At 43.2% G+C, this 50,845-nt stretch overlaps 2 protein-coding genes across 2 annotated transcripts; one reads left to right on the top strand and one right to left on the bottom strand.

Annotated features, from left to right (window-relative positions):
• The first annotated feature begins 16,723 nt into the window (after nucleotides 1-16,723).
• LOC128713114 (uncharacterized) lies at nucleotides 16,724-18,259 on the top strand. The gene has a single exon (XM_053807977.1). The coding sequence runs from the start codon at nucleotides 16,931-16,933 to the stop codon at nucleotides 18,257-18,259; it is 1,329 nt and encodes a 442-aa protein (XP_053663952.1). The 5' UTR covers nucleotides 16,724-16,930.
• A 17,576-nt stretch (nucleotides 18,260-35,835) lies between these two features.
• LOC128713113 (toll-like receptor 7) lies at nucleotides 35,836-40,298 on the bottom strand. The gene is made up of 5 exons (XM_053807976.1): nucleotides 40,294-40,298; nucleotides 39,043-40,139; nucleotides 37,401-37,898; nucleotides 36,939-37,109; nucleotides 35,836-35,876 (listed from the first exon to the last, which is right to left on the bottom strand). Exons 1-5 carry the CDS (start codon nucleotides 40,296-40,298, stop codon nucleotides 35,836-35,838), a joined length of 1,812 nt encoding a protein of 603 aa, XP_053663951.1.
• Between the last annotated feature and the right edge of the window lie 10,547 nt (nucleotides 40,299-50,845).

The following is a 50,845-nucleotide window of genomic DNA, read 5'->3' as shown; positions in this document are numbered from 1 at the left end:
ATCTCCATAAATTCCAAGAAGTAATCTAAGAATGCGGTTTCAAATACTGAGAACCTTTCAGAGCTGTTATTTCTGATTGGAGGAGATAACAGCGTTATTACACAATAAAATGAGTCTTGATGGCTGATTTTCTGCTAAACTTGACGAGTAGTTAACGATACAGCTCAATTGTTTCGGTGCTCGACGTTCGATCTAGTATGCTTGAAGTCGTTGATTGAATCATTGTCAGTGTTGAATATTATTCAACAGTTGATTTATATGCGTCAGCTAGGTGCTAATATTTCACAGCAGAGGGCGCCACACACATCGATCGAGTAGCTTCGAGAAGATTCCCGACCAACGAGGATGTGTTTGTTTAACTCGTCGCTAACGAGAAATTATATGTTATTAGCGTTAGTTCTTAAAGTAGGAATGATAAAATAAGTTCTTAGTGTGTTTTGCAAAGTGTTGTATGTAAGAAACATCACTATTGCATGTACTGCAACAGCAGCAAGTACTTGACGGTGTGACAAAGTAATTATTTTATGACCGCTTTGAGCCAAACGAATCGATGTTCGTTATGGCAAGAAGTGGAAAGGTTTGTTACGATACATTACATCCTTAGATAGCGTAGGTTGATGCTAGAATATTTACTGTAGATTCCTCGATTCCGCTGATTACCTTATTTCATCTCATTTATTATTTGCCATCCTTATTCAAAATGTGCAAAATCAATAGTTGTAAGAATACTATTTTATTGTTTATAATGATTTCATGTATGATTGTTTCACCAACTCATCATCTATTTTTATGCAAAACTTTATTAGGTTATCTACAAATCCTTCTCCTTTTGGTTGTGATCTTTATCTATTTGAAGGTTTTTTTTAAGTTACTAAGTTCTACCTCACAACTCCTACAGCTTTGGTCTCATCATGTGTAACTCACTGTGGATAATAAGACATTCCAAACAAACTGTAATAACTAATTCTAATTCTACATCCTTCCAGCCCAACAGTCGCCTCTGTTACCAACAATCTAATAGATACTAACTAATTGAATGTCACAAAGAAAATGACAAATGAGGTTTCTGATAAGTTTTCCCCCATGCGCTGCGGGGAGGTTAGATTTACGACGTATTCATTTTGATGCATAAATCGGAATCAACCCTTGCAAAGAGGGATGTGAAATCCCTCGATGCGAGCAACCATCTCGCTGCCACAGCTGGGAATCGAATGCGGATAGCAATCGGTTTATGTGATTTCTACTTAGCTGTTAATACGTTTTCCATATGATAGTTAACTCACTTTCTATCCCTTCTCATTTTCTTTATTGTGTTCGTGCCGTGCTCGGTTAAGATGGGGATGCCTTTTACGCCCATCCTGTTTGTTACGATCTCGCTTCATCGCCCGCTGGAGATTGATCCCACAGCATTGTTTGCGTATGTTTTGTTGAACACTTGTACACTTGTACCGATTCGTCTCACTTTCTTTAGCGAAGAAGCGGAAGAAGGGGGAGAAATGGGGCTTGGTTGGGAATGCGGGACACAACAGTAACATATGTACGGCATATTCGTTTGTCAATTTATTCCATCATGACTGATGTTTGAAATTACAATCACGTTGATGTGAGGCAGGTTTGCCGTCAAAAATACCAACACGAAAAGTGTGGAATGCTGGCTGAATCGGGCATTGTACACGGCGTGCGATGTTGGAAGGGAATCCGTAAAGGAAATATTGAATGTTTGCCAAAAAGAGGCTAACTCGGCAGAGCAGCAGCATGAAAGCAGACCGTTTGGAGGGTGAGTTCAATCGATCTTCATTGCAAACTTCCCGTAAGTGGCTGAGTTGGGTAGCAGGTCGGTGCCGGCACAACAGCAGCTGAGGCATCCTTCCGTTGTTTTGTTCTTGCTGCTGGTATTGCAATATTTGAAAATATTTCCCCAAAGCGTATAACCGACACCATCGTACGCTTGTTGGGACGGTTGTTTCGGCCCCAGTGCTCTGAAGGCGCTCTGCAATAGGTTTACCGTACGGTACTGACCGGATTTCCTCCAAGTGCCAGGAAGCATGCGGTGTCATTGATGCGGATGTCTTACTTTGCATGCAACTCAATTAGGGCCAACCGTCTGAATGACGATCCCCGGTACCAACTGGGAAAGGGTTGGAGTATCGGGGAGTATCCCCTCCAAGCAGGATTTACGCCTGCTGAGCATAACCTCAATGCAGCACACAAAATCCCCACAGCAGTAGCTTACAACGCAACGCTAGTTTCGATTCCTTCTTCGAACGCGTGAAGATTGTCGTATAGAAATCGAAAAATTAATACCAATCAGTAGTTGCTGTGCGTTACGAATTCCGTCCCAATCTCCCGATTAATGAGGTCTCTCTGTGTGGAACCATTCGCTAACAAAAGCCTAAACGAGTGCGGGATGTCAAATCGATCAAGTCGATCAAAGTGCAATCAGGAAGGAAAAAAATGGAAGAATTGTAGCTGTCGGCCACCAATCCATAGGTTTCCGATAGGTTTCAGTGGGTTTGTGTGATGTGATACCCAACGGCCTACGCAACAACAACAATACCAGACTGCAATCGACATACGGGGACTGCTGCGCTGTTGTGATGGCCATTCCTACTCAATTGACATTGACAATCATGTATGAAGCGCCGATAAAGTGTGAGAATGATAAAGTTTTTTTTTGTTGTTGTTAATATTGAGCGACTATTATGCGTCAAAGAGCGCTCACTGCTTCGGTAACCGCATGGTCTGGTGATGGCTTGGCCGTACAATTCGCCCGCCTGCGGATGACAGTTGGTGTGCCGAATGCGTTGCGATCAGCGATGGGAAGTCCCGGTCGGTGCGAGCTTGATTCCACGGGGCCAATAATCGTTCGCTTCCTATACTCCCTACGGTGCGCCGATGCGATTGGGGCGCTGTGCTCCATCGGCAATGCAAACAGTGTGTGACTCGCTTACGCGAGCGAATTACGATCCAATATGGTGCCACTTCCGGAGGTTTGGCTCCATTTACGTGGGCTGTTTGCGTGCTGTTTGGTGGGGTGGCGTTTCATTTGCTATCGAATTACCGGAGGACTGTAAATGAGCTGCCCACCTATGCAAACATAACCCGCCACTTCTCGCCTTGCCGCACGCTTAGTCAATTGAGGCTCCGTAATGAGCCACTCGGGGAGTAACGCTTCCGAGGTGGTAAGAATTTGTTTAATCATCCACTTCAGTTTCTTGTCATCGGACACGTGGTCTGCGGTACACAAAGTAGCCATCCTCGGTGTAGGACAGCATTTGCTGCTAGCTTTCCCCTCGTTTTGCTCGACTAGCCTTGCCGCCAAGAATGTGGTTGCATTCTGGTGGTGAGGAAAGGGGCGACACCCTACCAAGCGAACGCTCAACAGTGGTCAGCTCTGAAGTTGATCCGGTCAGCATGTAGCGGAGTTAGTTGTACCATTGCGTTCGGTTGCCGTTGCCTCCTCCATTTTGGCTACTTTGGCCAATCAGTCAGTGGAAGTGAAAGTTACGTACCCAGAACTCATACAATCAGGACGTCGTACAGAGATGCTTCTGCGGAACGGGAGATGGTTGAGAAAGGGGGGGTAGTGAATAATTCATTTCCTAAATGGAGGCAAGCATTTTGACGTCCGGACGACACGGGCAATACCCGCCCCATGCCGGATGTTGTTCCCTGGGGAGCGCTGCTGTTGGTGTGTTGTGTCAGTGTTGGTTGTAGTTTGTAGCCTCGGCAATAGTTCTGGTTTTGCGGGTCGTGGTTTTATGTTTCACCCCCGGGTTTTTTGGCAACCGGAGTGCGAGAAGTCGGACAACTCCGGGGAGTGCACCGTGCACCCGGCCAGGAAAATGCGCTTCGAAATGGAAATAAAGCGATTATATTATGCCCGAAATTTCCTTCCCTAATTGAATCGAACCGACTCGACCAACTTAATTATTAACTTTCACCATCGCTCATCCAACACGGGCGTTCGCGGCGGGGCGTTCGTACTACATCTTGAGCGCTGGTGCCGGCGACAGTTCGAGTGATTGAGAGCACTTAAAATCAAATTAAGCAGCTCGTCTCCGGACACCGGAATGTGCCACACCGACCGGGTTGGCTTTGGGAAGAGCCGACCGTTTTGGGGTACTTTTGGGCACTGCTAATTATCTGGCTGATTATTCTTCCGCTGTGCCCGGCCCGCCAGGTTTTTTTTGTTTGTTTCGGGCGCGCGCTTGCCCATGTGCGCACCACTTTCGTTCCGTTTGATTAATACTGGCGAGTTAATTGGTCGTTTGGGTGCCGGCTTTTGGGTGGGTTGTTGTGGCACAAACGGGAGAAGATAAAAGAAAAAAAAATGCAGCAGTCAATAAAACTACAGCCACTTTGTAAAGATTATCGTCGGATGCGTTAATTTTGAGCGATTGCACTTGATCGAGATTGCATCCGAATGCATCGCGGAACACGGTGGAATGTGTGTTAATTATTAAATTAAACTCAAACAATTCATTCGTTAACACTTGCCTCGAGCGTGACGATGATTACCGAGCGTTGGAGGCGTAATATCACGGAAGATGGATCATTATTTACTGATTACTTTGTATAATTTGGTGCCTGGAAGGATTTTTGGTTGAATGCTCTGTTTGAAGTTCGTTCGAAGTCAATGTGCGTTTATTTTTTGTAAAATTATTCGATTTAATTTTTTTTATCGGCACTGTCGTCTGTGTATAAAACATTAAAGAGCAGGAATTGCTAAATTGATTGCAGATATATTTGTCAATTACTTTAACTTAACATTTTATTGTCATTAAATGGTAGGTAAATACTTTTCTGACAGCTGTATTCCTGGCTACTAGATTTGGTATCGATCTGAGGTTGCTTCAGAGCTGTTGAGCTTCGCGCTATGCTTACTTAGGTTAGGTAGTCATATAATTTTAGCTTCATACTCGCCTCCAATGGGCTTTGGACTAAACAGATATTGGATTCGGAGTCCCTTCCTGCATCCAGGGATGTGACATACGATGTTGATGTATTCTGACTTTTGTGTAATCGGAGCAGTGAACATCTAGAAATAGCTTCATCCGTCCAAGGTAGTTCGGGAAGAAGTAGTGTCCTATCAACAATAAATCTGTACAAAAACCTTGAGAGACCTGAAGAAGTCTTGGTTCAAAATCAATCATTTACCCTGCTAAAAAACGCAGAATTGACTTTAAACCTCTTGCGGGAAGTCTTAAAGTTCGCTCGCACTCGTTCTACTTTCCATATTGATTGATTTAAACCTCCTTCGCGTATCGGAACAGTGGCACACACTTCAAAACGGCACAATCCATCTGCTTAGCACGATCAGATCGGAAAATCATTGGGAAAAAGCGGGAAGCGGAAAAATCGCTTCACCCAACAAACATCAATCGACCCGATTTGCTAGCGTTATTAATTGCGATGCAAACACAAGAAACAGCACAACAAAAAAAAAACAATTTAATAATGTAGCTTCTACACCCGTAGTAAAGCTTGGGGGGGAAGAAAAATGTTAATAGCACTTGCAGGTGTCAATTCCGTCTTTGAACTTTGGAGAAAGCAACACGAGAAACGAAGCGAACGCAGAAAGAAAGAAAAAACTCAAAGCACAAAATAAAACCCTGTCAACAGTGCGCTGGAGATGAAATTCCTGTGGTAGTGGATTCCTAGAGGGAGGCAAAAAGGAAACCGAACAAACGAGGACACCGAGCACATCAGCGAAACGACCCACGAGCACATCACTCTGGCCGCGTTTAAATGGTGCGATACCCGCAGAAAGCTTTCTTATGTGATTGCCAAGAAAGGAAAGTAATGACTCTTGAATCGCACGTCCTCAAGCCGTTCGCACCTTTTGACGTACACACGGGCGCACGGGCTGTGGCTGGGGCCCACGAGACAGGAATGACCTGGTGCCCGGTGCCCGAGTGCATGAGCGCAAGATGGAGATTCACGAGTGCGATTCATGCTTTGTTGCTTCCGAGCCACCGGGGTAAGTGTGCAGTTTCATTGCGCCAGCTTTTCCCGTGGTTCGGCGGGAGGATACCATTTTCATTACAGATCCGGCCACTGGTGTTCCGGGCCTGGTTCGCAGCGGCAGGTGCGCAGTCGGTAAAGGGAAATGTCCTTCCGTAATGTCCCAGCACTGAACTCGTTGCTGTTATAGTGCTCCGTTCGGTGGAGGGTTTTTTTTGTAATTTATTTTCCCCACTTTGCACTCGGCGAATCGTCATCCTTTTTTCCCTATTGTTTGCATCGGATTCTTCTTGCTCTTGGATGTTTTTCCCCGTCCACCAAGTAGTAGATGGGATGGCTTTCCATTTTCTTTAGTTCCCGATTGTGATGCTCCGTAGTAAAGAATCCTTTGGGACGGTTCAGGGGTGTTTTGATTCATTCATCCTGTGCTTTGTCGTGACCGTCACCGAAAACGTGGCATGGCCACGTAAGGTAGAACGTTCTATTTGTTCTTTTTACCTGCCCAGAAGTCAACCTTGGAGCCACGGGAATCGAATGTGACGTTTCCGGTTCGTTTTTTTGGTTGTGTGTGTGTGTACGTTATCGTCATCTCTTCGCAGTCACCTTTGGAACCTTTCGTCATTAGAGGGACGAACCGGTCCATTCCTGCTATGCTATCACATCCTTACGGATCGTTCCGGCATATGACCTCGGAATGATTCGAGCGGCTTCACGAATAAGGGGTTCCGGAAACGAGTAAACCACCTAACTCGACCTAAATCTCATTTGGGGCATAGACCCCATACATACACGCACACACACACACACACGTGTTGTGGAGCGGACAGCTCGTGTGGCTTCCGAGTGTGAACGGGGATGAAATGAAATGCTTTTGATTTAGTTGCCGCTCTATGATTGATTGAATACGGAATGACTGACGACGTGGATTGGTGTGAGAACGGCACGGAAGAGTAGCACCAGGGAATGCGGATATCCTGCGGCGTGTGTTTCGCTTTTCGCTTGCACAACATAAGATCTAAAGATTCGGCTCACCCAGCGATAAGGGCACCACCAGCAAGGGGTGAGAATAATTTTCACGCTGCGCTTATTAAAACTCTGGCCAACTTTTCCTTGCTTCTTTTGAAGCGTTTGCATTCGTGGTTTCGCAACGGGTTGGAGGCTGCTGTAGATATTGTGCAGCAAAATGTGGCACGATATAAATTTGGTTGCTACTTTCGGGGTTGCGAAAGGCAGGCATCATCGTGGGTGGGCGGTTTTTCGTTGTGTGTGCAAAGCTGTAATTACGTCGTGTGCTTCGAGTGTGCATTTTAATTGTTCTTTCACGTTGAACTTGACCTGATTTGCGGCCCGGAAGGAACGCGCAATACACACAGACTACCGGGTAGCGGGGGGGAGTTTGCTGATGTTTTCCCATTGTTAGAGCATCATTATTTTAGTTTATCTGCAAGCTATTTTCCAAATCCCGTTCCTTTTTTTTGTTCTCCCGGACGGGTTCGTTGCAATTCGGTGGTGCAAAGCAGAGCAATCTGCTGCCGTTATCGATGCAACCAGCACGTGCACGTGCTTAACATTCTTGCCAATCTTACAGTTTCGACGAAGTTGTTGAGCTGCATTGTTTTGATGCTGTGCTTTTTGTTTTCTCCCACAATGGCTAGAATTATGGTCGGAACAAAGCAGGAGCTTTCCGAAGTTTCAAAGAGGTTTTATGTGTTGATTTTCGTTTTTAATTTACGGGATGAGATTCGGATAAATGTGAGTATGTAATTAAATTTGAATGTGTAAATTTTTTTAAACAAATTTTTCCATATACTTGCAGCTCATAAAATCAATATTCTACTTTCTATCATTTTTAGCATATTAATGGCAGCCCGGGCAACTCTCAGTAAAGCACATTAGTCAGTCTCACAATATGCGGTACTTTAGCACATTTCCTCATGAATATTGAATATTCATCTCTTTGACTTTAGTCTCAGTGGTTTGGTTAGTGATGAGACTTTCATTTCCCCAGCTAACGATAGGTAATCCATTTCCTTACTTCTTCTAGACGAATGTTTGAAACAAAATCCCCTGCCTAGACTGAAGTTTGTTCAAAAGCTCACAGAGATTCGAGAGTCGTTTCATGCGTTGTCTTGCAACTAGAGGACCTCGAACTGGCTAAATAGTAACTTCGAAAACGCACTACCCCAAAAGAAAAGGTCCGCTCTGAGTTTGAATCTCCTTCCAAAAGGAAGAACTTTACTAATCCAGTTATGGGTATTTTTTCATGTCGTGTTACACATGACCTCAGGTCGAGATAGACGATGAATTGTATAGAACCCAAACATGATGAAAACACACTTCGAACTGAGTCCGATGCTTGTTCATTAAGTTCCAGGACTGGAGAGTTCCTCCAAACTGAGAACAACATGGTTAGCCCTGTCGATTATTTGTTTGTTCTTGGTAAGTTGCTGAAGAGTTCGCGAGACATTCTCTACGACAGGGTTCTCCATACCCCTCAAGGCAGTATGCTTTGTTCATCTCAAGTTAAATTGTCAGCGCCATGAGTTCCGGTCCTGTAGTCTAAATTCTATTGTCCCAGAAGAAATCATCCACTAGCAGGACATCATTTATATATCGTTCATGTTCTACTTAAAGAATCTCGTTAAGATTCATCAATGGCATTGAAATGCGACAACAAATAAGCTCTGTTTAACAACGGTACACATCATCATGCAGATTCCAAAATTCCAACACATATCAATCGTTTTAGTGATGGATATTATTAATATCGGGAAACAGTCATTCGCTTCGCATACAAATATTGTGGTTCCCGTAACGGGCTGCAAAGTTTTGCAAATATCAATCGTTCTGTGCGCTCAATTTTCGGTTAACCATTTCGAGTCGGTGCGAAAATTCAGTTCGGTGCTGGGTCCACCCACCCAAATATGGTGATGGTGGATTCGAATACAACCAATTAACAAACCAACAGCAGCGCATACGTGTCGGGGTTGCACATTTTGCGGAGTACGGGATGGTTTGGTTTAATAATTCATTTTCAAGAACGCGACCAATATCGTCTCGTGCCAGGTGTACAAAGCTATGCTGACGGGTAGGCAAGCCTCGTCCCGGCACTGTGCGCTTAACGAACGGGGAACAAAGGATTATTTAATTAATTTAACATGCAGCTGGAAATATGTTAGTCGGGCTGCCAGTTATGCTGACCGGTGAATAAATAACCGTACCCGAACATTGCGTTCGGTTATCATCGATTGTTCTTCGGGTGCTGGATGGGTTGGTTTCCTGTTTGATGTACATGGTGCGGCGCTGGCGAGCGGAACATGTGTGAAATCTACCAGCCACTGTCACTTTTGTGGTGGGCTTAAGCAAGAGTTTTTCGTTTTTCAGCACGCATCGAAACGGAAGAAATGGTCCCGATTGTGCGGAGGACCGTATTTTACATTCATAATTCAACGGTACATGCTGGGGGCGGGAAAATGTCTGAAGGATGTAATGATAGTGTACGAGGATGTATTTCGAAGGAAAATACTTTAATGGAGGTTGTAATGCATAAAATAAGCCTGATTAAAAGAACGATTTGTGGCTTTGGGATAAAACAAGCTGTAAGAAGTCGTGCAGTTATGAATAATCTAGTCATACATCTTTTCAAACATTATGTGAATTTAATGTGAAATAAATATATCAAAGTTTTTTTTAGAACTGCGCAAGTGACAAATGTGTGAACCAATTCTGCATAATGACAATTCGAAGGGCTCATATGACACAATTGTGTAACTACTTTTTCGGGACAAACTCCTTCTGAAGGAATCCTTTGTCATCTCTGCATCTTAATTTGGAACTACTACGCTATTGCTTTGACCATGTGGACGACGTAAAAGGGCTTCGTGGGTTAAGTCAGCTGGTATCATTCGAATGACCAACCCATTTGAGCTTCAAAAGCTTGCCATTGTAACGAGAAATCTCTCAGCACATCATCCTCTCGAATGCGCCTAAAAGGTTTTCGAAACTTTTGGAAATTATTCTTGTCTCAGAGGTGTAAGTGAGTTCTTGGTTATAGCATACAGACTTTGCTTCGACCAAGACCGACAGTTTTGCCTTCACAGAATTGACTACATCACAAGATATGGATAAAAACTCACGCCTATCACGTTTGATTCGTGAAGTAGTATATTTCTTCGTTATGTTGAATGTGTCTTTGCTTATTTTTGAGACACTTCAACTACTTTGGAGTTTGGAGCGTCTCTTTCAGAAGGTTTCTAACCCGCAACGGTTGAGTGACGTCGTCTATCAGACTATCTTCTGTTGATACCAAGTCTTGAGTCATCGTAGCATTTGTTATCTTGACAGATTGGATCATCCGGTCTCCTTCTCATCTGGTGACGTGTGATCAACTCACAGTAGGCTGGGAGGTTTAGTAAACTGCACAGTAGTGAGATCTTCGTAAAGTTACTGCGCCGGATACATTATTTAATTTAATCTAACTAAAACAACTTCACATGCCCGGGATATTGCAGTTTGGTGACAGGAAATATCTACTAACAAATTAAATTAATTTTAAACGAATTAAACCGTAGTACATTAAATAAAAAATCATCATATATTGAACAATTTGTGAGTTATTACATATAAATGATTTTATACTGCGTTAATGGCAGTCAAAAGAAAGAGCTGTGTTTTGTATTATTTTTTGTTGCGAATGAATCTTTTTTTTTCTTCTGATAAACAAATTAATTACTGTCCCGCAATATAGAACATGAGGCTCATTTCACCCGATTCATTGCGCAAACGATACTCCACTCCAAATACACGGCTCTATTTAAATTCTTTTGTCAGTAATAGACTGCAAGTTGAATGTGCGAGCTATCTCTCTCTCATCATGTTGAAAGCATTTCCGGTACAAATTTAATTCAAGCCTCTACGATGCCATTGAGCTGCCCATTTGAGGGACTTTAGTTTAGCGTCCTTTTTTGCACCCCCCCCCCCCCCCCCCCCTCCCGAACCGGGTTTATTTTTGTCCGAATGAAGCAGTACTTCATGGACCAACCAAGTACCATTTAAGCACTGTGCGGAAGAGCTACAGAACACTGGAGTGAAAGACAAACTAAACGGACGGAATATACAAGGCAAATAATAAACAAACAAGAAAAAAAAACCTCCAGCAAACATCTCCTGCTTAGTGTGGAGAGCGGAACGATAGGAAAAAAAATCCCTACTTGCAGCAAAAGCTAAAGATCCCAGCAATCAAACCTTCTCCGCAGTTCCACCCCCATTTCGACAATCCACTCCACTGCACGCTATCAGGTCCATTCGATCTGCCGGTCGGATGCGGGGGCCATGTATTGGTCTGTGCATTTTTTTTTTGTTTTCTTCCTATTTGCAGATTTTATCAGCAGGAAATGAAGTGGAAAAAATAAGCAAAAAGCAGAGCGAAAAGCTAAACATCCTTTTGGCGCACACGTCCCGTCATCGGTCGGTCGGTCGGCAAAGGGGGAAAGCATCTGTGGAGGTGTTGGGGGGAAGGTGGGCAGGAAAAGAGGTGAGAATAGCAACCAAACCAGGCAAGAAAAAGAGCCTGAAAAGAATCTGCCCCAGTTCCCCCCGCCCCGGTAATGGTGGTGCGAATGAGATAGCGCCGGCCACCAGATGGACGCAGTTGGGAAGGAAATTGCAAAACACGGCGTTACTCTGCGAAGCCGGTATGTGTACTCGGTTGGGCCATCAGGGGGAGGGATCAGGGTTTTTTTTTTGTGCAATCCTTTTTCCCGGGCCGCACGTACCAAGGACACGCCAACGCTGCTGCCGCTGTACCAACGCGAATGAAAGGGTGTATTTTGTTCGTTTTTGTTGTTGACTTTCAGGGCGGTGGACTTGACTTTTCGACCAGTGCACCCGGTCCCGGTGCTGGTAAGTGGGAGTGGGGGGGGGAGGGGAGTGTACCGATGGGTTGGTAATCGCATGAAGATCACCTTTGCTTGCAAAACATTATTTGGAGCATTGGAGATGGAATCGTTCGGCCGTTCGATGGTTGGCTTTTGTTAACGCTTTTAAATTGTGAGCATCTGAATGCGCCAGTTGAGCAGCATCACCGTACGCCACATCTGCGTTCCGTTTGCGTTCCAAATTCCGATTGAATTGATTTCGCTCGAAAGGCAAAAGGGCAGCTGCATTCAAAAAACGCTCCAATGTAATGTCACCCTTGCGCTTAACCACTGGGAATGCATTCACCGTGCAGAGGCATCGAGCTGGAAAGCACCGGAACCACCGTGTCCGAAACCGTACCCAGACTGTCTAGCGTTAATGAAAGAAGCCATAAAGCGTCTAATTTTGAAAACGCTTTTTAAAGCTACAAATGGCTGTAATTAAGGGCTTATTGCAATAAGAGAGAGAGAGAGAGAGAGAGAGAGAGAGCGAACCCGCACACTGCTACTGACGGCTGTACTGTCCGACATCCGTGGTGTGCAAGTTCCATACTTTCGTTTGCTGCAAAATTCCAACGGCATGCGTCCGGAACACAGCGCCCGTGTCCCTGTTCGTGCCGCCCCTCGGTACTTCTTTTAATTCGCGTTCAAACGACAAATTAAGCTATAGCGAATGAAGGAGAGCCACGCGATCGGGCAATCGGGATCGTGATCGTGACGAGGAACGAGGTGGGCTGGAATGGGAAGAAGAGTGGTGAGTGGGAAGAAAATTCCTTGTACCGGAATTTCCACTGTCAGCAGTGGAAGTAATAACGTTGCAGGTATTACCGAGCGAAACCTGAAATTATGTGCCCTACCGCTAGCAGCGGAACCAATTGATGTCTTGGATTTTTTTTGTTGCTTCATTCTATGTGTTCTTCCTTTCCCTTTTTGAAACACACACACAGAGAAATGCAAAGTACAAAATGCACAAGCCCGTAACAACCCGGAAAGGTAGGGCAGGTCGTGTAGCTAAATGTGCAAGTGTGCAGTTGTGCCGTGCACCGAGCGAGATGGTGGAGGGATTGAAATTAAATTCAAATATTTCCCGACAATTAAGCAACGGGCAATCCCTATTCCGGAACGGACCATTCGCCATTATCAGCATACTTCGTTCTCGCTTTGTTGCCCCTTCCTTGCGTCGTTAGAATGTGTAACCCGAAAGCGTTGCCTTCTGCTGTCTAAGGTGGGTCACTCCACCTGTTCCTTTCGGCCTTCAGCGGACAGGAGCACTTTCTTGTCGCCTTACCTGCATCTTTCGAAGGAAATCACGAAGGAAAGAGAGAGAGAGAGAAAGTGTAATTTATTGCACCCATCAACATTGTGCGGTGTTGTTGTTAAGTGTGCGGTGCAGTCGGTCGACCAAAAACCCAAGAAAAGCATGCAACAAGCGGACGGATGCAGTAATGCCCAAAACAACCTGTGCAGGTGTTTGGCCCCGACACCAACACAGATGCCGATTACCATATTTTTCGGTCCACTTGAACCAACTTGCCGCTCTTGCGGAAACCATTTCCTGCTGGTTTCCGTCGTCCCGTCAGGGGACACAAGCGTTTCCTGGTTATTAGTTTGTCCAAAGCCCTCGTTGCAGAAGGTTGCAACGCCCATCCCTCTCCGCGGGTGCTCTCGAAGTTTCGGAAGAAGAAAAAACAATACTACACGAAGTACCGTACCTTCACTGGACATACGGCACGAAAGAACATTCAGCGCGGAACAACATCCAAGCAGAGATCGATTCATTTGATTTCGGTCGCTTCGGTTTGTTTGACTTCATCTTGAGGCACGGTTGTGCATAATGTACGTGCGCCAGACAGTGTTGGCAGTGTGAATTAATCTGTGACTGTTCGTGCGCGTGTGAAGTGCAGCTGGTTTGCGGTGGCGAACCGCTCGAGTGGAGTTGGAGCAGTTGGAACCAAAAAGCACGAAGAAAACTCCCATCCTTTTTAGCAACTCTTCTCGAAGGATAGACGAAACATCGCCACAAAAAAAAAACAAACGATAAAGGAAACACAATGGGAAAAGTGAGTGCTTTCTTTCTCCCCTTTATTAGAACTTATTTTCCACTCATTATACGTGTAAGGAATGCTCTGTATGTGTGGCTGTTCGTGTGTCGGGATATCTTCATCAAATCCCCCCGTCCCGTTGGTGCGGGTGCTTTAGCTTTTCTTCACCCTTTCAAGTGTTTTCATCAAGCAAAGTTTCTCCGGCTTCCAGAGCATGAATTAATCAATTGCTCTCGCTACGTAGAATGTTTCCTTCTTCCCACGTGTACGTGTGTGTGTGTGTGTTTGCCCACCAGCTCAGCTGGAGCAGGTGTCTTTCGGTGGTGGGGTTTTAGTTTTTCTGTTCGGTTTGCTTATTTTTTTTGTTTTGTCTGGCAAACCACCCAAGATGCCCTCAGACACAAGCATTTCTCAGCGGTTGGAAGAATCCACGGCCTCAACTTCGTTATTCATTTGTTTGTGATGAGTTGGATAACCCAAACGAATGTGGGCGCACAGGAGTGAAAACAAAACTTGGTGCGGAAAAGTTTCCATGCATTCGGTGCTCAAGCACCGGCAGCAGGGCAATTGGGACTGGGTACGATCGTGGGTAATCTGCTTGTTTGCTACGGGATGTTTTTTTTGTTTTGTTTTGCGTTTGCTCCTTTCTTCGCATCGCTTCCTCTTTAGCCTTTTTGTTGGCCCTCACCTAGACTAACTCCTGGCCGTCCAAAAGATTGCGACCACAGAAAAGGGGTGGGAAACCGTTCGAAGAATGGCCGCCCCGTTGATGGGTGGGGTGGAAACTTGGGGTCAGAAAAATATTTTCTCCCAGTCTGAGCCGGTGTGGCTAGTGACAGAGTGCCGTCCGGACCATTTCGCAGAATACGGTGAATGCGATACGCCGGAATAAACGTGCAACAGAAAGGAAGCTGCACTTGCACGTGCACGAAATGCTGCTTCGCCCGGGACGCGTAGGAATGCGACCTATTTTCTAGCGCCACCTTTCTAGATGGCCTTTCACAATGGCACGTGAAGCAATGGCCAACCGCGGAAGGCATACGCTGCAGGGAACCGACCTGAAGCGACGGGGCAATCTTCCGGAGTACGGGATGGAACCTGTGGGGACCGGTGGGCAACCCGGTTCGCCGTACTGGGTGGTGGGAACTTTTCCAACCACCCACCGAGGTGTGGAATGTTCGCCGAACGGTTTCGGCACTGTTGTTGGGTGAATGTTGCTTGGGCGAATTGCCGGTTGGGGGAGGTCATTCTTTCAAACTCTCGGTTCATTCCGATGGGAGTTTAATGTTACGGATACGCAGAGCTTATTTTGATGTAAGCGGATGGAGGGGTGGTGCGTTCGGGGTTTGCCAAAACAATTGGATGTAGGATCAGATTTGTTATTCATGTTTTCGTTCCATCAGGACGCACTGGGAGGTAAACATATGCACAGAGAAGCATTACAAAATTATTAATGCATGGCTAGGTAATCAATTCTCGCGAACCCGGGTCCTTTGATCGGTTTGCCGAGCTGAAACATTGCCGTGGAACGGCTGGTTTAGATAAACAACTTCATTAATTTAACTTCAACATCCTTTTTACTCCAATAGACAAATAGGCTATATATATTTTTGTTCTCTAAACAAGTTCAAAACTGCTACCTGTTTACATACTTTGACTACATGGGACATTTGGATCGTTTTTCTTTTCTTAAACAGTATATACATTATCAATTGTTCTAGAACTTCATGTTTTGAACCATTCTCTTATTAATGGATGCAGTGTAAAACAGACCAATTTTGAACGACGATGATAAGATAACTGTTAAAGATATTTTAATGCAATAAAGATCACTTAAATTTTATATTTAATAAGCATTTAAGTACTATGCTGCCTATTCCTTTCGGGCGACTATACGCCAACTGGCTAGAGCCTAAGCTAAAGTTACTTAAAATCAAAATGCTAGTTTTCATTTTAACTTGGTCACGAAATTGACCATCAAATGTCATTCCGTGATGGCCTCAAAGTTATTGAATGTTACTTCTTTGGTGGAGGATTGTCCCAAGAATATCCTGTTCGAAGCTTCCGAGTGCTAGTAGGGTTGGGTATCTTCGTTAAAGCGTTATAATTAACAATTTTCGAAGTAATTTTTGCAAGTCGTTCCGTCCGGGCGATTGCTTGCGGGCCTTACTTAAAAAATCAATTATCACAGAGGTCCGGTTTCCATGTGCGCTGGGTTCGATGCACTCAGCCATGTTATTCAGATATAACTCATGAAATCCCAGCTGATTGTCTAATTCTAATACTTCTGTAAAAAGTATATTAATTTTCCATTAGTTCTATTGTTGGTTGGATTCAATTTTTTCCCCTGTTCGTTCATAAGTTCTACCAATTTCGGCGTTGACCTCAACCATGTTATGCAGGCCAATAGTTAGGCCCAATCCGCAGCAATGTCTTTTACGATCTTCATCTCAGCAGGACTAATTATCTTGCCAGTTTTACAAGAACAATAAATATGTCTTCTTTCGTAATATCGCTTCCATTAGCTTCATAGCTTCCCCCACGCACAGCCTCACACACACGTGTCCAACAAAATAAGAAAATTTGGGAGGCATTTTGTTGGCAACTCTTTTTTTGCCTCCATGTCACAAAAATCTGTCACCCTCGGGGTGTAATTATGTGCAGAATTATGTCACCACAAACAGCAGGCCCTAACCCTCCCCCCACGCCCCCTCCACACAGCAGGGTAGCATTCGATGTGAACGACGTGAATGGGACTAATATGTTACCGTTGCAATATTCCAGCTATTCCATGTCCTTAGTGTTGGATGTTTCCTGCTGGGCGTCACACTGGCAACCGAAACTAATAAGCATCAGCCGCAGAAACATTACGTTGCGCATCCGCAATTACTGCGAAACAAGCGGGGACTGCTGTCCGCACTGTTCGGTACGGGCGAGCAGCAGACCACGCCACTACCGGCGGAAGTGCTGCCCGTGTACGGCGACCCAGCGCAGCCCCCGCTGCACATGCTGTATGGCCACTCAACCGGACTGCAGCAGGGACCTTATCCGCCGTATCCGGTGATGTTCCTGCCAGGGCCACCAGCTGCCGGTGAGCAAAGCCCGTACCTTCCGCTGCTGGCATACGGCGGGGTTGCTGGTGACAACAATCATCTACCGACGGTTATCGGTTGGCCCGAACCAACACCCTTTGCACCGCTTGCACCCGCCGCAACGGAGGTAACGATTGGCTCGACCGGACAACCGACCACCGCCCGGACAGCGGCAGTAAGCAATTCGAAACCGCCAAACACACCACCGCAGGTCGAGCAGAGTGCGGCAAAGTCGGCTTATTTGCTGAAACTGAACCTAACACCGGCGGAGGAGAGTGAATTGAAGCGATTAGCCAAACTGCTCGGTGTTACCGATTTCGAACACCTGCCACCGTTCGAAGATGTCAAGGCACTGCTGGGCACATCGACGTCCGGCGAAACAATCAAAGCGATCAAAGAGTATGCCGCGACTCCGGACGGGTTGGAACTCATCAAAGATTATGTGATGAGCTATCAGCCAGCCAAGCGCATTAGTCTCGGCAAGGAACCGTACGTGGGCAACGAGGTCGCACCGGTTGAAGCTTCCACCGCGACGGAAACAGCGGCCTCGTCCCTGAGCAGCGGGTTTTTCGCTCACCTGCGTCGACTGAAATCGTTGCTTACGTTCGGCTACTTTGATGCAAACGGTGACGAAACGCCCGCAGAATCGGCGCTGGAAGTCGCCACACCTGAGGTGGCCAGTGAGGCACCGTTCACACCGAACGAGTACCCCGGTTTTGAGATTCGTGATGTACGCGGTTCGGCTTCGCCGCTACCTGTGGCGCATTATCTTATACCGGTGCGAACACTCCCGCGTCATTCGTCACCCGGCGAGTTGAAGTATGCATCCGCGTTACCATTCCCGTACGCCGTCCACTATCCTGCGGTCGTGCCACAGCTCCACGACTCGAATCCATTCACCGTGCTTAAGGAACCGGCTAGCTTACCGTCGGTGCCCGACGTCTCGCATCTGGTTGCAAGCGACCCGTCCATCGCGAACGAACCATCCCCGTCGGATGTGATACTTCCCAAGCGTATCGCACCGCCAACGCTGGCTACCGGCGAGGTGCATTCCTTTGAACGCGCGGACATTGAACAACCGGTACGCACCACAACACCCGCCGGGCAGCAGCATGAATTGACCGTCAGCACTGTTACCAGCACGGTTGTAGACCACGAAGAGGCATTGGCCGATATTGCCGAGCTCGCAAACGACACGACCAATTTCGTGCTGAACGTACTGGATACCGAGCAGACCGCGTAGTAACTGCCTCCGGGGGAGGTCAATCGTGCCAAACAAAGGCACTGCAAGTACACTGGTTGCAAGTTTATTACAGACTTGTTTGCAACGGGGTGTAAACAGGCATTTGTTAGTTGCTACATGAACTTTTGGTCTTGCAGTTGTTCGCAGCGTGTGTTTAATTTTACCTCGAATTGTTAATGAAGAATCGATATCAAAACCACAATATGGTTTCAAGGTAGACGTTTTAACAGAAAGGAAATGTAATTGAGTATATTTTAATAAAGATAACTTTTAAATAAATTAACTTGAATATTGAATTTGCTGTGAAACCGATGGGGTCATGGCCCATAGAGTTAAGGTGTGATATTATGCGGATAAGAATGAATGAGAAACGAAGCGTACGGTTAGCTGGTTAAGATAACACTAATTTTATTTCTAACCTAATGTTCGTGAGTTCTGCGTGAGTTCCGTCTATGTGCTCGATTTACTTACGCTTCACGCACTTTAACTGAGTTGCAATGCTGCGGTCGCGTTTACACTTCGTGTCACCACAAGGGAAGTAGATGATAAATTTATTCTATTTCCGTTTATACCAGATTTTTTTATTACAAAATGGCCAATAACCTTAACTACAGATGTATGAGACGAACTGTATCCGTTCTTTGGAGGCTTAAAGCGGATTAGTAGTTGGGCCCATTTTGGAGAAGGGGGGAGGGGAGGGGGGGGGGGGGGGGTGGGTCCTGACGCGCAAGCTCGTAGGTGGAGGAATCGATTCATGAATCTTTGACATATATTCTTTGGCCCGCTCTTTGACATAGAGATTGTGATTCGTTCAGTCCGCTCAAAGATTCATTCAGATTCAATCACAGCATTTTACTGGTGGTAAATGTTCCTTCCTTATTTAGTTCGACAGTTTCGTGGTAAATGTGCAGATCTATTCAACCGGAACCGGAAATATAATATAAATAATTCCAACGAAATTGTGGCAAATGAAAGTATAGAACTAGATATTACGCTCCCGGGGCATATAGGTAGTAATTATTCACATGAATTATAATCATTTTGTCATACTTGTTTCCAATCATTCACGAGAATCTGATGTAATTGAAGATTTTAAAAACATGCTGCATTTTTGAATAACAAAAATAAAGTTAAACTAAAATTAGTGAGAAACGAATGAAATTATATTCAACGCCATTTGCTTTACCAGTTCTATGGAAACAATTAGTTGGTATGTTTAGAACGGTAACGGCACAAACACCGCTGTAACTATGGCAACATATTCTACCGCAAACGTTATGAACAGCGTATGTGCGGATAATGGAGAACGAACTGAAAATATCGAATTATCCATTATCCCATCTGCTATGCTGGGCATTACGCTAACGAGCACTGTTCTTATCGATTTTTTAATGAGCTTGTTAATGGTCCAATGGCTCACGTCACACTGATCGGTAGCAAATAAAGTTACTTACCGAAAGCGTGATATAAAACGTGTGCGAAATTAAAAAATAAACCCCGGAAGGAGCGAGGTAAAAGTTTTACTCGCCGGTGATGGGTTCCCATCTGATGTACGTAATATTTTAGCTAGCCTGTCAGAACGGCGTCAGTTAACCATGAATCGTTTCGTTGGCCCGCTGCACTACAGCACGTATAGACGTTATTAAAGCGAAGCTGTTTAAATTAAAGCCTTAAGCAGGACCGTCAAGGCGGGGATGAAAACTTGTTTACACGCCACGATCGTTCGCTCAGTTCACGGCTTGATCAAACTTTTCCACTTCCTTGTACGGCTGAAAATAATTTCCTCATCCGTCTGGTGCTGAGAAGGGGGGAGGGGGGGAGCAGCGCAAAAAGGCTCAACTGGCAGCTGGCAAAATTTGTGGCCAAGTCGGGAACAGATTGTACGTGTTGGTTTTGTTTTTTGCTTCTGGCTGCAGGTTGTTTGTTTCCTTTACGGAGCGGAAGCCTTACCGAAAAGGGTATTGGACGGAGAGCATACTGCTGTTTCAGTTTTGCTAGCTAGCGCTCCTAACGAATTGTCTTCGTCATCGCTGGTGGTGTTGTGTAATGCTTTCTAAATTGTTTAGATTAAATAATTTAACGTTGTCCGACGGGGGCAACAGGGGCCCAGGCGTACAATTAACTTTGGCACGTTACATTGAGTGAGGCTAGAATTTTAATTTGATAAACATTCGAGCTCGTGAAGCAATTTTAATTTATGGCCAGATCAAACTTAAAGGCAGAACTTCATTGATGAAAGCGGCCAAATGGGAGCTTTCGTGCGGGGTGAGTAATTAGTTTGCAATGTGTTACAAATACATTACACTCACTGTAATTAATTTTTTTCCCGCATAATGTTTATTGGCCACTCGGTGAAAAACATTTTGTCTAGAGAAACGATTAACTGTATAAGTCATTAACTACATCACTAAATCACCTTCAAGCAATGCTTAAATGACTTTCCAAGAAATCCCTTGAGATTAATAAACATGAACAAGCAAACATAAAAACAGCGTTAAGGAGAAGCTCTCTTAAGTACAAGGCGAACACAGATTGCGTCATATATAGTTGAAGTACATCGTGTTTCGTTCTGTTTGAATACTCCACTGAACGATGTTTGTTTATGTCCTGTCGGGGAAGATGCAGTTTGCCAGTATAATGTAAACATAAAATAAAACACTTTCGCAACAGAAAGGAATGCTGGAAGCCATGGCAGCGGCAGACAACCAGACAGACAAACGAGTGCGAGACCGTGCGATTCTTTCGAGCAGTGTCTGTGGCCGAATCGATAGATAAACCCGATTCCAGCGAAGAGTGGAATAGAAACTCAACAATACCATACCAACCATTCCAGAATGCTAAGAGCGGAAATGAGTCGCAAATGTTTGCTTCATGTGCTGCTGAGCAAAGTGACCCAAATAATAAGGGCAAAAAGAACGGAACCGATATATAAACCGATATAAAATACAGAAAAAAGGCTCTCGAAGCAACGGATTGATCGACGAGCGACAAAGAAAACAGACTCCGACACTGGGGAAGGGTGGATAGAGTGGACAGAAAAGAAGGGAAAAACTAAACTGCAAGACGGTCCATGGTGGTGATGATAGCCTGAAATTGAAGTCGACACCATGCACCGGTGCGGTTTAAGGGTCGGAAACGTGTCGCGGGGAGAAATGGGCGAATATTTCGATATAAATTCCGTCCCGTTTTACATTCACAAACACATCCTTCTCCTGCGAGCAGCCATCGATATCGGGGCGTTTATCGAAACCGGCTGAAAATGGCTTGACAGCGATGGGTACGATTGTGTGTGCCGGTGACGTACAATGAAGGACAGTGAATATGACCTAGAGCAAATACACACACATAAAAAACAGCATCATCGAACAAGATGGTGCCACTACACATGAAGGTGCCGGTCTTGTCGGCAAACAGCATGATGGGGCGGCTCATTGAGTTGGAAAATTTAATATCAACCTCTTGGCTTTCCTGGCTATTGCAGTGGGTGAGATAAAAAAAGTGTTATCGAGCGCGCCTTGTGGGTATCGTTGTGACTCTGTTATATTAATTAGATTGCTTGGTTCGTTGAGAATCATTTATGGTGTTATCGATGTGTTTATGGTATAAGCTTAAGGGATAATTTAATAATATAGCTTGACAGTTTATAATACGGTTATGAGGGATCGTGTACTTTAACATAACGCTGGCTGCATGTTTGTTTATATCTGTGAATTTTTCGTCTGCTGTTTATTACTGTTGATAAACGCTCACAATACACTCAAGATCAAACAAAAACTATTTTATTTTCAACCAAAATAAATACAAAGTACAATGAATAAACAACTAAACAGATCAAAATAAATAAATGAAGAAATGAAGGAATTGAATAACTAACTAAATAAACTAATGAAAAAGCTAGACATAATGAACCAAACGCAACAAAACACCACTATTAATGAGCGATAATCAATACAAGCAAAGTTTAAAGCGTTAGAAAAGTAAAGATAATCTTCGCTAATGGTAAAACAATTGGTTGTGGTCGAAAGCTAACAACATTACAAATCTACCCACAGCACGCAGAATATGAGCTTAAGCCTCATAAAGGCAAGCATAAAATCCGTGAAAAGATCTCATGAACATAAAAGACGAGTGTTTGCACATTGTTGCAGCAGCAGATTAGCTTCCGGTTTGTGCTTGTGCTTTCCTACAGCGAACGGGAAAGATTTGCCGTTACCGCACATGGCGAGGCGAGATTCGTTCAAAGCAGTCGTTTTGATTGTTCTGTTTTCCCCTCCCTAAGACGGTCGGTTGTTTTAAATGACAATAATCCTTTTTAATATTTAAACTACTGCTTCGTAATGGATCATAAATTTTCAATGACCATCTCGTCTCCTTCAACGCAACAGAAACGAAATGTTGTTGAAGCAAAACAAAAACTCCAGATTTATCAACATGATTTATTGTGTATTAACAATGGTGCCAAAAGTATTATCTAGAAAAATGTGTTTCTTATGCGCCGGGCTTTGCCAGCGCTTCACAGGACAGGGCTCAGGGTAAAACCGGGCGAATGATAGCGACCGGCTAAAACGGATGAATAATAAACAATGTAGCCGAAAATGAACGCGTGAGCGATTCATAAAGACATTCGGCCGCCTGCTTCTAGCGGAGTACTTTGCCGCACGTTCTAGCCAACCTAGTGGTGGCAGGCGCGAGCGGGCGGGAACATATTTAAACGAAGAAAAATTGTCCCCTGTCAACTGGATTGAGTGAAATGATTTAGAATGGCTCCGTTTAATTAACAAGAATGAAACAAAATGCACGGGCAAACAACAGCGTACCGGGTAAGGTGAGTATGTGAAGCGGAGAGATTGATCGTGCTAAGCACAGGAGCAGGCCCGGCGCTAGAGGATGCATAATAAAATATGCGCTCCGGGCAGGTGGTAATATGTTGTCATTTTTATTAAAAGTGAAACACGTTGTTGGATGTACGAAATTAAATGGAACGCAGAGGACGAGGCTATTTTTTTTAGGGTAGGGGGGAACAAACCTATATTTAGCTCCACCAAAGCTCTCAACGGAATGAAAAGTGATTGCGTAATGGGGGATGGTGAGATTGGAGTAGAAATTCATTTAGAAAATTGAATAGAAATCGATGTATGATTAAATTTTGATGGAAGCTTTTAGCAAGCCTTTTGATCGTTCGCATGCTCCCGGTAGTATAATGATGAGGATTTGTTCAAAGGGTTTTTATTCTGTCGCCCTTCGAGAGATGTTCGATTTTTGTGCTGAAAAATCTTTCTACCCTTGTAACGTCCACCGGAGCTGGAAGCTATATTTTCAGCTGACGAGAAATCACAGAAATATAAGCAACGCAAACTCTAAAGAACATTATCTCCCTGAAAAGCTCGAACTATTTACGAAGGTTGTAGATGGGCGCTTACCCTGCGGCGTTGTATCTATGAGCTGAGAAACTATCCCAGCAATAGCTGAAGGTTATTTTTCATAGTTACAACTGCCATATTTTTGATACTTCTTAGAACTTTTTCAGCAGAGCGGTAAATTTTCGCTAGTGGCGAACGTGAAATCATAGCTTCTTGATGAAAACGAACCGGCGAAGAGAAACATTTTTCAACACAAACTCTTCGAAATATTTACGAAACTAAATTTATATCAACATGTCCGATCAGTTTATTTGTTTGACTTAGTTTATCGACTTCGGAACAGGAGGTGTAGTGGCAGCAGGTCTTCACGCGACAAGACCGATCCTTATTTGTAGGTTTCACAATGAAAGCCTTAACTTAACGGGTTGACGAGCTACACGGATAATCCGATGCTCTGATAAAAAGCTATTTAGCACATAAAAATCAGTCCGCCGGTTATTCGGGTGGCTCTTAAGTGCGTGTCCGATTATCCGTGCTGGTTCGAATTGACAGTTCAAAAGCGACTTGACACTTCAACTGCGCAACCAATGATGGTAAATAGTAAAGACTTCAATCGTGAATGATTCCATGCACAGAAATGCATACAATATTGCACCTTTTATCCGTGTTGCTCGCTTATCCGGTAAGGGCTGTGTGTACAAAGTGTAGAGAAACGTATTCGGCAATATAAAAAAATGGCCAAATGAATGAAATAGACTTGTCTCACTGTGTTAAAAATCAACTTTCGACTCTCTAAAACTCCATACAATGCGTGCTCTTTTTATCCCCCATTTCGCATAGCATTGTTTTTCGACACATTTATTATGTTGCACTTTAGCAACAAAGCGAACAGCAATTGCATGCTAATACTCATTTGATTACGTTCGTTTCCAATCATCAAAAAACCATTTCCGTGTGCTTCAGACGTGATTCTGTACACAGTTGGTGCTTACGAACGTCCCTTTTCTAATGCAACCGCAATCACGGTAAACGAAGGACGTTCATTCGTACCGAATTATTAATATTTTTATATCCCTGATGCACTGTTTCGGTTCAGAGCGATGAAAATATTTCCGCAACGGTTCTGAAAGTTGGGAACACATTTTGGACGGCGGAGTGCCGGAGCAGATTCGGGCCTGATTTAATGGTACGGAATGAATGATTGTGTGGAGGTATTTTTATGATCTTTTCGCCCTGACTACACGGTCAGAATCTCTCATCAGTGATAGTTTGGTCGTTTGAACAATAAGCGAGCGAATATAAAAAAGGAAACATACAAACGGGTTGGATGAAAAATTCGTCACCATTGCATATGCTTGCAGCGTGGCAGCGCGGGTATGATTTATGCTGCACCGTTTTCTGCTGTGTGTGTGAGTGTGTGCATGTATAACCTACAGTGTTGCGCTATCATACTAGCAGCCACGCACCCGCTTCGCTTGCGTGTGGATAAACGGTGTGAAGTATTGATGTGGAAAATTTATGATGTGTTAGAGTTTTCCACTTTTTGTGTTTGAAGTGTAGCTAAGGTAAAAAAAAGCCCTCCCTCAAAGGACACTATTGCGATAAATGTAGAAATATAGGCGAGAGGGTTAAAATGGGAAAAAATACAAAACAATTTTCCTAAACAACACGCTCCGTACATGCCGTCATGATTCATGGCAAGAATTTAATCCCTTGAGCTTTGTGAGAGGCGTTTATGTGCAGGGTACATCAATTATTTTTCATGCCGCGCTTATGCACACCGACGTGATGCGCGGGACCGTTAAAACATTGGATCCGTGGCTGCTGAATGGCAGCAGAATGGTAATAAATTGAGGATGTGAAACGATTCGGAGAACACGTTCTATTATTAGAATTTCATTCCCGAATAATTTAAACTAACTTATGTCGTGCCTAATTGATTGCTCATTTTGGCCACGAAGCATCATGTTCAATTGCATGGAATTAAAATTGAAAACAATTCACCGAAAATTGGCATTTGAATGAATTAATTTGTAACATTTGGACCGCAAAAACCGAGCATTGCTTTCGAGGAAATAATTCCCGTTTGTAGACAGTTTCCTAGAAAAAAAAGCAGGGCAAGATCAGTCACCGTGATATGTTTGCAGTCGGTTTTGCTGCTGAACGCCACCAGGAGGGCTCTCTTGAGGTAAAGGATTCGTACATAAATTGCACTCCTGGCTGCTTTCCGACGGTGTTTACACTGCGCGCTATGATGGGAAAACGGAATATTGCGTTTGCAGTTGCCGTTCGCAAACTGTTTGTTTCCTCAACCGCAGAGTGTTAGAAAGGAAGAGGGTAGGTTGAAAGCAAGACAACAACAAAAAAAAGCAGTCCGCTAACGTAACAACATCCCGCTGCAGGGAAGAAGGTGCAGAATGTAACGAATTGAGTAGCAGAAGAAAATCCCCCCGGTCACAAAAAGCGACGCTGATGACGGTTTAGAATAATTAAAATCAGTACAACTTGGTGACTGCGGTCCGGTGCCCTGATTTGCCCAGAAGCGTTACTTTTGCCTGGGAAATTAATTCCTGCCGTTGCTTTTCTTCGCGATTTCTTTCCTAGCACAACTTTCGCACATTTGCTGTTCGTTGGGAGTTAAATTATTTACAGAAACCAATGCAATGTGCTTGAGAAAATGGGCAAACATCTTTTCTTCCCGGCTGCTGTGTGCAAAACAAAAGGCGCAAGTGCGCCTGTCTGCCCCTTTTCAAATGTTAATTAAATTGAATGTGTTTGTGATGAAACGGAGCAGAAATTGCATTGTTGCGAAAGTTAGTGCATGCACGCAAAGTGGCGTAAAAAAGGTGACACTTGGCTGTGGCTCATATATTTGCAACTTCTGCTTCTGGGTGGGTTGTGCTTTTCACTCTGCCATGGCTGCCGTATGTAACGGGGTTCGTCCGTTCATTTGTGGAAGTGTTCTCATATTCTACATATCCTTTTTATGAACCATTTTGTGTAACTTTAAAGGGATTGCTGTTGAAACATGAAGAAACAGATGATGTTATGAACAGCGTTCTCATTACAAAGGCAACTTACAAAAGACCAGGCGTCTCCATGAGACGTGACATTTGGGGGGGAAAAACGTGTATGATAAATAGAGAACTTTCATATTTTCACAGAAGCGTTAAGAAGATTCTAGTCGCCTTAATGTCTGATTAAAGTTTACCTTGTATAAAAAATGTCCCAACGAGTGTCATTGAAAACGGTACTAAGAGCTTCATTAAAACTTATGTTATTGTTTTATAGATTTCCAACTGTGCTTCGAAGAAAATTATCGTTAATAAATAGTTTCTTCTTGTATAAAATTATTCTAACATATTGCTTATTTTCATATTGCCAGATATTTTCATATATCACTCCTTGTCCTTTTCACATTCTTCTCCTTTTAATTTTATTTTATTTTTCTTCATTGTTCTTTTTTTTTCTCTCTATATATTTATCTTATTTATTTATTTACTTTTCTTATGTGTTTTGTTTCCTCCTTTTTCGTATTAATCCCTTTTCTATTTTCTCCCAGACATGAAAGAAACAATGATGAATCAAAATCTCTTTAATTTCTCCACTAACTAACTTACAAAACATTCAAAATTTCAAATTTTTGATTTAATTTTCTCTCGGAGACTTGATTTCACTATCTAACAGAACCATGATCTATTCTGTATGTATAATGAGGTTGGATAATGTTTCTTTTTTCAATCAGGCCAGTTAAGAAACCCATAATCGTATTTCTAAACTTACTGGTTCGGGTTTGATTAGATCAGTGCAGTTCCACATCGATTATTATCAATATGCCGTTTTACCCTTGTGACACGGTGTTAAATTGAATAAGGCACCGAGTTGGCTCCTTTCTCTCGCAATTTATGTATATTGAGTCGATAGAATATCGTTAGCACCAAATGCGATGAATCCAACCCGGTGGTTTGTGTCTGGCCAGCAGATGCGTATTTTAAAAATTTAAAACTTTAACAACCCCCCAAAACGCAAACACGCTCCAGACAACCCATTCAGACACGCACCAGCCGTTACGTTTCGCTTTTTAATGCTGCTTAGATAAAAATATATGTTTATGTTCGCAACTCCATTTCTTCGATGCGGGCGATATGGTTCACGGTCAGATAGCGTGGAACAGGCCGGCAGATGCCATCTGGTGCGCTTGGCGTATCACTGCACCCGGCACAAAAGGGGTTTGCGATTTCGGCAGATTTTGTGGCCGCTGGGTGGTTGAAACCACCGTGACGAAGGAAAAAAGAAGAAGGAAGCACACGTGTGAACGACTTTACAAAAGCCAATGCTCTGGAAATCGAAATCACGCAACACAAGTGTGGCATCACTTGGCCATCATGATGCCGGCGTTAGGGGTGAAAACATTGGGGATACAATTTCTTAATGGAGTGTCGCTGTCCTAGCTGCGAATGACAACAGTATACAATTACGGAATCTAATTAAGGCCCGTTAGTGTGGGTAATTGAATTATCTGACTTGGGAAAAAGGTAACGCTGCACACTGATAAACGGCACGGGTGCGTAAATGTAGTTGTTACCGTGTGGTCGGCCTTGTGCATCGCTTTTTGATGGTGCGGTCCGGCCTTCCGGCATTTTGCAACATTGTGTACCAATGGACGATAGTTTGCATTTTGTTGTTGTTTTGATGCTAGGACAAAGCTTTAAAGATACCTTCAACTCGGTTTAATATGCGATTTGATTACTGGAATCTTACTTACGATCTGTCGCTAGTTTTCCATATAAATAGGGACGCCAGGAAAGTTTGTAAATTAAAGTTGAAATTTTAGAAAATTTGTTTCTAAAGATCTTTAAAATGATATCATCTTACTCCGGTTTGTATCGTTTTATCTAAATTTTAAAGCCGATCTAAAGTTTCGAGCAGTACCAAACAAATAATTCAGCGGGGTTTCAACTCAATATTTGTTCCATACTTGCCTCTTACCGCTACCGATATGTGCCGATATTTGCCGATATTTGCCCGATTGTTTGACCGATGCGACCTTCAAGCTTACGATTTAGAATTTAAACCTTCCAATCCTGAGCAATGTTAGGCAAGTAAGCTTGAAATATAATATTTCGTTAACCGTCACCAACCTTTAATTTTAATACATTCTTCTTCCCATCTGCGTGTGACGACCTACTTGATCATGCTTGCCATAACTGCTTGTCTAGGCTTATTTTACCATTTATCAATTATTATTTATCAATTAGTCAATCGTTCTTGCCGGATAATGGTACGGGTAGGATTTTGTCTCGTTCCTGTCGTATAGGACCGGCGCCGTTACAAAAAAACACCATCGGGTCCACTGGGTTCCCCGCGGTAAAGAACCCCTGTCGGTATACGACGGGGATGCCCCGGGGGCGAGAACCCCTGTTCCTATTCAGGTATAACATACTTAAAACAAAGACGGCATATCATTTAAACCGATGTTTTCGTCAAAAATATTGAAGAATACTATTACCTCTCCAGATTTTTGGTCAAATTCTTTATAAATTTCCGGATACTATGACATTTGGAATATTTTGGCTTTTGGGTCTTGAAAGGCGAAAAGCTCAGTAGCTCATATGTAAGGAATGTTTTATCGCGATCAGTTTGAACTTTTATACAATACCTCAGTCGATATATGTAAAACTTTACTCTTTTAACTGCATTTATCAGCTTTAACGTCCAGTTTATCTAATTTCTTACATAAGATGAAAGTCATTTAAGTTGCTTAGGCCGTGGAATTATGATTTTAAATGTTTAACGGTTGAACTTATTTGTTTTATTTTTACTTATCCAAGTCAGTCATGTCGAATAGCTGCAGCAATGCCTTATTATGAGGATTTTCTTTTTGTCATTTCATAGCAATTTGATGAACGTATCTTTCCATTACCTGGCGTAGGATGAACTTTCAACACGCCTACCCAGCCCGAGTGACGACACATGCATAAGACCAGGCTGCTATCCAAAAAACGAGCAGCAGTTTATGATTTGAATAACAAATAGAGATTATCTATGCATGTTTCTGTTTGTCGTATCATTATCAGATAACGGCTAAAATAGACACACCCGTGCGTGCGTGGCGGATGAGCTCTGAGGGTTGATGGAACGGACGGGTCGGCTGGACGTTGCGCCATGTGCGCCTTTTTGCGTATGTGGGGTGCGAAAATCTCGTCAGGAAGTTTAACAACACACAGCTTGATGCCTTGAGCCGGAGCAGAACACACCACCTCCAACTTCCGGTTGTGGGCGGGTGTGTGTGCTTTTACCGTGGCATAGTTCGTACCGGTGGCCTAGCTATCATCCCGGATGGGTGAAGAAAAATGGTCGAAATTTGTTCCACTTCTACAGGCGGTGCGTTTTCCTGTTTCTGTGCTGTAAGTTCCACCATGCGATTCGGATCCGTTTCCGCTTTTACATTCCCGGCATCGCCATCCCCGGGCGCGGAGTTGCGCTCTACAAACTCTCACATCACGATCAGCGTGATTTCCATAACATCAACAACAAAGTTTCTCGTTTGTTACCGTACATACGTCGGCCGCTGAACACGTTTCATGATGCAGCGTACGTGCTTCAATACACACAAACACCACCAGCTCATCACACGGTGAGGCAGAGGGATCGTGGCGGTGGTGGGGGTGTAGAGTCCGGAAAATAGGAGAATCGAGGGCAATTTACTTGCAGGCAGGATGGCTTTTTAAAATTCCACCAATTTCAAAACCGACGTAGCACGATGATGATCCGATCTTGTGTCTTATCCTTTTGCCGGCTGTACGCGCTTGGTTTCGCATCCTTCCGCAGGAAGCGCACGTGCCCGTGACACACTCTCTGATTACAGCGCGAGTGCCCCGCTGTTTGCGCGTCGAGTTGTATACAAAAATTATTCCACGTGTTACCATTTGAGTGATCGTTAATTTCCTCCCGTGTGATCCTGGCCGGCTTCACACACGTTAGGGTAAAGATGATTCGGGTTGTTTCTTCGGCCCTCCCAACATCCCATGGTTACACCGAGATTGATAACAGGCGGGCGCGAGACGCGTGCAGTGCAGTCGTTTAAAGTAATGGAAAACAGGCCGCAGATAAAGTGACGGCAACGACGCCAGGTCTTGAACAGTGAAAGACCATACGCAAATGCACGCGCTTGTTTCGAGAGCGTGTAAGTTGAACAAATTAAAATATTAAATGAGTGTACGTTAAAGTCTTGTGGGGGTGGGCGGAAGTGTGGGCTCGCAAGCGAATGTGTTTGAGTTGGGTGAGAGTTTGGCAAAAGTTTTGCCTTTTGTTTAGGTGCTGATAGATGGTAACCAAAAAGTTGCATACATGTTTTTGGTGCCACTGTTGTCAAAGTAAGCTCACAAGAGCACTGAAGGAAGCAACAATTTCGAAACATTATTTTAGACCTTCTCAGACTATACACGAATGTAAGTAAATGGTAATAGAAAAGGCGCATGAATTCAACGAAAAAATTGGTTTAATCTTGTCGTGTTGGTTGGGCTTAAAATACGAGCATTTGTTGACTTTAGCATTAAACTCTTCATCTAACATTTGAAGGTGTATGTTTGTGGGCGTGAAAAGTTGGTGTTGAGTGTCGTTAATATTAATTTACAAGAAAGTAAACAAACATGAGCAATGAAGCCAAGGCTATATCAGAAGGATATTTCATTCAAAAGGATAATTAATTGCCTATCTTACCAATCAGATTCTATCCAGACCAGTGAATGGAAATAGTTAAAAATCGTTTGGCTAAAACGATTTCTGCGATGCTGCGTCTAAAGACTACATTTCTAAGAATATCTTTCAAGAGTACTAATGATGGTTGCTGCAAGGAATGGAACAATCTGAAGGCGGAGTGGTTGTCAGTTTAAATAATTATTTTATCACGATATTAATAGCTTTTAATCGCCTGTACCGATATTTAGAAAGCTCCTCCATAATCGATTGGATCTGTTTTGCATTGTGTGCATCTGAATACAATGCTATCAACGAAGGTTTGCACCTTCTTGGAGCTGTATTCTTCCTTCAGAAGACCTGACCTGTATTTAAATCCATTAGCTTTTCTTCGTTTCGTTGGCAAACAGTTTGGTTTAGCTCATGATGCATTCGCCGTCTTTAAACGCTCAAAGGTCTTTGTTGTTCTTCGTCGGCAAAGGCGAGGAATACTTTACAGACTTTAGAATTTTACACGACCGTTCTTTCTTTAACAAATTCTTTAACAAAAGTAACAGAATTTATCTCACTGAGCATCCTCGGAGCTATTCATTTCAATTTCTTGAGAACCTGCGTTTCGGTTGGTTTTACACTTCCCACACCACCGCAACATCCGATGATGTCCACTGTGTCATCCGCTAGTTGTTCAAGTGATTGGAGAGCACACAAAAACGTAGTGCCACGGATGTCTAAGCTCCAAGATCCGTATAATCTCTGGATGAGATTGGATTGAGTTCTACACCAAAATATACTCGAGTTGGTACCTATTGTGAACCTTGACATTTGTACTAGCATTCCACTACTGTTACTACTGTACATTCTTCCGTAACTAATCTTCTGTGTCATATCTTCGAAAGCGATGGACATTTGATTAAGATCTGGTATTTTTGACATTTTTGAAAGGCGCTGCGGAAGATTTAGGGTTAGATTTTCCTTCAATATATTCAATTTGGTTACAGGTCTGATCTGTATCCCGTCTGATTCTGTTACTTCCTGCTGTTCCGCTTCGTAATTAAAGAGAGGATTGTCTCAAACAATGTCCTGAGCTTGTTGTATTTCATGTGATGAACGTGAAATACTGTGACAGTTTAAATAATTTCCCAACAGTTGCCTTGAATTTTATGTGTTATAGCGAAGCAGCAGCTCGAAATTACAAATAAATTTACACTTGTTATTAAAATTAGTAAATTAATAGCGAACAACACCAGTACAGAGTACAGACCCCATGGTGATTCATAATTTTTTCCACTTTTAAAGCACACAAAAAATCCCATTTGCATTACATTGTTCCTTATAGTTGACTTACTTTTTCGGTGTTGTAAATGCTTACCCAACTCCAACCGTTCCATTTTGTTTGCTTCATTATGAACGATCGAGTGGATTTTTGAAGCTAATTGATCCCGATATTTGAAAAAAAAAACACCCGAGCACGGAAATAGGCTTAATGCAGATCGACCGTTCAGTGTAAGTGCGAAAAAAAAGGGACACAGCAGTTGGGCCCAGTCCAGCGTGTGGGATGGAGCCATTAGCGAGCGGAGCGTACCGGACCAAACATTCGGCGGAACCCGGTTACTTTACCCTAATTAAAATGCCAATTGCTGTATTAAGAGGCAAATACCTGGTTTCCATAATCCGTTTGGGCGATGGCAGGCGCCCTCCGCTTTCGGTCCGCTATCGGTTCGAGGCGTGCGGGCGCAAATGCTGAAAAGCCATCGAAACCCATTAAAGTGCTGTCCGGGGCCCGTTTTTCCGCTTCATGAACGCTGCCGACAACTTGGCGAAAGCAAACGAATTCGATGGGATTAACGCTGCGCTTGAAAAAGCAAGAACATGATACGGCCCACCGGAATTCGGTGGAAGTAGCAAGATAATTCTTCTGCTGCGAATGGTGCAGGTTGGAAAAAAAATGGTACGATTTTAAAAATGTACATCAGGAGTAAATAAAATCAAGAGTTACCGCGTGGAAAGACTGAGTCGCAACTGTTTACCGACTGGAACGATGGATTGCCATCGGTAAACTAAAGTCATTGTACGGGTTATAACAAATTAAATAATGGAGCGACGAAACCCACCGTGTGAATAGTGTGTGGGTCGGATGAAGCGCCGTTTTTGGAAGCTGATGAGGTTTCTTTTCATGTGATGAATGTACTTTTGTTGTTTGAAATACATGGAATATTAGTTGTATGTATTAAATTGTATAAATTGTAAAAGATTTACACGTGAATGACAATGTGTAAAGATTTAAAAATTAGACACCTTGGCAAAGACCCTAATATATATACCTTAACCGAATGTTGCACGAAGTAACCTTGACATAGAACTGTCAAAAGAGAGAAATAAATATCGGAGAACGAAACACAACGGAAAAACCTTGCTCCGTCTGTTAAACCCCTGAATTGCTGAAAAAACCCTTAAACATCCGTTAAGTCTGCAACTGTATAAAGTTATATAATTTTGTAGGTTAATTGTCTCACATTTGTTAAAGTTTACTTCGGCACGATGAGTCCAGCGTACAGTTTTGCTGTTTGCCGATAATCGTTATTAACCGTGAATCATTTCACAGTCGACTATTCGCATCGACACAGTGCTGGAAAGATATTAAATTCTCGTTAGGGAAATTGAGTTCGAAATGTAACGGCAAAAACAAGAAAGCGAGAAATAAATTGTGAGCCATCGCCAATAAGCGCGAAACAACGCAAACCCACTCACATTTTCCGTTTTGGTGGATCCGAACAGCAAAATTGCGAATAAATCGAACTCGCGCTGGGTCGGCGCGCCGTTGAAGTTCGCTTGCATCGCGAGAAGAAACTCTATTCGGGAATAAATGAGTTGACAAACTCTTTCTTCGCCACTGAATAAAACATCCGTTGAATGTTTTGCTGGAAAAAAGAAATGGACGCTCTTCTTTTCGTTGCACAAGTTAAGAATTGTAGCCGTCCGTCGCCGGTACGGTACGTTCTTTGCCGCCGATACCCGCTCCAGCGCTTCCGGCAGTTGAAGTTTAAGCTGCAAGGCAGCGCGTGGAAGGATTCGAAGGAAATTGGTTTGTCGTTTACTGCGAGCATTTTTTGTCATTCCTTCTTGTATTCGCACATTCACAGTTTGTGACAGTTCCGTCAGTGCATTTGCAATAATGAAATCAGACCAGTGGGCGTATGGCGCAGCGGCTGACGGGATCTGGGAGCACCATCATGAGGCGGAGATAGTTCCATTCTCAGCTGGCAACGATGGTTACACGTACATGTTATCGTACCAGGCTGTGGTGTGATTGTGCCGGAATCTAATTGTAGACGGTAATGATTTTGTGATTGAAATAGAAAAAATAATCACCATTCTGACGGAGCCCGGAATTGTTACAATTTTCTATTTACCAGTGGGTTTCAAGTTGGAGCTCCATATTGTGCGGCATTTGGTAGCTGTCGCGCGGGAAATTAATTAACAACTTAAATTGAACGACAAATAATTAAACTGCATATTTTCATTCCATCGATGAGTGTTTTGCCACTAATGAACTTTTGCGTGGAATTCATTTTCATTATGCTTATGATTTCTTGATTGAAAAATTCCATGCGATTCGAACAATTTCTCCAGCCGCATCTCTCATACGTTCTTCAATATTTTTTCTTAAACAACAGAGTTAGTCTAAAGCATCTTACAATACTCTAAAACATCTAAAGCATTCTTGAAATATTACAATTGTGTATGATATATTTGTATGTGTATATGTCTAACAACTCTTTTTAATGCTGAGCGTACGAAACATTTGTCGGTTTGTATCTCAGAAAAGTCCGATCGCTCTTTTTGTATCTGGCTATGGTGGCGCCCTCTTCCGCCAAAGCGAACGAAGCTTCGTTCCTGATCCAACGGTAGGTTGCGGCAAATACTTTGACACTACCGCTTTTCTACCAAATATTTGTAGACATACTTTCGTTTCAATTAATTACAGTATTCAGCTTAAAACATTTACAAATTTAAGAGTCGATTATTTTGTGCTTCACAGTACAAATCGTCTCTTCTTTCTCTAGCGTAAATATGTCATACAATGGTATCTCAGTATGGTTTTTTTTTGTAGACTTCAGGTTAGACCAGTTCTAGTCCTTCCAACAGTTCCAATCGACATTAAAGATCACATTCAATTAATTGTCTCAACTCTGCTTATCAGCTCCAAAATAGTATACATAGTTATACTGAGTGTGTAGAAAGTGGTTGTACATTGCATCTTTTCTTCCTTCGTCTTTTTTTTGACAACTTCATTTCCTGCACATCTTCTTGACTCACCGTAGTACCTCTACGCTATGTATGGTGGATCGATCCAGATGTATTAACGAAGCTATCCCTGCACCACCTCGGCTAGATGTGTAGAACACCAATTAAACAGGCTTTAGTTAAAACCATCAACGAGCCACTCATGGAAGGTCGAACGGAACGGTATCAGACGATAGCCAATTTCCACTTCCCGATTATTATAGCCCGATTTGGTTAACCTACAATGCTACAATCCATAACCCGCTGCCCGGATGCTGGGAGAAATAGAATTCGCGAATAGAGCAATTGTTATAGGGCGTACCCGGAATGTGCACCATACGCCTCAGTACACTGTTCGGCCGGCCTGCAACCCAGTAAAATCCGTCGCTCGGTGCGCTTGCAGCACTTACGGGCTTTGTGGTTACCCATTAACATATTGAACCATAAATTTTGCAACGGCCGTCTAGCGATTCGATATAAATTTATTTTATTGCCTAACCAGCCTCGTGTGCACGCCCAAACGGCTAGAAAGGGAGAGATACATGTTTTGCAGTGGTACAGTTCTTTCCACCCACCCAGAATACCACCGTTCGGTGTGTGAGTTTGCTGCAAACAAAACTAGTAAGCATCCAAAATTTTAGCTTTAGGTTTTTTTTTGCACGGCTCACGAACGGTTTCTGTTGCGTTTACATGGGGTTTTAGAATGTTAGGAGCCGATTTTTCGGCGAAACGTGCAGCTGCCAAAATCTTGGTACTGTTCTGCACAGAGCGGATGAGTAGCAGCTGAAGCGCTTGCCGAATGGGGAACTTGTTCTCCTGGCTTGCTGTTAGAACACCTCAGTTATGCTCCATTGTTCGATGATGGGTTCGATAGTGGCGGGTATCGAGAATGGGTGTGCACAGTTTATTTACATGGCGTCTGGAATCGATAGAGGCCGTTCGAGCGTGTTACGAGCGCGTCCCGCTTTGAGTTATGGGAGTTGGAATGAATTTGTTTATGCAAAACCAGCGAGACAAGAATCCGTTTTGCGTATCTGTTTAACTCAATTGACAAACACGCAATGTAGGCCAACTTTGATGGATTTCCATTACGTGCCCATAATTGACACAAACACTTTTTCATCCCTGCTCGGTGGTGATATGTTGATGTGAAATCAATAAGCACGCGAAATGAGCAAGTTTGAAATAAAGAAAAGGTAATGTGCACTAACAGCAACGTTAGGGAAGTTTTTTTTTATTAGAACATTTTTCAATACAAGGTCTGTCATTAAATTCGTTGAAACGAATTTGAAGCAGCGGCATACGTTCAATAATCGCTTCGGAATCGTTTAGCTTACACATGCAATTGTCTTGCAAACGTAGGTTGTACAAAACGGGAAACATTACATCACTACCAAATTCTAACGTTATCATCTTGTTACCCCTCAAATCAATCTCACGCAGGTTGTTCATACCAACGAAATCATTCATATCGGCATACATGATCATGTTGTTCGTCAGTTCAATCGCTAAAGCGTTTGGAAATCTAATCAAACAGCTAGGAACACGTGTTAGCCAATTGTAATTGGCCACTAGTGTAAATTTGCTCTGTGTTTCTTTCCACCCACAGAAGTTTAATAGCCTTAATCTATTGTGGTCCACTATCATCCATTCGAGATGGTGAGCGCTTGACAAGGTACCGTTGATTGAGTTAATTTTATTACTAGAAATGTCAACCACCGTCAACGTTTGAAACGGACGCAATAGATCCAGATCAACAGTTCGTAGTTTGTTGTTTTGTAAACGGAAATATTTTAAACTCGTCTTGTAGCTGGTGCCCGTTGAAGCGACGGAGCTGTTCAATAGTTTGATGTGATTTTCGAGCAAGTTTAGTTCGACCAGATTGCGCATTCTATAAAAGGTGCTCAAGTCGAGATACGCAATTTGACCATTCACGAGGAAAAGCCTTCGTAATTTGCTCAAATTTGTTAAAGCCGGAGGAATCAGATCTACCTGACTTCTGTCAACTATCAACGTGTCCAGGATCGCGTTTGGTTCGAACTCCATTGAATTGATCTTCGAGCCAGAGATCCGGATCTGTTGCACACTGGAGTTCTGTGGCACGAGCAACGTTTTGACGGTGTTCGAGTTTTCCACCAGAATTCCTTGCAACGTTTGCCCAATTTCGTACAAGAATTCGCCATCGATCGATTCGGTCTCGAGATTAGTGAGTTTCAGCGTTTTGACTACCTTTGGAACGTGATCAAGCACAAAGAAGCCTTCCACAACTGGATTCCAGTTTTTCAGATCGCATAGATCTAGATAGTTTCGACAGAGAAATTTAAATCCTTGAGTTGCATACACCAAAAGCCCCAAAACTGAGCTACAAAAAGAATACAACAGATCAACGATGTATTGATCAGAAGAGAATAACGATCAGTTGTGAATAATTCACGACTTACCAGGTACAGTAGATTGATTTAAAACAGTTTACCATGATGTATGTTGCGTTACAACTATTTTGTATCTCGCTATTCAATATTCTGTACAATAAAATAACTCTGCATAGCTATACCGAGCTAAACTTAAATTACAGCTCCCAATGTTGATGTAATCTACGTTAATGTCTCATTGTTACGCTTATGTCCAATGAAACCGGATGCTAATGACAATAAGCTTTGTGTTCTGATGCTATTAGTGACTATTGATCCATTATTTCATCGGAATTCTTTACAATTGAATTCGGTACCGGTCAGTTTACCCATTGGTAAAGCTTTCAGTATGTTAGTTTCGCTGGCTTAGACCAGAATGAGTTTAACATTTACAAAGATACATAAAACGTGAAATATTCCAAAACTTCTCCGGCACATTCTACTGGTAGAGTCATTGCCGTTAAATTTCTGTCTCGTAGTCACAAATTTTCAATAGTGGGCCTTATCACGTGAAATACTTGTGAAATAGTCCACGTAGCAGGTTTGTAGCAAATTTGAATGATTGATGAGACAAAAATTGAGACACACTGTTGAAAATGTATGATCATGAGATAACGATTGATGCCCTTTGTCAGAAATCGGTGATTGAACTATGAGACATTCGTCTTCATTCGTACGAGACCAAAATTTAGCGGCTGTATTTTTAAGCCACCAAATGTTCCATTTTGTTTTAGTGTGTCAACAGACCAGCTGGTATCATTAGTATCTTTATAATAATTGATAATAATTATTATAATAGATTTACTGTTGCATGTTTCAGTTCCAAAAATTGGAAATTGTGTTGTGCCATGTTTAATATCCATATACTTCAATTTACCTTTTGACCACCGTATTGTCCAAAAATATTCGAGGTAGCATATTATGCACACAATATTATTAGATGTAACAACAATATTTTAGTCCATGCTGTGGTTTTTATTTTCTGTTCAACGGTGGTTCTTGCACCGGACGTATATCTAACAAACGATACATTGATTTTCCTTAACCACGATAAAATGAACCTTTAGCATTGGCATCCTCTCCATATTGATGTCCGAAGTGTTCACTTCACATATGCAACTATTGTACAACCGTAACCTTTTTAATTTTGGCAGAACCACATCATTACCAAACGTTAACGAGAGTAATTTATTTTCTCCCAAATCAACGTTTTCAAGCTTGTTTAATCCAACAAAGTCTCGCATTTCGACATGGCGTATGCTATTGTTATCCAAAGTGATCGACGTCATGTTTGGAAAGGTAGTGAGACAGCTCGGAACGTGCTGCAACTGATTATTACTGACCATTAGCCAACGGAAGTTACTCAATTGCTTCCATCCACAGAACGTCACCGAGGTTAGATAGTTCCGGTTCAGTTTTAAGGTTTTAAGCAGAGTGTTTGAAAAGCATCCCGTTATGGCGGTAAGCTTGTTCCACGAAACATCCAGCAGCTCCAACATTCGAAACGGTGCGAACAGATCAAAGTGAACTGTGGCGAAATCGTTGCGTTGCAACGTAAGTGTTCTTACGCCTGAGCTAATGGAGGGGAAAAAAGGAATAGTTAAGCAGTTGAACCCGTTCGAATCGAGTTTTAATTCGCGCAATAGTTGCATTGAATAAAACAAACTTAAATCGATCTTCAGTATGTTAGCACCACGGATGATAAACTCGTGTAAATTGGTCAAGTTTTTCACCGAAAGCGGCACGCCATTCAAGATGCTGCCAATGATGGTCAAGGATTGTAGTGCGTCGTTTTCTTCAAAATACAGGCTGCTAAGTTGTGAAGCTTCTATGCAGATTTTTTCAATGCTGGAGTTATGGGGTATTATCACCGATTGAAGATAGTTGGACTGTTCTACCGTAATGTCATGAAATGAACGTCCAAGCGCCAGCATAAACTCTTCGTCAATCGTAAAGCTTAGCAGATTTGAAATGCTGAGCGAGCGTGTTCCAGTTGGTACACTGTTTAACACCCGGAACCCTTGTACGGCTGGGTTCCAATCCTTAAGAATGCACATGGGCGGAAAGTATCTGCACGTAAGTTGATATGTTTGCACTTCACTCATCAATAGTCCCACCAGTACAATTCTAAAAAAAAAACGTTCAATATTGTTTATTCGTTAAAACCGCATGTTAATAACGCTCCGCACTTTCAGTACTTTGAATACCAAACTGTTTTGAAACTTATCCCTTCCATGACTACGGTTGGTTGCAAAACGATGGCGAACAGTAACTGACATACTTCATCAGGTGGTATACACTGGAACGTTTAATTCCATTGCGGTGCTAAACGTGGATTAATATATAATTTTTAGACTCTCCCCACCACTGCCTTTCTTCGTGTTTGTTGTTGGAGTGTTTGCTCGTTGATTTCGTAATGTGAGTTTAATTTCATCTTCTTTTTCAAAGAACAACGTTCAGAAAAGAATAAATCATAAAGGGTGCCGTACACTTCGACTGTCTGAATGGTTCTGCTGTTTTAAAATAGTGTTTAAATTTGTTTATGACCTTATATTGGACAATTTGCCAGATGTCAAATGAAAACGCCGACGTAGGATGATGGAAAAAATGGGTAAAAAAATTTCAAATCAAAACCATTTGTTAACCGAAAAAGTCATTTTTGTGCTGTAATGTCCACCTGAATGGAAAACAAGGTGTCAACGCAATTTGACACTCCTGAACGTCAGGGAAGCAGCGGTTAATTCTGGTGGTAAATGGTATACACGAGTTCCATTAATAGAAGGGTCTCTTTTTGATCGGATTCATGACAGCAAGCGGCAAAGCAAGAACGAGTATAATAAAAACCGCGAGTTGTAAAAATTGTGTCTAAAAATATCGTTCGAATGTCCGACAAAAGGTTTAGAGATACTTGCGTTTGAAGTTTTCAATACCTTCGACACTGCTTTATTTTACGATATGAAATTTTGAAACGAAGTATATTGTGTAATTTTGAACTAAAAAAGATAAAAATTTTGTTTTTTATCTTACAGAGTGTACTACCCCCTTAAATTGTAACCGTCGACAAAACTCATCAATACTGTAATCAACATGATTCAACTACATTAGCTGTTTTTGACGGGGAATTTGACCAATTCATTCCCAATTCTTGGAATATGTGCTGTGGTACACATTGTTGTTATTAATACCCATGTTTTTTTTCTTTTTTACCATGATAGGAGTTTTTTTGAAGCAAGACTGATTCGCTTTTAATGAGAAAAGTAATGCAATGACTTTGGAGTTTTAGAATTTTTTCATGTAGTTGAGATTTGAAAAATTATTGTACAATAATTTTGCACCCTCATAAGATGCTTCTTATCTATGATTTTATAACCTCTTGACATAAGTTCCATATTGTTTTCCTTTTGAAAAAAAAAAACCATCGCTTTATTATGAAACATCTCGTGTAAATTTTCCTTCCAAGTGTGCAATCAAAATCTTAACATAAACTGCACCCAATCGGATGCACAAAGCTCACAGATATGCTACTACTTGCAAACAGCAATATGTTTCGTTAATACTTTCCCAACATCCCTAGCTCTACATTTATGTTTTTTTTCGAACCTGAATCACTACAATCTACATCGCAAAACAACGTTAAATGATCGTCGTCTTATGCAGCTCCAAACAGGCACGTCGTTGCGCAGTCGTTGCAAGCGATGCAACAAACACCACCCGCTGGACCAAACGTAAGCCGGTGGCTTTACCCAATGCGGGATTTTACTCGCACAGTTAGATCACAATTGATGATAAGATTTCAAGCGGAAATAAAGGGCAGCAGCCACATAAAGCTTGCCCGAATCAACCCACCCCCTCCCCCCAGCATTGCTGATGGTACATTGATCCTTCCCCCCAACACTGGCACAGGTTTTGTCGTTCCGTCCGTGGCCGTCTGTTCATCCTAGTCTTGAGGATGGGTGCAAAAACATCCTCCTTTTTGAGCGTTGTGTCTGTCGTCTGTTGCCTGGTACGGTGCCTGTGGTCTGCTTGTTTGCTTGCTTTCGCAACTTTGCCATATGATTTTCGTCTAAATCCCGCCTTTAGACAAACCGTACGTGTCCAGTTGTCTGGGAGCTATCAACGGTCTTAGTACCATCATACACTCCCTGCAACACGGCAAGATTCGAAACGATCTTTCCTCCGTGCGGCCATCAAATATGCCACACCCATCCTTACTGCTGCGGACGCTGTGTTGGATGTAGGCTGGAAATGCTGGAAGGTTTCGGTTTCGGTAAAAACGATTCCTTAAAATTATGCATTCCACATTGCCCACATAACGCACACCGCGTCTCTTCGATCGGGGGGCGGAAGCCCGTAGCGTGCTGAAAGTGGCTTTTGATGCCAATGTCGCCAAACGGCCCACTGCTACACCCGCTAGGCAGTGTGTTGGCAATCGGTTGGACTGGAAGGTTCTTGCTCTCAAGGCCTTCGCCTTTCGTACGCCTAGGCCTGGCCTGGTCTGGCTTGTGGCCCGAAACGCTGGTAATTTATTTGAAGTGACTATTTCGGAAAAGCGTCTCTGTATCGATGTCCGTGACCACAGTGCTCCCGAATTTCTCAACCAAGAGCTCCCTCCTTCCTCCCCACACACACGCGCCGAACCGGCTGCATCATGTGCAACGAGCAGGAAAATCTACTTCATTGTAAACAAAGCAGGCCGTTTCCACATGGTGTACGGCAACAACAGTACACCGGGCTTGGCGCGCCTGGGCTTTATCGTCCTCCGGGTTTTGTCTGACGTTTCTGTTCCGCAAGATCGGTAGCAGGCGTGTGGTACCGTGTGGAATGAAGTCGCCATGCGGCATGCGAATGTGCCAGCGCGCACACAACCAGCAACGACGGCAAACCCTGCCGTTTTTTTCCCAGAGCCGTGGGAAATCTACTCGCTCGTGGAAATTCGAAACTTTTCCAATTCGAAAAATTTGAATAAATGCCAGCCACTTTACCAGATTTATGTCATCAATATCCAGCGGAACGAAGCGATGAGCGTGATAGTAAAAAAGAAAAACTCGAACGGGGTACAAAAACAAGCGCCTTTTACGGTTTCGCGATAGAGCTGATGGTGGAACGATGCGACCGAACGCGAATCGCGATGTTGATCGAGTGCGAGAGAGAGCATGAAAGAACAAGCAAAAGAAAGAGCAAAGCAGTCACAAAACAAACAAAAATGAACTGTTTGGCTTGAGCGGGGCAGTCTTGGAATGTGTGCACGTAGTTCTTGTGCGCTATGTAGTGGCGCGTGTCTGGACAGCCGAATTGTGGGGGTAGAGAATAACTCTTTAGTGCTAAACTTTTTACAGTGTTAGATAGGTAAAACATGGAGCGAAAACAAAACAAAAAAAACTCATGTAAACGAACGTCCCATTGTGCAGTTTTTTTTTTCAAACAATGGTTAGCACGGTGGCCATGTAAATATTTGCACGTGGCTGCACGTTACTATAGTTGCAGGCTGGGTTATTTAAAGATGAAGCATAGTTTCCTACACGTGTTTGAGCGTGGATCGAACTGGTGATAAACATTATTCTTGAAGTCTTAAAGACTGCTGCATACTAAGCGCAACCATTTAGTTTTGCAATTAAATATATTAAAGTTGAAGTTGTTTAAAAGTCGTTATTAACTAAAAGTTGTAATTTAAGCCTAGAACTACATGATTTTTATTAGAAATAGAGGAGATAAAACCACCACTATCAGTAATGGTAGTGCGTTGCATCTCTCCACACCAAACCCGGTTGCGGTATCTGTTTTCTTTAAAAAGAGCAATATTGCTTCACTACCGCACTTTGGTTTACTTTTACCTTACAGTTCGTACCCACCGCACCGACAGAACCACTGGAAGCGATAAATGGAAAGACGTAGCGACATAATGATATTAGACTGTTGCACGCAGCGGCAGTACTGCAACGGGCCGAAACTTTACCGTTTCGGTGTGGGGTAGCATTCTTTTTAAAAATTCAAACAGCTCCCAGGCACCGACATTAAAAACGGTCTGTTTCATGGTTGCTGCTGCTGCTGCTGCGGTACTTCAACCCCGTAGCAATTGCAGCGGATAAAGATCACTGTCCAAGACATGGAACGGAACACCGAAAAACGGAACGAAGAAAACCGGTACGGAAAACACACACACAAAATTGATCGCCGACGGTTTTGAGGGTTCCGGTGTACTGTTGTGCCTGTTACGTACGTACGCCGGCAACATGGAAAACTCATTACACCGGGGGCATTTTCTAATTGATGCTCAAAATAGATAGTAACGCCATTGCGCATACGGCATTTGTGCGGGGTGCTGTGCAAATGGGGAATGCAAAACGAATGGAGTTCAATTACCATTTGTCTGGTTTTGAACGGTTCCCATTTTTTTTGAACCGCAATCGACTGTTTGAAGGGAAGGGAACACCAAAAGTGGACATTCGATGTTCTTTTTGCTAGAGGGACGTATCGTAAGACATTTATTAGCGATTGTGAGTTTATAAAACCTAAATTAAATTCAAATTGGTGCTGATTGAAATGACTTTATTGGGCTATTCTGTCCAAGGCTGTGATGAATAAAAAAAAGATGTTATTAATTGTAAATTATTACCGACTTTATTAACCTAATTTTTAAACAACGGAGTCTATGTTGTAAGCGGGATAATGCTAAAGGTAAAGCTAGATTAAGTTATAAATCTTAGTTGTTAAGTCGGTAGCCTATGATCCCTTAAATTAAAGTGCTTATACCTTAAATTGATATCCGTTAAACATGAGATCAATTGTCAAATTTCTGTCTGAAGCATTTGTTTAAGGCTTATTTGTTTTTACTGCTTTGTTGAAAGTTCGTACCGGAGTAATTACTTGAGACATTTGAACTAAATTCTTATTTAATACACATATATTTGTTGATTAAATTAAATTACTTTTGCAGCAATTGTTTTCAAAAAAAACTTTCATTCAACAAAATCTTTTTTAAATTGTTATCTAAGCTGGGTAAACCCGGAAGGAAAATACCTGGTTTTGATATAAATTGTCATAAATAATTGATATAAAGCGCAAGTTTCTATGGAAAGAATATAGTTGAAGGTATTACTTGCAAATACTTTCTTTAACTTTATTTATCCGGATAACTCGATAGTCACTTCTTGGGACGGGGCACGGTTTGAATGGGTTTTAATGCCTAGTTTGTCGTGTGATGTACCAAACCTCCAAAACCCAACAATTTCTTACGATATTAGCTTAATACATCTCTTTATTACTATATTTATCGTACTATTCATGGGTCGGATACCTCGTGCTCTGATGTCTCGCAAGCATCAAAGTCCAAGGATCTCGTACCACTCGACAGAACATGCGTAATAAACCCACCCCAAAACAGCGTGACAACTTGTCAATCGATTGGTGGGCTGCCAATTTTTTTTTTTGAGGAGTCCAATAAACCAAATTTTACTACCGCCGTGAGTGGAGATAAAATAAATTAGCCATTCCATCCAGTTTCCGAACATTCTTTCGCATTACGGCGACGTAGAGAGAGAGAGAGCGAGCGAGAGGAAGAGCTATAAAGAATTCATTATCATGACAACTTTATTCTCGGCTCGGTAAAAATCTCAGCGTCTCGCCGTCCCGGACGACGACGGAGGAAGAAATCCCCGAACGCCGGGCTGCTAGGGGTTTGGGAATTTCGGGAAGCGTAACCAAGGACAGAGAAATGCATGTACCGGAATTTCTGGCAACTCCTCGTGGACTCTCCCACTTCGCGCGGGGGTATTCTTCACACAGCTTTGCGTGCGGCACTAGCGGAAAGCGCAAAAAAGCAACGCCGCTCTCCTACCGTATCCGTATTGGTGGTAAAGTTTCCCGCCGGGGGTCGAGTTTGGCGCTCCATAACAATAAAGTTTGCTAGCACTGTTTGTGGTTAATAATATTCCCGAGCAGCCCCTCGAGTAGTTCGGTGCGGTTGTGTGAGTGTGTAGATCAGTGACGGTACGTGCATGGTTATCTGCACACGTCCGTACTTCGTATTGGAATGCCTCGAGTGGTTGCGGCCCGCATACCGTGTGACGGGTGGGCTTTTGTTGAATCGTTTGCGATCGAGGAAAAGTCCCGACCCGAATGGAAAGAAAACCCGTAGGCCTCCCACTGACGCACAACACCAGACCAGGATGGTGTATCGCTTCGGGGGGTGGTTGAGCTTTTGCGATCTTGCTCAGCGGTAACGCACACAAAGAGAAAACACATACACTTCATGTTGCACATTGGTGGCATATTGGAGAGGTTATGAAATTTTCCTTTCTTGTTTCTTCTCACTGTCGTGCTGGAGCTTAACCTCAAATCACATTCCCAGCTACCACCGCAAGGATTGTACGGCAAATCAAAGCGTTTTTCATGCAACGGTAGGATGTTGCTTTGTGCGCGCGTGTGTGTCTCTGTGTGTGTGTGGTGGCCATAATAAGCTGTTCGATTATGTCACAAGTTATTTTCCAGGACGACGCCTACCGTTTTCTACTTCGTTAGCCTTTTTGAAGCTGAAAGCCACCGAGAAAGGATAAAAGGTAGCAGATTCCGCATGATTTGTGCGGAATGCTGGATACTTTTCCGGAACCGGCCTGGTTTTAGGCGAATTGATGTTTGACTTATAGGTTTAGGAGATGTTGCTCACGGTTATAATAAATTCGGTTGATGATGAAATTTACATTTGATTGACTTTCATCGTAAAATTTAATGCTCTTTCGTCACTGTCCCTTAAAAAGGTAACTATCAGAGCTCTTCCTATTAAACCTTTTAAAGAGGTAACTGTCGATTTATTAATCATTTTTTCCCCATTCGTTTGATTGCTCCCATCTTTTGATGCTATTTAAAGGATAAAGCATGAAAGGTAAGAACATTTACATGTGTCGCTGTATGAAAGATGAAACCCATCAGCTATATTACAACAACAAATGATCTCGCCGGTAACGACCCAACGCACGCATCCCACATACCAGAAAGCCCCTGAGGCATCTCATAAATCTAACGTTTCATATGTTTGCTTTCGCTAGAACAAGTCAACGATCATGGATTGAACAACGCTTCGAGAACACATCATCTCGAACTTTGTGTGTCCTCAAAAACTGTGTCGTACGAAAGGCACCCTCTCATTCGGTGAAGATAATACGACATGCTCCTATCGACAATCTTGCGACAGTCGGAAGTCGGCAGGGACAAATCTCAAACGATGCCGATTATGAAAGAGACTAGTACACCTAATGTTGCAATGATGTGGCGAAAGGATACACGGCAAAATAAAATTGCTATCCCATATTGCAGCGAGTCCGTGATGGTGATACGCGATACTCACAGCGATAGCGACACTCATTTCCGACGATTCTTGTAAACAACGCACGCACACACCTTACCCTTCGGAATGAAATTCATTGAATTCCTGGAGAGATATTCGATAAGTTTTTCCTACCTGTTACCGGCCACGTCGTATACATCGTCTCGTCTTTTCAGGGATTATCTATTTTTGCTAAGCTACACGTGTGACGTAAATAAAATGGTATACCGATAAGAAATAGTTGTACAAATGAGAAATCCATCATTGCCTGGTCAGTTTGCTCGTTTGCTCAGTTGGTCCTTCTTAAAGTGTAGAAGATGTTTTCCAAGTTATAATGTTTCTGTTTATTCCTTTTTACTCAACGTAACGATTATTCTTTTTACAGGCGCTCATGTTCTCACCGAAATTCGTGTTTCTTTAAAGCTTAGATAATTTTACAAAATAAGTACCGTAAGTATATAAATAAGTACATAAATTATCAATTTTCATAGAACCATTTAACACAGAATTCCTTTGAATCGCCCAAAACACCAATTGGTATAATTGGTACCCAATTAACAAAATCATTCAAGGACCAGGCGTCTCCATTGGAGAGTTGATTGAATAACCAAGCGTCTCCATCGCAAGAAATTCATTCGTTGGAAAGATGATAAAGCTGCGGAATGATATCGTGCATGTAAATGGTACACTATAGGACTTATTCTTCACATTGCAAAACAGTAATTAGTGAAATTTGTTAAATTTAACCGTAAGACGTTGAATCAACACGGAGCTTTATTTGTCATGCATAACTTCGTCATTTGTTTTCTATTACTCATTGCTTATGAATAATTCGAAAAATATGTCCCCAAATGTGGCGATAAGTTTTCATTAACAAGCAGCACAACACACGACATAGCTACATACCGTGCGACTACAGCTAAGTACAGTGTATCCCCGAACGATAACGGTCGTGCTCGGGCTAAATCCCATAAAAGCCGTTCTCTCAGCGGACGGCGCGTTTGCAAAAGGTTGAAAGACTGCCCGCTTCCGTCTTTCCCTCGTCCAGTCTGTCCCCGGTGCGGTCTCGCATATGCCACTTGGACTGTGACCCTCCCCCCCGTACACCTTAGCGGGACATCTCAGGAGAGTCTGCGTTCATTAAAATCCGAGACCCCCAGAGTTACAAAAGGGGCCCTTTCTTACGTGCGGGGCACGGGTACCGTGTCCCGGCGGGTGGTGGCTACAAACTCCTTAGCGCACCGTGAAGCACTCTCATTCACACGCCTCTGGTGGCTCATCATCTACAAGAGTGCCATCATCTTCCCAGGCCCGTGCCGTGGTCGTTTGACCGTTTATTTACGGGCAGGTTAAAGTGTACCATTCCACCCCCAACCGGCGTTCGCCGATGCTGGTGATTGCTCCACAATTTCCCCTGATGATGGTGACTTTTGATTTTATGACCCTAGCGGCAACGGAACTACACTAGCACACTAGCGCGCTGGACCGTGGGGCAGCAAGGGGAAGAATAACATGACACGATTCCACTCGCGGTGTTCTCTACACCTGCCCCGAGAAAAAGGTCGTCCCGTTGTGATTTGAACGGTACGTGACGTATGGCGATGGTTCGGTTCGGGACGGTGTTAGGGTTGCTCTTCAATGCAGCCGACTGGCCCGAGCGTGGCACGAACACGAGCCTTGCGCTTTCGGAACAGTCGGACATGCGCAATAGGGATGGAGCGATATTGCTTTCTCGCTCGGTTCGCTGGTGTCCGTTCAGCCGACCGGAGATTTTGGCAGCTTCCAGCAGATGAACGGCGGCAATCGTAGATCAGTTGTCATACGACGGCTTCGCTGGTCGCAAAGCTCATCGACCCAAAGAAGTATTTCGCTCTACCAGCGTCACACGTATCGCAACGGAACACGGTGCGTCTCGTCGTTCGTACCGTCGTTGTTGTCGTGTTTTTTCCTTCTTCTTCCACTACCATTCATCAGCGAGTGTGGTGTTTGAGTAGGCAAGTTGGTCTTTGTCAACGTTTCCAAGCACTTAAACATGCGCAAATAAGTGACGCTTCCCATCCTCAGCACTGTTAGGATTCAAGTGAAAAACATATGTTAATTATTTGCTTTACGGTTACGTAAACGTGTGTCGAAATGTTTTTGAAGGAGAAAAAAAAACAGAGGATAATGCCCTCTCCCCCAGAAAATGGATAAGTGACTTCTCAAACATCTAACGGCCATAATCATGCAATGGAAACATCCCGCTCAGCAAAGCAAACAAACCATACCCGGGCGGGGTTTACGGGAAATGGATGCTAATTTAGGTTGAGCACCCCTGTACAGAATTCCTTTCGCGAATTCATAGTTCGCCGCATAATGTGCATCGAGTGGATCGTATCTGCTTAAGAAAACCCGAAAGAACCAGCAAAGAAACCGTGGTGCAACCGTCGGTGGTCGATGGTTTTAGTGTTGTGTTTCATCAAGTAGCAAATAATGGTGGGAACCGAAGGAAAAACATCTCTCATCCGTTAATTCAACGACTCGGGGACGACCGGAGATGCAAATAGCCTGATTGGGCCAATGTGGAAAATGGCTCCGCGCCACTGAATGCTGTTCACCCCAGGCACCGAAGCGGGTTAAAACGTAGCAGTACCGATGAATGAATAATACATGTGTACGGCAACCCAATTTGAGTTTCAAATGATCGCCCATGTTCCCCACCGAAGTGCAGGGAACGTCCACCGCTCTGGGTGTGTGTGTGAGTGTTTGTGTGTTTTCCGCTTTCTCCCTATTTGACCCTACCGTGCGGCAACAAAGTGGCCAGAAAGGGAGAAATGAAGCCTCTTTTCTTCACCTGTACAACCGCTTCCGTACTGAGTGTTTTTATGTATATGTGTGTGTGTGTGATTATTTGTGAAAGGAGGCTTAAGGCGTGTTGAAGTGGAAATTTAATAGCTACCGAAGTAAAAGTTGCCAAGTGGCTGAGGAAGTGATCTACTCGTCGGCCCGTTTACCGACAGCTACTTCTACTGTTGCCCTTTTGAACACCTCCCCCCCCACTCCCCCACCGTGGTGGGTGGTTTGAGCGATCAAGCCAAAGGTATGCTTGAGTCGTGGCCGTAGTGAACCGGATTAGTGTGGAAGTTTTGCAACGGCTCGTCAAACGCCGGCGTTGTGGACAAAGTTGGAGAAAATTGGATTTCACGCTTGCTGTGCTCATGATTGTCTTTATTTCTATCTGCGCCACTGTGTGTGTGTGTGTTGGTGTATGGGTGCGGTCAGTCCCTGGTGACAATTTGATGCATTTGATGGACAACGTATGAGCAGACGAACAGACCGTACCACCCTGTAGCAAACGACAGCAGTCAAAGGCACCCACACACACACATAGACAAGTGCCACTTCCGGAGATCCCAGCATAAACTGGCTCCCGGGATACAAACGTCAGTGATCGTTAGCCGTTGGTTACGCTGGAGATTGTTTCGAGTTGTGTGATGAGGTTTTGGTGGTGAGCTTCCTTGGTGCCTGCGCACGG

This window comes from Anopheles marshallii, chromosome 3 (assembly GCF_943734725.1).
Source record: "Anopheles marshallii chromosome 3, idAnoMarsDA_429_01, whole genome shotgun sequence".
Taxonomy (NCBI): Eukaryota; Metazoa; Arthropoda; class Insecta; order Diptera; family Culicidae; genus Anopheles; species Anopheles marshallii.
The sequence above is the reverse complement of the archived record's forward strand: the minus strand, read 5'-3'. Positions and strand labels throughout refer to the sequence as shown.

What these genes read in the sequence shown, in the direction of transcription:
- LOC128713114 (XM_053807977.1), top strand. Translation starts at nt 16,931, where the DNA reads ATGCTGTATGGCCACTCAACCGGACTGCAGCAGGGACCTTATCCGCCG.
- LOC128713113 (XM_053807976.1), bottom strand. An exon ending in GGGCACCAGCTACAAGACGA is followed by an intron (nt 37,110 to 37,400) that starts GTTTAAAATATT and finishes CAAACGCTTTAG; the next exon opens with CGATTGAACTGACGAACAAC. An exon ending in TTTGCAAGACAATTGCATGT is followed by an intron (nt 35,877 to 36,938) that starts GTAAGCTAAACG and finishes TATTTCTCCCAG; the next exon opens with CATCCGGGCAGCGGGTTATG.